Source organism: Rutilus rutilus, assembly GCF_951802725.1.
Source record: "Rutilus rutilus genome assembly, chromosome: 11".
In the NCBI taxonomy this organism is placed as follows: Eukaryota; Metazoa; Chordata; class Actinopteri; order Cypriniformes; family Leuciscidae; genus Rutilus; species Rutilus rutilus.
The window spans coordinates 39,380,438-39,452,526 of NC_140216.1; the positions used below are offsets into that span (position 1 = coordinate 39,380,438).

A 72,089-nucleotide genomic window follows, 5' to 3' on the forward strand; every position below is an offset into this window, starting at 1 on the left:
AGCATGATTTATCATAGTTTACCATGATTTATCATACTTTACCATGATTTACCACAATTTACCATAGTTTACCATGATTTACCACGATTTACCATGATTTACTATAGTATACTATGATTTACCATATTCAAGTATGATTTACTGATTCTAGCATGATTTATCATAGTTTAACATGATTTACCATAGTTTACCATGATTTACCACGATTTACCATAGTTTACCATGATTTACCACGATTTACCATAGTTTACCATGATTTACTATAGTATACCATGATTTACCATGTTCAAGTATGATTTACTGATTCTAGCATGATTTATCATAGATTACCATGATTTACCATAGTTTACCATGATTTACTATAGTATACCACGATTTACCATGTTCAAGTATGATTTACTGATTCTAGCATGATTTACCATAGTTTACCATGATTTACCATAGTTTACCATGATTTACTATAGTATACCATGATTTACCATGTTCAAGTATGATTTACTGATTCTAGCATAGATAGATAGATAAGGTTTGAAGATAGATAGATAGATAGATAGATAGATAGATAGATAGATAGATAGATAGATAGATAGATAGATAGATAGATAGATAAGGTTTGAAGATAGATAGATAGATAGATAGATAGATAGATAGATAGATAGATAGATAGATAGATAGATAGATAGATAGATAGATAGATAGATAGATAGATAGATAGATAGATAGATAGATAGACAGTATGAAGGTCTGACCCGAGTTTGGAGTATGTAGCTTGAACGGTCTAGGAGGAGTTAGTGTCCCAAAATTTGCGGTCAGAAAAAGAAGTAAGAAGAAGAATAATAATAAGTTTAAATAGGATTTCAGTAAGTTGGCTTTCTCAAGCCAACTTAATAACATAAAGAAAGAAACAAACAGAAGAGCATCTTCTGAATAATTTGTGAAAACTGCAAAATAATCATTCCTATTGTTCTGCAAATCTTTTTGAAAGTTGTTTTCTCTGACTATCGAACACATGCTGTATTCATATGAGCTGAGAGAAATCTTCAGACCTAAACATCATGTTGCACAGTCCAATTAACACACATTCACACTCAAGACTCGTTTATTTCTTATATTGCACATTTAACAACTCATTGTCCAGAGGCACATTTATGCATGTATCAGACACTTTAGTCAAAAAGACTTACATTGCATTCAATCTATACATCTGATCCCTGGGTATCAAATCCATGACTTTGGGTTTGCTCACACCATGATGATGATTATCCAGGTTAGTCAAGTCATCTTCATTTATATAGCGCTTTTAACAATGTATAATTGTGCTTTTAGTGCAAAGGGTTCATGAACTGTATCTGTTTTAGTTTGGATATGGTATTTCTGGGGATTTTTCAAAAGTGGCTGGCTAACAGGTTAATGATGTTTCAGTGGAATTTTCTACCAGGAACATAGATGGGGTTTGTGTGTCCATGTCATTATAGCAATGTGCTCTTAATGTACTGAGAGCAAATAAATAGCTTTAATTTTTCTAAAAAATAAATAAGAAACATAAGATTATTTAGATTTTCAGCTGTATTTCACTGTCCTATATGCTCAGAGTTTGTTTGTTGATTTCCTCATGTGTTTCTCCAAACCCAGACTCCATTATAACAGTAAGAACAAGCGTCACTATCACACACTGACCGCAGGACTCTCTCTCTCTGTCCAGTTCATCATTGGCCTGTTCCTGCAATCTTGAGCTCTCAAACAGAGTTGAAGCTGCTGAAAAATATCTGAGTGAAACATAATATTTATTTAATGCTGGACTGGCTGTCAGCTCCAGTGTTTCTGTCCTCCACTGTGTATTTTAATGCTGATGTGTTTTGTTGTAGAACAGCGCCACCATGTGACATCAGCTGACTACTGCGGCTCTGAGCTTCTCTGATGCTGATAGTGATGTTGGGATGTTTTCTCTTTCTGTAGATGATGTTTTGTCCCGGGGCTCGATATGCCTGGATGACATGGTTCAGGGGGACACTATCGCTCGACTGCACTGTCTCTATGTCGTGTTCAGAACACCTCACAGTTTCACATGAGAAAAGAGCAGATATTACACACTTTACACACATATTCTCACATTACTTACAATCCCATGTGATAAATATTAAATTTGATAGATAAACTATTTTCTTAAATTTAAATTAGAAGAACTATCTTGCTTATTGTACTCACTCATATTATCTAACTGAAATAGAGTCTAACTCTCTATTGTCCAACGATAGCTAAACATTAACTATAACGCCCTTCATAAAATACCTGTCTAGATTCCAGAGAGGTCAACTAATGCTTTAAAATGTAAAAAAATAAAAATAAAAAAATAAAAAATTCAGTCATTTCATCAACTTACTAGCAAGTGTGCTTGAGAAACACTGAAATGAATGGGGTTCAATGCTGGAACACGTTACATTCGCATTCCTCAATTCCTATGGAAGTCTTGGAGTGTAACTCTGTTCTTCAGGCTCAATGTGAACTTTGAACTGGAACTTTGGCAGAGACTGATGACGTTTCACAAGTACAGAAAAAAAAAGTGTTGAGAAACGGCTGAGGTGTTTAGTAACCTTTCCGGTGTGGCGCATGAAAATGATCAATAACGTAAGTAACCATGAAATACTGAAAAAAAAATGAGTGTTGAGTGTGAATGAGTGTTTCTGATCTCTTACCCGAGCAGCTCCATGAAGACTGAATGAATCATGGACGACACACACACATTCAGACATGGAGATTCTTCTCCAGGATTCAGGTACTTCAATCGTCATATGATCTTAATCTTATAGAAGACTCATTTTCTGCACATAACAGGGTGTTGTGTGTGTTTGCCAGGGTTGGTATAGTGATCTGTTGTCTCTATCATATTCTGGTGCGGGATATACAGTAGTTGGAGCCACTCAGGGTCTTTAAACACTGTCCAAAGACACACAGATACAGTAGACAGCAAGATGATATATGACATTATCCTTGGACAGTCTCATCACTCTTCAACATACTCATGTGGGATTTATTTTCATGTTAAATCAGCCAAGTTGATTCTTGTCTCTATTCTGTTATCTCTGTTCTATTAAAGTCAGTTTAAGGGTGACAGATCAATCTCACCAGAGTCCAGCTGCATAATTCAGACATACATACAAAGTACAATAATATATATAAGCAAAGGTGTAACCTGTAAACAAGAGAATTTTGCCAGTATCACATAGCGAGAGATGAACAGGGTGAGGAGATTTATAATACTAATACACTAAACATGACTACAAGTTTGTTGATGTATCAACCAAGATTTTGTGGCTTTTTTAAAATAATTATAATTTGCAGTAGATTTTCAATAATCAGGCAACGAATTAAAAGATTTTACACCTTTCACTGAGAGAGCAGTCTGAACAAATGATGTTTACAATGTATAACTCTACAGTTTCCACTAGAAGCCGCTCTAGTGGATCTACTGCTTCCCTGTAATCTCACAAAACATTTACATAAAGGCATAGGAGCAAGTCCATTTAAAATGGAAATAAATAACATAAATAGTGTTTATTTATTCTGTCTGAATTCAATAATTTGGACATTGTTGCTAATTTGAAGGGCGGATTTATTGAAGGGCGGGACAGAGGTAAAATCCAAGGGGCAGGCAGGGGTCAAAACCAGAGGCAGATCCACATCCCCGGGGGTAGAGCCAAGGCAATAGTCCAAAACAAGATCAGAAGATCGAAACCGGGTGAGCAAGCCGAAACAGGATTGAGTACAGGGACTAGGCAAATCAGAGGGAAAAAACAAGATTACATAAACAGACAAGGCATGTAAGCTAAGCATGACTCAAACAAGACTGGTTAAACCAAGACACACTGACAGTGAAGCAAAGAAAGAGAGAAGCAGAAGTAGTGGAGAAAATCAATGCAAAATGGGAGACAGGTGTGTGTGTGTGTGTGTGTGTGTGTGTGTGTGTGTGTGTGTGTGTGTGTGTGTGTGTGTGTGTGTGTGTGTGTGTGTGTGTGTGTGTGTGTGTGTGTGTGTGTGTGTGTGTGTGTGTGTGTGTGTGTGTGTGTGTGTGTGTGTGTGTGTGTGTGTGTGTGTGTGTGTGTGTGTGTGTGTGTGTGTAAGGAGAGCGAGCACTGATTAGAATGTGGTGCAGCTGTGATGGCAGAATGACAGAAACTGACATCCAAGACACAAAACAAACAACAGAAAGGTTGATGATCAAACCAGAGAGTCCTGACAAATGATCCAAGTGAAGCAGGTCCACTGTATAGTTTACTGCATTAGTTGAGAGGTTTTTCCCTACAAAATTTACATGTATCTTAAATATTTCCAGATTTATTTGAATTGAGAACAGAATCAAATAATGAAATTTATATCAATATCCAATTCCTAGAGGCTTGTGCAAACTGCCAAAGAACAGTTTTACTGATATATAGACCAACAGCACTGTTGCTTGTGTGATATTGTCTAATTATTTAATTAGAGAGTGTTGTTATTTTAATCTGTCAATCTTTCACTGGTCCAAAGCAGATTCAAATCAGATCTGCTGAAGAAGTTTCAGTGTCTGTATGAAGGAACAGCAAAGCAGGGAAACCCAACACTCCTGAATGAGATCTACACAGAGCTCTACATCACAGAGAGTGAAAGTGGACAGATCAATAATGAGCATGAGGTGAGACAGATTGAGACACAATCCAGGAGAGCAGCAACAGAGGACACACCGATCAAATGCAATGATATCTTTAGACCTTTACCTGGACAAGACAAACCCATCAGAACTGTGCTGACAAAGGGAGTCGCTGGCATTGGGAAAACAGTCTCTGTGCAGAAGTTCATTGTGGACTGGGCTGAAGGGAAAGAGAATCAGGACGTCCAGCTCATATTTCCACTTCCTTTCAGAGAGATCAACTTGATGAAGGACAAAACACTCAGTCTTTCAGATCTTCTTAATGTATTTTTCCCTGAAACAAAAGAAAAAGAAATATCCAGTGGTGAATATAAAGTGTTGCTCATCTTTGATGGTCTGGATGAGTGTCGTCTGTCTCTAAACTTTAAGAGCGAAGTGAAACTGTGTGATATATCTGAATCAGCCTCAGTGGACGAGCTGCTGATGAACCTCATTGAGGGGAATCTGCTTCCCTCTGCTCTCATCTGGATCACCTCCAGACCAGCAGCAGCGGATCTCGTCCCCTCTGAGTGTGTCCATCGAGTGACAGAGGTACGAGGCTTCAGTGACACACAGAAGGAGGAATACTTCAGGAAGAGAATCAGTGATCAGAGTCTGGCTGATACAATCATCACACACCTGAAGTCCTCGAGGAGCCTCCACATCATGTGCCACATCCCAGTGTTCTGCTGGATCTCAGCCACTGTTCTAGAGGAGATGTTGAGTGAAGCAGAGAGAGGAGAGATTCCCAAGACTCTCGCGCAAATGTACACACACTTCCTGATCATTCAGACCAACATCAAACATGAGAAGGACTATGAGAAGAGAGTGAAAGATGAAGACATGATTCTCAAACTGGGGAAACTGGCTTTCCAGCAGCTTGTGAAAGGCAACCTGATCTTCTATGAGGAAGACCTGAGAGAGTGTGGCATTGATGTGACAGAAGCATCAGTGTACTCAGGATTGTGCACTCAGATCTTCAGAGAGGAGTTGGGCTTGTATCAGGGGAAAGTCTTCTGCTTTGTTCATCTGAGCATCCAGGAACATCTAGCAGCTCTATATGCACACATTTACTTTACATATAAGAACAGAAATGTGTTTGACAAACCCAAACAAGGTTTATTTTCTAAAATCTTAAACCAGAAGAAATATTCATTATCTAAGCTGCATCAGAGAGCTGTGGATGAGGCTTTACAGAGTAAGAATGGACATCTGGACCTTTTCCTGCGTTTCCTTCTGGGTCTCTCATTGGAGTCCAATCAGACTCTCTTACGAGAACTACTGACACAGACTGGAAGCTGCTCCTACAACAAAGAGAAAACAGTTCAGAAGATCAAACAGAAGATCAGGAAGAATCACTCTCCAGAGAGATCCATCAATCTGTTCCACTGTCTGAATGAACTGGGTGATGATTCTCTGATGCAGGAGATTCAACGTTATCTGACATCTGGAGAAATAGGAAGAACCAAACTCTCCTCTTCACAGTGGTCAGCTCTGGCTTATGTGTTGCTGACATCAGAGCAGAAGATGGATGTTTTTGATCTAAAACAGTTTATTGGAGGCCAAAATACAGCAGGTGAAGCTCTTCAGAAGCTGATGCCTGTGGTAAAAGAATCCAGATCAATTCAGTAAGTCACTCTGACAACAATCATTACACTGATAAAACATGATCATATTTATGATTTTAGCATGTGTTTTCTAACCAAAGCAATACTGTAATAGGATAAACTCATATCTTAGGTAACCCTTTACAATAACAGTACATGAATAATCATATCCTTATACCAGAATCAATAGTTATTTCAACATGAACTCATGATTAGCGAAGATATGAACTAATCATGAACCAATTAAGCAGTGGCGGCTGGTGATGGAAAAAGTAGGGGGGGCTGAGGTACACTGTGGTTTTAAAATTTTTATTTAAAAAATTAAACAGTTGCTGCTATTTGTTTATTACATTAACACCGAAGTAATGGCTCAAAAACAAATAGCATCTAATGTAATTATTAAAGTATGAATTTAGAATTGTAGAATTCCTTGTAGATTTCAAATATTGTTCTTTCAAAGACAGAAAGATGTGCCAATTTGAGATTCATTGGAAACCAAGTCATACAAGGTGAACTTCTAATTGCTGTAATTTGCATGAATTACAGTGAGCGCACAGAGTCAATATTCAATAAACACAAAGAGTTAAATAGTCGCTGTTATTACATGGAGTAACTACTAGATGGAGAAGACTGTACATTAATTGGAATGGTGAGCAAGTCAATAAAAAATGCTATACATTGTCTTCAGTGTTCACATGTGACAATCACGAATCTTATGCTACAGCAAACCACCTGTAAGACAGACAAAAAAAAAAAAAAATCTAAAAAAAAAAATCTAAATCCTCCAAGCACTCAGCCTCTCTGCTCCTCCAGAGACACAACAGCATCTCGTCTGCTCCTCCAGAGACACAATGCTGAGTGCTTGGAGGAGCAGAGGAGATGCTGAGTGCTTGGAGGAGCAGAGGAGATGCTGAGTGCTTGGAGGAGCAGAGGAGATGCTGAGTGCTTGGAGGAGCAGAGGAGATGCTGTTGTGCTTGGAGGAGCAGAGGAGATGCTGAGTGCTTGGAGGAGTAGTGGAGATGCTGTTGTGCTTGGAGGAGCAGAGGAGATGCTGAGTGCTTGTAGGAGTAGTGGAGATGCTGAGTGCTTGGAGGAGTAGTGGAGATGCTGAGTGTTTGGAGGAGTAGTGGAGATGCTGCTGTGCTTGGAGGAGCAGAGGAGATGCTGAGTGCTTGGAGGAGTAGTGGAGATGCTGTTGTGCTTGGAGGAGCAGAGGAGATGCTGAGTGCTTGGAGGAGTAGTGGAGATGCTGTTGTGCTCGGAGGAGCAGAGGAGATGCTGTTGTGCTTGGAGGAGTAGTGGAGATGCTGAGTGCTTGGAGGAGCAGAGGAGATGCTGTTGTGCTTTGAGGAGTAGTGGAGATGCGGTTGTGCTTGGAGGAGCAGATGAGATGCTGAGTGCTTGGAGGAGTAGTGGAGATGCTGTTGTGCTCGGAGGAGCAGAGGAGATGCTGTTGTGCTTGGAGGAGTAGTGGAGATGCTTTGGTGCTTGGAGGAGCAGAGGAGATGCTGAGTGCTTGGAGGAGTAGTGGAGATGCTGAGTGCTTGGAGGAGTAGTGGAGATGCTGTTGTGCTTGGAGGAGCAGAGGAGATGCTGTTGTGCTTGGAGGAGCAGAGGTGATGCTGAGTGCTTGGAGGAGAAGAGGAGATGCTGAGTGATTGGAGGAGCAGTGGAGATGCTGTTGTGCTTCGAGGAGCAGAGGAGATGCTGAATGCTTGGGGGAGCAGAGGAGATGCTGAGTGCTAGGAGGAGCAGAGGAGATGCTTAGTGCTTGGAGGAGTAGTGGAGATGCTGTTGTGCTTGGAGGAGCAGAGGAGATGCTGAGTGCTTGGAGGAGTAGTGGACATGCTGTTGTGCTTGGAGGAGCAGAGGAGATGCTGAGTGCTTTTAGGAGTAGTGGAGATGCTGAGTGATTGGAGGAGTAGTGGAGATGCTGAGTGCTTGGAGGAGCAGAGGAGATGCTGAGTGCTTGGAGGAGCAGAGGAGATGCTGAGTGCTTGGAGGAGCAGAGGAGATGCTGAGTGCTTGGAGGAGCAGAGGAGATGCTGAGTGCTTGGAGGAGTAGTGGATATGCTGAGTGCTTGGAGGAGCAGTGGAGATGCTGTTGTGCTAGGAGGAGCAGAGGAGATGCTGAGTGCTTGGAGGAGTAGTGGGTATGCTGAGTGCTTGGAGGAGCAGTGGAGATGCTGTTGTGCTTCGAGGAGCAGAGGAGATGCTGAGTGCTTGGGGGAGCAGAGGAGATGCTGAGTGCTAGGAGGAGCAGAGGAGATGCTGAGTGCTTGGAGGAGTAGTGGAGATGCTGTTGTGCTTGGAGGAGCAGAGGAGATGCTGAGTGCTTGGAGGAGTAGTGGATATGCTGAGTGCTTGGAGGAGCAGTGGAGATGCTGTTGTGCTAGGAGGAGTAGTGGATATGCTGAGTGCTTGGAGGAGCAGTGGAGATGCTGTTGTGCTAGGAGGAGCAGAGGAGATGCTGAGTGCTTGGAGGAGTAGTGGATATGCTGAGTGCTTGGAGGAGCAGTGGAGATGCTGTTGTGCTAGGAGGAGCAGAGGAGATGCTGAGTGCTAGGAGGAGTAGTGGAGATGCTGTTGTGCTTGGAGGAGCAGAGGAGATGCTGAGTGCTTGGAGGAGTAGTGGAGATGCTGTTGTGCTTGGAGGAGCAGAGGAGATGCTGAGTGCTTGTAGGAGTAGTGGAGATGCTGTTGTGCTTGGAGGAGCAGAGGAGATGCTGTTGTGCTTGGAGGAGCAGAGGAGATTCTGAGTGCTTGGAGGAGTAGTGGATATGCTGAGTGCTTGGAGGAGCAGTGAATGCTGTTGTGCTAGGAGGAGTAGTGGATATGCTGAGTGCTTGGAGGAGCAGTGGAGATGCTGTTGTGCTAGGAGGAGCAGAGGAGATGCTGAGTGCTTGGAGGAGTAGTGGATTAGCTGAGTGCTTGGAGGAGTAGTGGAGATGCTGTTGTGCTTGGAGGAGCAGAGGAGATGCTGTTGTGCTTGGAGGAGCAGAGGAGATGCTGTTGTGCTTGGAGGAGCAGAGGTGATGCTGAGTGCTTGGAGGAGAAGAGGAGATGCTGAGTGATTGGAGGAGCAGTGGAGATGCTGTTGTGCTTCGAGGAGCAGAGGAGATGCTGAATGCTTGGGGGAGCAGAGGAGATGCTGAGTGCTAGGAGGAGCAGAGGAGATGCTTAGTGCTTGGAGGAGTAGTGGAGATGCTGTTGTGCTTGGAGGAGCAGAGGAGATGCTGAGTGCTTGGAGGAGTAGTGGACATGCTGTTGTGCTTGGAGGAGCAGAGGAGATGCTGAGTGCTTTTAGGAGTAGTGGAGATGCTGAGTGATTGGAGGAGTAGTGGAGATGCTGAGTGCTTGGAGGAGCAGAGGAGATGCTGAGTGCTTGGAGGAGCAGAGGAGATGCTGAGTGCTTGGAGGAGCAGAGGAGATGCTGAGTGCTTGGAGGAGCAGAGGAGATGCTGAGTGCTTGGAGGAGTAGTGGATATGCTGAGTGCTTGGAGGAGCAGTGGAGATGCTGTTGTGCTAGGAGGAGCAGAGGAGATGCTGAGTGCTTGGAGGAGTAGTGGGTATGCTGAGTGCTTGGAGGAGCAGTGGAGATGCTGTTGTGCTTCGAGGAGCAGAGGAGATGCTGAGTGCTTGGGGGAGCAGAGGAGATGCTGAGTGCTAGGAGGAGCAGAGGAGATGCTGAGTGCTTGGAGGAGTAGTGGAGATGCTGTTGTGCTTGGAGGAGCAGAGGAGATGCTGAGTGCTTGGAGGAGTAGTGGATATGCTGAGTGCTTGGAGGAGCAGTGGAGATGCTGTTGTGCTAGGAGGAGTAGTGGATATGCTGAGTGCTTGGAGGAGCAGTGGAGATGCTGTTGTGCTAGGAGGAGCAGAGGAGATGCTGAGTGCTTGGAGGAGTAGTGGATATGCTGAGTGCTTGGAGGAGCAGTGGAGATGCTGTTGTGCTAGGAGGAGCAGAGGAGATGCTGAGTGCTAGGAGGAGTAGTGGAGATGCTGTTGTGCTTGGAGGAGCAGAGGAGATGCTGAGTGCTTGGAGGAGTAGTGGAGATGCTGTTGTGCTTGGAGGAGCAGAGGAGATGCTGAGTGCTTGTAGGAGTAGTGGAGATGCTGTTGTGCTTGGAGGAGCAGAGGAGATGCTGTTGTGCTTGGAGGAGCAGAGGAGATTCTGAGTGCTTGGAGGAGTAGTGGATATGCTGAGTGCTTGGAGGAGCAGTGAATGCTGTTGTGCTAGGAGGAGTAGTGGATATGCTGAGTGCTTGGAGGAGCAGTGGAGATGCTGTTGTGCTAGGAGGAGCAGAGGAGATGCTGAGTGCTTGGAGGAGTAGTGGATTAGCTGAGTGCTTGGAGGAGTAGTGGAGATGCTGTTGTGCTTGGAGGAGCAGAGGAGATGCTGTTGTGCTTGGAGGAGCAGAGGAGATGCTGAGTGCTTGGAGGAGCAGAGGAGATGCTGAGTGCTTGGAGGAGTAGTGGATATGCTGAGTGATTGGAGGAGCAGTGGAGATGCTGTTGTGCTAGGAGGAGCAGAGGAGATGCTGAGTGCTTGAGGGTGCAGAGGAGATGCTGAGTGCTAGGAGGAGCAGAGGAGATGCTGAGTGCTTGGAGGAGTAGTGGAGATGCTGTTGTGCTTGGAGGAGCAGAGGAGATGCTGTTGTGCTTGGAGGAGCAGAGGAGATGCTGAGTGCTTGGAGGAGTAGTGGAGATGCTGTTGTGCTTGGAGGAGCAGAGGAGATGCTGAGTGCTTGTAGGAGCAGTGGAGGAGCTGATGTGCATAACAATGCACGTAGTGTGCGTTTTCATACACATCCATCACTTAACGCTGAACTCCTCCAGTGGCACCCCGCATAACGCTCACTCCGTCATAAGCTTGAGCTATTCATTTTGTCTTATCTTTGGGTGGGATCAATGCACTCATCCTTTCCAAAAGTGTTAGAGCAATGTTTTCAGCATTCGCGTTTTCAATCAGTATGAACTCAAAATAGCGCTCTTGAATGACGTTGTAGCGGTCAATGTAGCAAAGTACAAGGGCAAGTCTGTCTGGACAGACACGTCAGATGTTTCATCGGCTTGAATGACAATATAATCAGCCGCAGTCACCTCCTCGTGAATGTACTCCTTAATAACAGTCAGCATACAGTCCAGCAGCTCATTCTGAATTGTTTTGGACGTACCTCTGAACACAGTAGCTCCCTCCAAGTGCTCCTTCAGAGCAGCGTCCAATGACGAGGCGAAGTTAACAAGGCCCCTAAAAATGCCTGGGTTCTCAGAGGCTTCAGTCTCGTCATGGCCACGCAAAGCCAATTCAAAGGCACCACAAAATTTTACACAGTCAATCAGTTTAGAAAGAATATATCGATTCTTGTCCACTTCCTCATTGTGCCTTCTTATACAAAGTTGATGGCCATCATCCAACTGAGTAGCAATGTTAGCCTTCCCCATCAACGCAAATTTCAGGCAGTTGTCCATATGCATCTTTGTGTGTTCGTGTTTTTTTATTTTTTTCCGAAAAATGTTTCATATCCTGAACACCGTTTTCACACCAGGCTCGATCGGTCGCTGCAGTTTTAAAAAGCAAAAAAGGGAAGCAAAACAGCGAGTTAGCTACTCCACAGCCGGTTAGCCACGGCTAAAAAGAAAAGGCTCTAGTATAAGACGCTTCCTTGCCTTTCACCTGCTGTCTGATGTTAATTTGTGGCTGGTCCCATTTCATTTGTTTTAAATTTTTCAGCCAGTGGTCTTCTTTCAAACGGAGTTTGAAGAAGAGATTGCACGGTCTCTTTCTCGTGTGCCGCCGGCGCCGCCATTGTCAACTTGTCAAGAAAGACTGGCTCCGCCCGCCGAATCTCACTGTCACCTGACCACACCAAGTAGAGTAAAACTCCAGCCATTTCTCAATGTGCATTCTTGTGTGTACTTGTGTTCTTGTGGACTTGTGAAACGTCATCAGTCGCTGCCCAAGTACGGTTCCAATTCAAAGTTCACGGCCGTTTCTCAATATGCGTTCTTGTCTGTACTTGTGTTCTTGTGGACTTGTGAAACGTCATCAGTCGCTGCCCAAGTACCGTCCCAATACACAAGTTTGCATTTTGGCAAGAATGGTTAAAAATCTCGGAAGTGTTCTTGACACGCCCATCAAACAGAGGATGCATAGGTTAGTAACTTGTGTGAACTTGACGGCAGAAATATCCCAGCATTCATTTAGGCATTCGAGGAACGAGAGGTCAATACAGCAAGTCGTTTTTCTACAAATTCGTACAATATTTCATCACTAAATTCACTTCTGAGAACATTTGATGCGAGAAATCAACTGTGTACATTAGATTTCAAATACTGGCATTTTTCGGAAATTTATGGCAAATCGAAAATGCGCTCAAACGTTTTCGGAAGTGAGAATCTCCAGCGTAGATAGCTTTATTGTTATGAATATACATTACATAGTGTACAGTTGTAGAGTAATCTCTTGAGCTGAGGGTAGGCTTAGGCGGTAAAGCCTGGCTGTTATCGTCAATAATTCTCGTTATGTTTGATTACTGCAGACGGCGTCTGTGCAAATCTATTATTGCGCAATACCAGCAAGAACGCATCGTCTCAAACTGTCAGCAGCGTTCTGTGTGCTCGTCACCTTGTGAGTTCATTCTTCCAAGAACAACTAGCAAGAGCGTTCTCCCCAAGAACACAAGTCCGTTTTTTGCATTCTTGGTTTTGAGAAACACCCCACATCTAGCCAAGTCCAGTTCAAATCCCCGGATTTGTCCCTTTTACCGAGGATGCATCGAGAGGTGACTTGTGCGGACTTGAGACAGCCAGGTATCCCAGAATGCATCTCACACCAACCAGCAAGCGTCAATAGCAGAGGAGAAACCCAGCGTAATTTAAAATTACTGCTGTAATTGTGTCACGAAATGTAGTTTTAAGAGTATTTCAGGCGAGAAAGTAGTTGTTTAAAGCTCAAATCTTTGGTTTATTTATAAAGATAGCGCCTATTTGAAAATTTGATCTGACGTTTTCGGAGTTGTGAGAACCAGGCAATCGGACACTCGGCACTCATGTACCCCGCCGAGAACAGCCTTTCCTCGGTTAGTGTTGCTGACGTTTGCCGCTGGCTCAGATGTCTCCAGTCTAGTGGTTTAACATGAGATATAAATCGTCTTGTGTATATCTAACGGACGATTTATTTATTTTATTTGTCTCATTAATCTATAATTTGTTCCCAGGCAAAACGTTAAGCTGAGGGCAAAGTGAAGTTTTATAGCTTTATTTAGTCTATTTAACTTTAACGTTGTAGCCTAGAGAGCTGACTTATGTTGACTGAATCGTTTGCTTTATTATTGTATAGCTTCTTATACCTTTTAGGCTACTTATACTTTTATAATGGCTATTATTGATCATTAAAACTGACATTTAACAAAAAAGGTTATGTCATTTTATTTTATATATTTAAAACATATAAAATGTTTTATTATACATGTTGCCTGCATTCTCTTCACTGTATGTACATATATAATAAAATAAAATGACACAACCCTATCTCTTTTTGCTAAATGTTCGTTTTTAATAATCAATATTATAATGTTTTTTATTTATCATATTTTTAAAATGAAAACAAAAAGAGTCAGGGTTGTGCTTTATATTTCGTGTTATAAATAAGCAGTGAAGATAATCAATTGCGTTGCCTGAACCACATTTGTGTGGCCATTATGTTTAAGATTTTTTTAAATGAAAATGAAAAGAGGCAGAGTGGTGGTTTATAACATATTTTGTTTTATTTGTAGCCTAGATATACATAAAGAGATAACCGGAGTAGCCAGAGCGAGCTGAGTGACGCTATCAAGTACGCCGCTGTTCCATTTGCAGAATTATCAGACTTGTGTCCTCCCGTCCTCGGGAGTTCGTTCTCCTTAGTCGAACTTGTCAAGTCCGAACTACCAAGGACTCAAGTCCGAACTTTGCGTACTTGGTATTGAGAAACGGCTTCCATGTTATTCATAGAATTATTACTATGCGTCACTGATTGGATGAATTGATCATATTTAGTGACGTTTTAATAGCATATCAGAGCTCCATTGGTTAGATAGCGTGGGCGCCCTTTCTCGGCACCCCGAGCATAAAACTACACATTTATGATGTTATGCGGCACACGATGATGCTGGCAGACAAAAATCTTCATTAGATTCTTTCCAAAGCTTCTGAGGTCATTTTACTTTTGATAGTTTTTGATAGTGTTTTATGGTGCATATTTTTAGACACCTTTAACTTTATTTTGATTATTCTCAGGTTAGGGAAAGTAAAATCTGTCCTAAATCATAAGCATCTGAATTTTCATACTCACAATCTATAGGTCAGAAGACTTCTTCGTGGTCTGTTCATTTCAGTTTTTTAGAAATCAAAGAATTTTGGCAGACGAGCTTCTTAGTTTCAATTAAATATAGTTTTATTATTTACAGGTAAACTAGTTTACAAAAAGGCATACTTGTAACTGGACAATTGCATATTTTCCACAACAATAGTTATAAGCATGATTGGATGATGTGAAGAGGTGACAACTGCTTTCATATACAAATCTGTTGAGGATAAAGGATAAATTCATATATATCTTATCATTTATATCAGTGTTTCCTGAACTGAGAGACTGAAGAGTGTCATTGTTCTCTACAGGTTGAGATGTTGTGGTGTTACAGATGAAGGTTGTGCTGCTCTGACTTCAGCTCTGAGATCAAACCCCTCACGCCTGAGAAAACTGGATCTGTCTGAGAATAAAGTAGGAGATTTTGGAGTCAAGAAGCTTTCTGATCTACTGCAGGATCCTCACTGTAAACTGGAGATACTGTGGTAAGATTGTATAAAAGTCTCAACATAGTCCTCTATTTTAATGGTAAATAATGATTGCCATACAAATAATAATAATAATAATAATAATAAATCTACTATGAAATTACTAATGGGAATATTGATTTTATTTTCGTTAGATTCTTTCCAATGTGTCTGACATCATTTTACAATGTTAACAATTAAACATGACTGGATGATGTAAAGATGTGACAACCGTGTTCATATACAGATATGTTGATGATTTTTGGGTACTTGCATACATTTTTTTTTTTATATTTGGTTACACACTATTTTAAGGTGTCATTGTTACAGTGTAATTATATATTTAAGTACTGAGTAATATTAAGCAATTACATGTACTTAGTACAGGATAAGGGTAGGATTAGGATTTGGTTGAGGGTTAGTTACGTGTAATTATGCATAATTTACCTGTTATTACTATGATAAGTTCATGTAACATATGTAACAAGGACACTGTTAAATAAAGTGTTATCAAATATTCTTGCAATTTTTATGATATGGAGACTAACCCGCTCAAGCAGTTTGTAGAAGCGGGTCTGAACCTTAGACTGGACCTGTTAATGGTGCCGTGGATTAAGTCTCTGATTGTGAAGTTCTGCTTATCTGAGCTGTAGATCCTGAACTGAGAGACTGAAGAGTTTCATTGTTCTCTACAGGTTATATAAGTGTGGTGTTACAGATAAAGGTTGTGCTCCTCTGACTTCAGCTCTGAGATCAAACCCCTCACACCTGAGAGAACTGAGTCTGTCTGTGAATAAAGTAGGAGATTCTGGAGTCAAGCAGCTTTCTGATCTACTGCAGGATCCTCACTGTAAACTGGAGATACTGAGGTAAGATTGTATAAAATGTCCCAACATAGTCCTCAATTTTAATGATAAATAACGATTGCCATACAAAAAAAAAAAAAAAAAAATCTACTGTGAAATTACTAATGGGAATGTTGCTTTTATTTTCATTAGATTCTTTCCAATGTGTCTGACATCATTTTACAATATTAATGATAGATTAAACATGACTGGATGATGTAAAGACGTGACAACCGTGTTCATATACAGATATGTTGATGATTTTTGGGTACTTGCATAAAAAAGAATGAATATTCGGTTACACTTTATTTTAAGGTGTCATTGTTACAGTGTAATTATATGTTTAAGTACTGAGTAATATTAAGCAACCACATGTACTTACAGTAGTATAGGATAAGGGTAGGATTAGGATTTGGTTGAGGGTTAGTTGCATGTAATTATGCATAATTTACTGTTATTACTATGGTAAGTTCATGTAACATATGTAACAAGGACACTGTTAAATAAAGTGTTATCGAATTTTCTTGCAATTTTTATCAAATGGAGACTAACCCGCTCAAGCAGTTTGTAGAAGCGGGTCTGAACCTTAGACTGGACATGTTAATGGTGCCGTGGATTAAGTCTCTGACTGTGAAGTTCTTCTTATCTGAGCTGTAGATCCTGAACTGAGAGACTGAAGAGTGTCATTGTTCTCTACAGGTTGTGGGATTGTGGTGTTACAGATGAAGGTTGTGCTGCTCTGACTTCAGCTCTGAGATCAAACCCCTCACACCTGAGAGAACTGGATCTGTCATGGAATAAAGTAGGAGATTCTGGAGTCAAACAGCTTTCTACTCTACTGCAGGATCCTCGCTGTAAACTGGAGATACTCAAGTAAGATTTTTAAAAGTCTCAACGTCATCTGTTTTTCTCCTGTGTTGAATAATCAATGATATACAAAAATAATATATACAAAAAAGGTTTACCATCAAGTAACTGAAAAGGATGTTTAATCTTCAGTGGATTCTTTCCAAAAATTCTGAGGTTATTTTACTTTTGAATGTTTTTGATAGTTATAAGCATGATTGGATGATGTGAAGAGGTGACAACTGCTTTCATATATAAATCTGTTGAGGAAAAAGGAGAAATTCATATTTATCATATAAATTATATCAGTGTTTCCTGAACTCAGAGACACTGAAGAGTGTCATTGTTCTCTACAGGTTGAGTAAGTGTGGTGTTACAGATGAAGGTTGTGCTGCTCTGACTTCAGCTCTGAGATCAAACCCCTCACACCTGAGACATCTGAATCTGTATGGAAATAATCTAAGACACTCAGATGTGAAGCCGCTCTCTGATCTGGAGGAGGATGCATATTATAAACTGGAGATGCTTTGGTGAGTAATGATGATTAAAACTGTTTCTTAGTTTACTTTCCTTGTGATGGTGAATTACACACTATAAACATGTTTAATAAGAGTTTAATTCATTTTTTTAATAAGAGTTTATAGCAACAATTAAATATCTTCAAGTTTCTTTTTATTTCAAACAATTCAATATTTTGCTTTTATCATTGTCTTTTTATCCCTAAATTATGTATTTTGAGAGAATGTCAATTGCAGTAAAAGATAATGGTAAATATTGATCGCTAGTTTCTTTATCATAAATAAACCTGACCCAGTGACACAGAAAGAGGACAGTCATACAGGATTACAGGGTCAAGGGTTTTCAATCATGGTAATTTAGAAGCAAAATCAAAATCTGAATGTTTAAAAACAGCTTTAACAATTAACAATTTGTGTATCGCAGTATTATATTATAATCTCTCACTTAATCATCTAAGTAGTTTCTTTTAGTTGTTCTAAAGTTGATAATGCAATAATGTTGCACACGTTTGACTGTCTGTGTTTTACTTACAGGTGTTAGATGTTAGTCTGACCTTCTCTGGATCAGATGATGGAGAATAAAGAGCCTCTACAGACACAATCACATTCAACAGAATCAACAGACACAAACCCACAGTGATTATCACACACACGTGTGTGTGTAACTTTACAGAATGATCCAATCCTTCATCCAAAGTCAAACCAGGAAATTTTCAACCAGATGAACTGGATAAATATTCTGAATATTCAGATCCAATCTGACCTCTGACCTGTAATGCCTGAATCATAATCATACACTGTTCGTTCGTTGGCCAGAGGAGAACTGAGCGACTGAGTCTGGTTTCTTCTCCATTCTGTCACTGATGGAGTTTGAGTTCCTGACACCTTGGCTTGCTTAGTTGGAGACACTTAATATTCAATAATATTATTGATCTGCATTGACACCATTATATGAGAACTGAACTGAGCTGGACGATGACATCACGGTTTTCTCTAGAGCGGCTGTATAAATAAATTAACTAAAGTAATAACTTTTTTTACAACAGATATGAATCAACACTGAACATACATAAGCTGGACCAGAGGTGGGTAACGAAGTACATTTTCTTCGTTACATTTACTTGAGTATCCTACTTTTTTTGGAAAAATTGTACTTTTAAGAGTAGATTTGAATGTGGGTACTTTTACTTTAACTCGAGTACATTTCTAATGAAAAAACTGTACTTTTACTTCGTTACGTTCCTCTCGTTACTTTATTTTAATGCAATATGTTGTTAAATGCGTAGTTTATTCCAAGCGCGCTGTATCTTTTTTTCTGGGCTTGAGCGATGCTCAATTCACAAATGATTCTGTTCAAAGACTTCATCAAACAAGTTGGCAGATCTGTCTAAATCGGTTCGCGAATCAGTTTGAATGATTCAGTTCCTGATTCTGTTCAGTTCCCGGCACGCACTGAATCATCTGAAGCAATTTCAATTCACACTGGACTCGGAGTCGTAACAGGAAGATTTAAGAACATCAAGAGCGTTAGATGAAGTGGCCGTGGACCTACAGTACAGTCAAGTGAGAGCAAATCTTCAAATGCATCATATTTTTGCCAGCGATGAAGATCTTTATTAGTTGAACATCTTCGTATGCTGTCTGTGAATGAATGATTCCACAGGACGATATATTCGATTTAATTTCACTCAGGTAGGCCAATACATTTTACAACCAAACAGATTATTACGCCACGATACTAGAAAGTATGACATTATCCGTTTTTTGTACATATACATTAATCAATGTATAGGCCTACATTAAATAAGCTACCATTGTTCACAGTTTATGAACACCCGCCATCCCGTGGTAGTTTGTGTGTATTGTTGCGCAGTGGCGTGCGAACTCGACTTGAAAACGAATGCCTTTGCCTGCCATAGACACAGTTAACCAGTTTAAACATGCTTGAAGAAATATACATTTGAATTATATTTTGGAGAACAGTCAGAAGAAGATCCGTCGATGTACTTTTATTTATTTATTTATTTTTTGTGTTCAGATGTTAAGTAGCAGTCATGAGCGCGAGCACATGTGAAGAGTTTTTAACTCTGTCAATACATGCTTTTGAATGCAACCCTGCAGATTCACTTTATTTCGACATTGTCTAATAATCCAAATGTAGTTGTATAAGTTACTATTATACAAACCTGAGGACAGGCAATGATTTTCGGGCTATACAGATGGCAGAAATAATGCTTACGTCTCTCTTCTGTTTTTGTGAGATGGTCCTCACTGCAGAACATGAAATCCACGGGGAGGAGTCGGATCCAGATCCAACTCCTCCCACCTTACATACCTAAACCTACCCATCTCCACCCCCTGATCCCTAAACCTACCCATCTCCACCCCTTAATCTCTAAACCCACCCCTAAACCTACCAATCTCCACCCCTTATATCTGGATCCAACTCCGCCCCCGGATCTTGTGTACTGCATTGAGGTGCTACTGGTTTTTGTTGCAAAGATAGCTAGGCCTACTTATGATAATAATAGTCATCTAAATAAACAAAATCTAAATAATATCATTTTATACATGACGACTTAAGATGCAAAAGCCTCTAAGTACCATCTGAAATTTTCTTCTAAAAGAGCATTTTTATCAAGCTTGTATGTTTATGTTCAGTTATTTCACTTAAATGGCAATGAAAAATAAATTCTGAACTTAAATATACGAGCTTGATAAAAAGCTTGTTTTAGAAGAAAATTTCAGATGGCACTTTGCATCATGAAGTCTTCATATATATATATATATGTATATATAAATATAGGCCTATATGATCCGAAGTAAGTTACTCGCTACTTGAGTAGTTTTTTCATTGGATACTTTTTTTTCCAAAAAAAAGTTTTTTCTCTCTGTCTGGAGACGAATGATGGCGAGCCGAATTTCTATTGCTGGGAGCCTACCATCCGTGTAGCATCCACTGAATAGCCATCCTACTGGTCTGGTAGGAAGGTTGTCCACAGCCTGTCCCCCACACACTTCTCCATAGACTAGTGCTTCAACCCCACATACACATCCTTCACATGATGAACAATAACTTACGGACTTATCACTACAAACTTCCATAAAACCCTTGTGGGTTGTCGCGCTGGTCTTGTATACCATCTATTGCTGGGACAGTTCTTTTTCTTTTTGGTTTTTGTGTGTGTGTATTTGCTGTAATTTATATTACTTGAACAACAACTACCAAGTGCACTTAACTACAAACCGGTTCAACTGCAGTCTGTAAATATTTTGGGATTCTTTTCTTTTTATTTCCTTTCATTATTTCTATTGTAAATATTTTGTTTAATTATTTTGCAATATATGGTACCTGCACCAAATTTAACCTTATGTTTCTGTGTTGTTACTGACCACCAGCTCCTGTAGACGAATTTAGACTTCTGTTATTTTACTAGCCTAAGACATATTAATATCGGTTAACCGTCTCAAACACCCGTTACATCTCAAGGAAAAAGGCTGTCTGATCGATTGCTCCTGTCTGCCTCGCTGCCTGCTGTGAGTGTGTTTGTTTGATTCGGTGCGATAAGCTCCGTCTTAGCCATATATTTCTTTGTTTTGAACCATCATTTTACTACCATTTCTAGTTGTTTATACTACTACATTTTACCCAACATCTCAGATTAACCTGACATCGCTAGCTTTTGTTATTAGTACTACTAGCACAACACGCTAGTAATTCGCTAGCCTGTTAACGCGCCACCCGTGCGCTCAGCTATTTTATTTATTTATTTTTCTCGCGCGCGTCCGCGCCTTTGAGTTCATAAAAAGCTCAGGTGAGTAAGAATCACTCAACAAACACGGTGAGTAATGTCTTGTCCTGTTATTGTCACTTGCACTTCATGTCACATGTTTAGTATAGGCTTCTCTGTCGACAATATAGGATTTATATGTGATAAATGTAAGGAGACAGTTAGGTTGACAGAGAAGATTTCAGAATTAGAAACACGCATCCAAACTTTAATTGAGGATAGTAAGAGTGCTAGTGCTTTAGATGTTTTGGATGCGCATAGAATAGTGCACACTTTACATGAGTCGGTTCTGGCTGAAGTAGAGCCCGTGCAGCCGGGCAAATGGGTGACAGTGAGGGATCGCTCTAGTCGCGGATCTAAAAACCACTCTTCCGTTCCGATTACCATAACAAATCGATTTGCCCCGCTCAGTGAAACACCCACTGAGAATGATTGTGCCCTAGTTATTGGCGATTCTATTACACGGAACGTAAAAATAGAGACACCAACCACCATAGTCACATGTTTGCCGGGAGCCAGAGCGCCTGACATCAAAGCAAATTTAAAAGTGCTGGCTAATGCTAATCGTAAATTCTCTAAGATCATTATTCATGTCGGCACTAATGATGTTCGACTCCGCCAGTCGGAGATCACCAAAATTAATATTAAAGAGGTGTGTGAACTTGCAAGTACGATGTCAAGGACTGTAATTTGCTCTGGCCCCCTTCCTGTTCGCAGGAGTGATGAGATAGTTAGTAGATTATGTTCGCTTAACGGTTGGCTGTCTCGGTGGTGTCCGCTTAATAATATAGAATTCATGGACAATTGGAAAAGTTTTTGGGGCAAACCTGACCTGTTGAAAAGAGATGGTATTCATCCCTCCTGGGATGGTGCTGCTCTTCTCTCTAGTAATATGGCTCATAGTCTTAGAGCTCAAACATGACAATCTGGGGCTCAGGTCAGGAAGCAGACAGACTGGCTTAACCGACTGTCTGCTAGCGGCCTCGCGTCACCAAGGTCAGATAAATCCTATCACATAGAGCCTCTTTCACCTAGCTATCATCATATAGAGACTGTGTCTGTTCCCCGAATTTGGAAATCCAAAAAACGTTTAAACCCAACTAAGGTTAAAAATTTAATTGATGTTCAACAAATAAAAAACAGCTATAATACAGATGAGCAAATGCTAAAGCTTGGGTTGCTGAATATTCGATCGCTTACTTCAAAAGCACTCGTTGTTAACGATATGATTTCAGATAATAACCTAGATGTGCTGTGTTTGACAGAAACCTGGCTAAAACCAAACGATTACATTACTTTAAATGAATCAACCCCGCAAGATTACTGTTATAAACATGAGCCTCGTCTGAAACGCAAAGGGGGTGGTGTTGCTGTAATCTATAGTAATAGTTTCAAAACCACTAAGAAATCAAGTTTTAAATATAATTCTTTTGAAGCATTGGTGCTTAATGTAAAAATATATAGTGTAAACGATAAATCACGTTTGAGATTTGTGCTGGCTACTGTATACAGGCCACCAGGGCACCATACAGACTTTATCAAAGAATTTGCGGACTTTCTATCAGAATTAATATTGACTGCAGATAAAGTACTAATTGTTGGTGATTTTAATATACACATCGATAATGAAAAAGATGCATTGGGATTGGCATTTAAAGACATTGTAAATTCAATTGGAGTTAGACAACACGTGTCAGGACCTACTCATCGTCGTAATCATACTCTAGATCTAATATTATCACACGGAATAGATGTGGATGCCGTTGAAATTCTGCAGCAGAGCGATGACATCTCAGATCATTATCTAGTCTCGTGTAATTTGCATTTAGCCAAGGCTGCAAAGCCGACTCCGTGTCTCAAATATGTGAGACCTATCACTTCTGCTACTAAAGATTGCTTTATTAATAATCTTCCTAATCAGTTTCATCATCTCAGCATCTCAGATAGCTTAGAAGAACTAGATATTACAACAGAAACGTTTAACTCTCTCTTTTCCAGCACTTTAGACACAGTTGCTCCGTTGCGCTTAAAGAAGATTAAAGAAAATAGTCCAACGCCGTGGTACAACGAGCACACTCAGGCCCTTAAGAGAGCAGCCAGAAAAATGGAGCGCAACTGGAAGAAAACAAAACTAGAGGTATTTCGCATTTCATGGAAAGAGAGCTCAATTACTTACAGAGAGGCTTTAAAAGCTGCTAGATCTGCTTATTTTTCAACCCTATTAGAAGAAAATAAACATAATCCTAGGTATTTATTTGAAACAGTGGCTAAACTAACGAAAAATAAAGCTTCAAGCACCGAAGTTTCCAAGCAACACAGCAGTAATGACTTTATGAACTTCTTCACTTATAAGATTGATAATATCAGGGACAAAATTATAACTATGCAACCGTCTACTACAGTATCGCATCAGGCAGTGCATTGTAGTCTCCCTGAGGAAAAATTTGATTCATTCGTTGCTATAGGAGAGGAAGAATTTACTAAACTCATTAAATCATCTAAATCTACAACATGTATGTTAGACCCTATACCGACTAAGCTACTGAAAGAAATACTTCCAGAGGTCATAGATCCTCTTCTTAATATCATTAATTCGTCTTTGTCTCTAGGATACATACCAAAAAACTTTAAGCTGGCTTTGATTAAACCGCTTGTTAAAAAAACGCAACTTGATCCTTCAGAATTAGTCAATTACAGGCCGATCTCGAATCTACCTTTTCTGTCAAAGATATTAGAAAAGGCAGTATCCTCACAACTGTGTTCCTTTCTTGAAAGAAATGATATCTGCGAGGATTTCCAGTCCGGATTTAGACCGTACCATAGTACCGAAACAGCTCTCGTTAGAGTCACAAATGATTTGCTCTTATCATCCGATCGTGGTTGTATCTCTCTATTAGTGTTACTCGATCTTAGTGCTGCATTTGACACCATCGACCACAACGTTCTTTTAAATAGATTAGAACATTATGTTGGCATTACGGGAAATGCACTAGCATGGTTTAAATCATACTTATCTGACCGTTATCAGTTTGTAGCAGTAAATGATGAGATGTCTCATCGATCACAAGTTCAGTATGGCGTACCACAAGGCTCAGTACTAGGACCGCTGCTGTTCACTCTGTACATGCTACCCTTAGGAGATATCATTAGGAAACATGGCATTAGCTTTCACTGTTATGCCGATGATACTCAGCTCTATATTTCTTCAAAACCTAACGAAACTTATCAATTCACAAAATTAACGGAATGCATAGCGGATATAAAAAATTGGATGACTTGTAATTTCCTACTTCTAAATTCTGAAAAAACAGAGTTTCTAATTATTGGACAAAAAACTTCCTCACGTAATAACCTAGAATACTGTCTAACACTTGATGGCTGCTCTGTCAAGTCTTCGTCGTCGGTTAGGAACCTGGGTGTGCTCTTTGATACCAATCTTTCATTTGAAAGTCACGTGTCTAGTATCTGTAAAACTGCATTTTTCCATCTTAAAAATATATCTAAATTACGTCATATGCTCTCATTGACAAATGCGGAACAATTAGTTCATGCGTTCATGACCTCAAGGCTAGATTATTGTAATGCTCTACTGGGTGGTTGCCCTGCACGCTTAATAAACAAACTACAGCTAGTTCAAAACGCAGCAGCTCGAGTTCTTACCAGAACCAGGAAGTATGACCATATTAGCCCAGTTCTGTCAAAACTGCACTGGCTCCCTATTAAACATCGCATAAATTTTAAAATATTGCTGATTACTTACAAAGCACTGAATGGTTTAGCTCCGCAGTACTTGAGCGAGCTCTTAACGCATTATAGTCCGTCACGTCTATTACGATCTCAAAATTCCGGCCAGTTGATTATACCTAGAATATCAAAATCGACTGCTGGCGGTAGATCCTTTTCCTATTTAGCACCAAAACTCTGGAACAGTCTTCCTACCATTGTCCGGGAAGCAGACACACTCTGTCAGTTCAAAGCCAGATTAAAGACACATCTCTTTGACCTAGCTTTCACATAATACATTATAGACTTCTATAATTTAATGTTATGCTGCATAGATTAGGTCAGCCGGAACCGGGACCACTTCCCAAAAATCCTGATGTACTCGTTACATCATGAGAAGAATGGCATCTACGCTAATTTTAGTGTCTGTGTTTATCCCAAGGTTTTTCCTGCAGCCTGCCGGATCCGGGCCGTATCCAGATCTGACGAAGGACCTTCACCTGGACCGATGACAACGCAGTGCTGAAGTGCCAACTAGTCTCTCCCTATGGAGGATCCCACTACCACTCTACAGATAAGGCGTTGTCGGGAAAATTCGTCTTGCGGTCCTACCCCAAAGCAACAAATAAAATAAAATTCCTTATCAAAATTTATAAGGAAAGACAAGTATTTTGTTTAGGCTTGGCTTGTAGGGAATTCCAAACCTGCGTATATTCTAACGCACATAACTATAGAACCCATTCTAAATGCGCATGTGAACGCCATCAGCGTTTCTCACAGGTTCGCGTTTAAAGTCTGTGTAGAGAGAATGGTGCACGTCTTAGCGGCCCCTAATTTAATAACAAATGATCATTGCGACGGAACCAAATCAATTAAAACTAACTTTAGATGGAAATAACTTAACTCTGCTGTAAAGCTGAAACAATCTCTGTTACCTTAAATTATACGCTTATCTCTGTAAAGCTGCTTTGAGACAATCTACATTGTTAAAAGCGCTATATAAATGAAGATGACTTGACTTGATATATATATATATATATATATATATATATATATAGGCCTATATGATCCGAAGTAAGTTACTCGCTACTTGAGTAGTTTTTTCATTGGATACTTTTTTACTCTTACTCAAGTAACTATTAAGATTATTACTTTTACTTTGAGTAAATATTTCTATAAGTACTTGTACTTTTACTTGAGTACAGTTTTTGGATACTCTACCCACCTCTGAGCTGGACTATGACAGTATTTTCTTCTAGATCTGCTGTACAGCTGAAACAAACTTTGTTGCATTATTTTCCTGTTATCACTGTAAAGCTGCTTTGAAAACATCTGTATTGTAAAAAGCGCTATATAAATAAAGGTGACTTGACTTTTGTTTCTACAGAAGGGACATTTATACTGCAAACGCTCTACTACAGACATCTACATATATAATATTTATTTAAAGCCCATGTTGCAGGTTAACCACCACTGTCGATTAATGGGTACATAAATCACTCAAGATATGTATATAATTTTTAAAATGTCCCAAAAATGTCCTTAAAGTCCCTGTAAAGGCAATTCTAAAAAAAAATTCTAAACACATTATAAATGTTAGAAATGTATTGCTAAAACATATTACAAAGACTGTGAACTGTGAAGTACTGAATTGTGGAGTTAGACCGTTAAACAGTTTTTCACCATTGCTGTGTTCCGGATTTTTTGGGCGGGGCTAAAACGGGGGCTCGATGACGCACTGGAGCCCCTGAGCTCCTGGACACGCCCCTACTTGATGACGCACTGGAGCCCCTGACGCTGCCCCTCCCCTAACAATATAGCACATTCACATCAGTTTGCCGATCGCGAGTTACTGTCAGTACTAGTACAGCCTACAGTTTGCTAGCTAGCTATGCCTTCGTCACGGAAATGAGTACTACCTGGATGCGATCACGTACAAAACAGATCGGTGTCCTTATTTACATTTCCGAAAAACAATCACATCAAGAAGAGGTGGATTAATTTTGTGAAGAGCCACCTTGATGGACAGCTGAGGATCACCGCCAAAACCCGCTTCTGTAGTGATCATTTTACACGGGATAGTTTTATAAACTTCCGTCGGATACAGCTGGGATTCACTGATAATCCGCTGTTACTGGTAAATGGGGCCGAACCGACTATCTCCCGTATCGGCCTTCATCCTCCCGTCGACCACCAATGAGTGTAAGTTGCCTTGTGTGCTTATGTTATAATTATAGTAGGTAGTCCAGGCTCGAACATGTATGGCTTTGTAAGCTGCTAGGAGCATCCATTCCGTCTGTAGCGGTGACAGTTGAGTGTGGCGACGGCAGCTTTCCCGCGAGTGGGCGTGGTTTCAGCGCAGCCAGCGGACACGCCCCCAGCGTTTGAGAGCAGAGACGAATGCTCATTTTTGCAAGATTTTGATAGCTTATTTTATGTACTTTCCGGCTTTTTTTATCATTCAAATTTGGCTGGGTGGCTAATAACACATTTTTCTGTGGTGTGACAAACTCAGAACACATACTTAATTTTGACTTTACAGGGACTTTAAAGACCAGTTTTTTACGTTTTTGGTATTAACGTTTTTTTTTACGCAATTCGGTGATGACGTCACGTTGGGGAGAAGTGGAGGAAAGGTAGCCTCAGCCTAGTATTATGGTGCGTTCAAGTGATCTCGTATAGATCGTATTTACGAGTTGAACGCAATTAAACGCCACCACAATGTCGTAAATACTTAATAATTAAATGCATGGTCCGAGGAGAATGAGTGGAGAGTTGGTGAAGTGTTCTGGTGAGTTGCTATCATTTAGCAACGCAGCAATGAGCACTGGAGCTAGTCTAAGAGCAGCAGTGCACAATAACGACACTTTTTTTTCTTTTCATCTAGAAATAGAAGGCATCATGCTAGCTATATGGGTGTTTCTAAGCGTTTATCTCTTCCTCCGGTGGAAATGTTGTAGCAAACGTAGCCGCCGCGTGTCTGTTGCTGTGTTTAGCAGGTGCTTGTGTGGGCGCCGGCGGTGCCGTCCCATGGAAACTGCGTTGGAAAGCTTGTGCTGTAGGGAAGTGAGTGTGTTTTGGTCGCTGGTCGAGGAGCTGTGATCAGCTGTGACGTGCCTCACTCAGCATCCAGAGTTTTTACATCCAGCACAAACAGTAGTTCACCATTGTCAATCTACCTAACGTTATATATTTCTATATATTTATCTATCTAGCTGCTAGCTATCTATGCTAACGTTATGCTATCTGGCTGTCTGCCTCTCTCTCTATACTAGCCTATCTATCTATTTATCTGTCTGTCTATCTATATCTATTTATTTATCTATAATCTGCGCTAACGTTATCTGAATACTCTCGTCTGCTACTCTCATAGTCACTCTCTATGCGGGTCGCGGGCTTTGGTAAATTCTCTCCCCAACGTGACGTAATGGCATTGTGGGGGAAAGGAGAATTGTTGCAAACCGCTGTAAGATAGTACCTACTTTTTCGTATTATATTCCGCTTTGTGATACCCAACAACATAAAATACAATGGATAACAGTTTAAATGTTTATTACCAACAAGTAAATTGCACAAATTCGATGAAAAAAAAAAAACCTGCAACACGGCCTTTAATGATTTAATTTGAGTAATTCATTCCACCAAACATATTCAAATGCCTTTGATTATAGTAACATTTTTTTTTATTTAAAAGCAATGATACATTGCCACTTTTAAATGTAAAATGAAAATCTATTTTTTAAATTTGAATTCAAAATCTATGGACACCTTTCAGTAATAAAATGGTTAATCATATTTTCAGTTGCAGAATATACATTCTCATATGCTGTCTTTAATCTATTGCCAACTCCACATTAAATCTTCTATATGAATGATTAACTGTATTCTATTATAAGTTGATTCAGCAGTCAGAGATGAAACTCAGAGTCCAGCTGTGTGTCCATGAAGAGTGACCGTTCTGGACAAACCAGTGAAATCAACTGATCTGAGGTACAGCATTAATGTCTGGATGGAGAGATAGAAAGAACTAACTAGATCTTTCTATGTGAGGTTTATCTGTCAAATTAACTATATTAATGCTTGTCTCAATTCTGTTCTATTATATTACCAACTCACATTACTTTTACCTATTTAATTTGTGGTAATCTATTATTGTAATATTTTGTTCATGACTCTCTATTTAACTCTTTACCCGCCATTGATAGGAAAATTCCGGCTTTCCGTTGTAACACTTCAAAGACAAAATGAAACACAAAAAATAAGGGGGAACCACATCCAAGTATATTTGCCAAACAACAGTTCAAAACAAATGCATACCATTTTTTTTTTTTTAAATGAAAAATACAACCACACCATAAATCAACAATAGGCCTACACCACAATCACCAAACAACAGCTCCAAAGAGTCCTTTACTATCAACTTAGTCCATAAAATGTCCACACAGAAACACAAACTGATAATATGGGAATATAGATAATGTGGATGTAATGAATATAAGGAACCTGTAATCCAAAGATCAATCATTGCACAGTCTATGCACAAAAAAACATCAGCTCAAAGTCAGTTCAGTCGCAACCACAGTCTTGTCATAGCGAATAACTCACTCAGACAAAAATGGTTGAAAAAGTTGAAAAAAAGGGGGAATAAATATAATACACAAGGGTGATCCAAACGAAGAAGAGTTGATGCTGGTGTAAAGTCTGTGGTGAATGCATAGATTTCGGGTATCACCAAACAAACACAGTTGATGAAATATACGGCCTACAATGACTCATTTCACATTAAAAGACAACACAGTTGCGCCTGCTTCCATTTATTTGTGATTACAAGAATGCATAAAACAACTATATTCTACGATCTTTGTTCTTGTTCAGATGCTCAGGGCACTGTTTAGCCATAGAAACAGGTAGATGGAGTAATATTCCAATGACAGATTCTGTAATTATTGTAATCTAACTATGAATACCTATGTGACTGAAGACGAGAAGCATTTCTTGTATGACTTTTCTTTGTATGTAGATTGCGTAAGAAATATTTGGGTGATCTCACACTAGTTGGTGATGTTTGTATTGATGTGTCACAGGTCTGTGAGTCGAAGCATGCATGGAGATTGGCATCGTATATATCATGGAATGAAGAAAAATTGACAAAATATCATATTAATGATAAAACTGACATATTAATAATAATATGTTTATGTCACATTTCAGAGCATTTCTATTCATTTTCCACAAAATTATGCAATTATTGCGATATGAGGAGGTTTGAGCGATCTCTTCGTCTCACTATAATGTGTTCCCTTTCGAGGAAACTTGCGTTGCGTTGATGATGCTTTTGGAACATCTCCGCGTGATCACGTCTGAAGCACGCATGTCAACTATTCTGATTTTGTTTTATGCTTTAAGTTGAACTTTTTGTGAAGTGAATGTTGTGTTTCAATAAATACTTAAGAATACCCTCTTGTTCTGTCATTATTTTGTGCCAATAGGTTTTGCTTAGTCTTATGTAACTTTATTACTCTGAGTTTGATTCACTTAAACCATTTAAGGCAATCGGTTTCCTCAAAACCGATTCCATACAACTTACATACAAATCTTAACCAAGGAAAAGGTTCACAATAGAATGAGGAAAAGAGAAAAGAACTAGGCCGTGCCAAATCAAAGAAAGAAACAAAACAACTATATATAAACAACATCAATTTCTAATCTAACTAAAATCAACATTCACCAAAAACCCAAAATTGAAACAAAAGAAAAGATCTTCAGCGTCGGAGACGCCCTAAATAAACTCTTACTACAAACCAGAAAATACAAAGAATCTCATGTGTCGCTAAACTAGTGTTTACACACAATTGAGTTACCATAACTTATCGGGCACCTTTTTGGCTTTTAACAACATCTGTGATGAAAGGAAAGATTCTCAAAACTTTTAAAGCAGGAAAGGTTATTTATTAAGTTACACATTTAAATATACATAACAATACGACTGTAAAGTCCACCAGACATTGTGCTGCTTCTACATTTTTAAGATAAATAGTACAAAAAGTAACAAAACTACAATATTACCAAATTCCATTTCAAAATACATGTATATATAAATAATGTATCCAAAAATGGTTATGACATTTATAAAGCAACTAGTTCCTGTAAAAATGCACAGTGTTTTTTTTTTTTTTCTCAATACACATTGTTTTAATCAGGTACTCAAAAATGTTGTTTGCAGGATATGCAGTGGCACAATGGCGCCCTCTTCTGTGCGGAGCCATTGTGCCAAAATTATTAAAGATTTTCTTTTATTAAAACATTATAAATAGTCAAAAGCTTATTTGTTAAGAAAATAAGCTGTTATCCTTTTTTAAATGACCTCAAAATTGTATCTTATTAAATCAAGTGATGGAGATGGACAAGGCAACAATGCTAAACAACATGTACAGCGGGGGAAATAAGTATTGAACACGTCACCATTTGTCTCAGTAAATATATTTCCAAAGGTGCTATTGACATGAAATTTTCACCAGATGTTGATAACAACCCAAGGAATCCATACATACAAAGAAACCAAAACAAATAAGTTCAGATATTAAGTTATGTGTAATAATGTGAAATGACACAGGGAAAAAGTACTGAACACATGAAGAAAGGAAGGTGCAAAAAGGCATGGAAAGCCAATACAACAGCTTAAAACTATTTGTAATTAAAAAGCAATCCAGCCCCCTGTCCGTGCAAATTAATAACTGCTGGTTCAGTCCCAACGGATGGTCTACAAAAAGGTCTCATTGCCAAGGTGTCACACAAGACACATCTCATGATGGGTAAAAGCAAAGAGCTGTCTCCAGACCTTCGCAACCTAATTGTTCCAACATATAATGATGGCATTGGTTATAGGCGCCATTCTAAGCTTCTGAATGGTCCAGTGAGCACTTTTGGGGCCATAATACGGAAGTGGAAAGACAATCATTTCACCATAAATTTGCCTCGACCAGTGCTCCTCGCAAGATTTCTGACAGAGGAGTGAAAAGAATAATCAGAAGAGTTGTCCAAGAGCCAACACCAAGGTGTATGGTGTTTTTAGGGTAATGTGCACTGCCATTTCTCCTCCAAATATGGTGTGTATTATGGCATCCAAACAGTTCAATTTTGCTCTCATGTGACCACACTATATTCTCCCAGTATTTCACTGGCTTTTCCAAATGTTGTGCAGCAAACTTTAAACGAGCTTCAACATGCTTTTTTTTTCAGTAATGGAGTCTTGCGTGGTGAGCGTGCATACAGGCCATGGCGGTGGAGTGCATTACAAACAAATTTATTCTTATAATAGTTGCAGAGGTTTAACAGCAAGCTGAAAGACCAGCCAGGAGAGCATTAGAATAGTCCAGTCTGGATAGAACAAGCGCTTGGACAAGGAGTTGTGTGTGTGTGTGTGTGTGTGTGTGTGTGTGTGTGTGTATATATATATATATATATATATATATATATAAATATATATATATATATATATAATATTGCCATGAGTTCTGCAAACATAAATCCATCATTATAAATGAAAAGGGCTCTCGGATGTAAAGACATCTGTCCTTTTTTGCTATGAGTCTGGATTACTGTTTTTTGTAACACATTTCTGACATTAGGAGTTTTTATATCGCTTTTTTCAAGTAATTTCTCAGGTTTAAAACACAAAGTCTGAAGCACAATTGGAATTATCAGTATTGTAAAAAAAATAGGATGAAATTAGAAGAACTATTTTGCTTATTGTACTTGCTCACATTATCTAACTGCAATAGAGTCTAACTATCTATTGTCCAACGATAGCTAAACATTAACTATAACTTCCTTCATAAAATACCACTACTGGCTTGATTACAGAGAGGTCAACTAATACTTTAAAATGTAATATATATATATATATATATATATTTAATTCAGTCATTTCATCAACTTACTAGCAAGTGTGCTTGAGAAATACTGAGATGAATGGGGTTCAATGCTGGAACGCGTTACTTTCGCATTCCTCAATTCCAATAGAAGTCTATTGGAGTGTAACTGTTCTTCAGGCTCAATGTGAACTTTGAATGTGAACTTTGGCAGAGACTGATGACGTTTCACAAGTAAAAAAAAAACAAAAAAGTGTTGAGAAACGGCTGAGGTGTTTAGTAACCTTTCCGGTGTGGCGCATAAAAATGATCAATAACGTAAGTAACCATGAAATATTAAAGGATATTACACATGAAGTACTTAATATTCATTTTAAAAACATCAATTATTGTCTTAATTGTCTTTATATTATATTAAATAGACTTTTTTTACACTTTTTATAGGGGAACATTACTAAAGGTTTCACAGATGTATTAAATGTGGGCTTACAGTAAACTGTTCCATTTGTACAATATTTTAGGTTTTAGTGGAATTACATTAAACATCCACTATTAAACACATACAGATGAAATACTGTTGCAAACGTTGATCTGACTGAAGAAGAGAATCTGCTGATTCTGATGATACCAGTTCTGAACATTCATTTACATGAATGCAAATCAAATTAAACCAGAAGTAAAATGTTGATAATGTCTAATAATTACTGATTATAAATCATGAATCTGATTTAGTATCCATAAACACCCTGAAGAAAATGTCAAATGAAATGTATTGTATTTGAGTGTGTGTGAATGAGTGTTCCTGATCTCTTACTCGAGCAGCTTCATGAAGACTGAGTGAATCATGGACGACACACACACATTCAGACATGGAGATTCTTCTCCAGGATTCAGGTACTTCAATCTTCATATGATCTTAATGTTATAGAAGACTCATTTTCTGCACATAACAGGGTGTTGTGTGTGTTTGCCAGGGTTGGTATAGTGATCTGTTGTCTCTATCATATTCTGGTGCCGGATATACAGTAGTTGGAGCCACTCAGGGTCTTTAAACACTGTCCAAAGACACACAGATACAGTAGACAGCTAGATGATATATGACATTATCCTTGGACAGTCTCATCACTCTTCAACACACTGTCCTAATAGACAACCTTCTCATGTGGGATTTATTTTCATGCTAAATCAACCAAGTTCATTCTTGTCTCTATTCTGTTATAAAGTCAGTTTAAGGGTGACAGATCAATCTCACCGGAGTCCAGCTGTGTGTCCATGAAGAGTGACGCGTCTATGAGAGAGCCAATAGCATTTAAAGGAAAACACACATCAACTGATCTGAGGTACAACATTTTTGTTTAGACAGACAAAGAGACCACAGATAACATAATTTGTGAAATATCCATTTATTATCAAAACTCACACTATTATGAAGCGCTGCAATAGCAGGAGTCGAGCACAGGATCAGGTCTCCTCTCACAGCTGATCCAGAGCTTCAGTCCTGATGCTTGATGGACATACAGAGAACTTTGAAAAGTGCTGAGCTTGATTAAGTAACTGTATCTGTAATTAGTTACTTTCCGCCTCTAGATATAGTTATTACCCTGAGGGTCTCGTCTCACACAGGGTCTTTATACACTTTCCTATTAAAAGAGCACACATCTATGTCAATAAACAGGTGAAATGATCATTGTACACTGTAATCACTCTTCGACATTTTCTCAAGCTTTTCTGCATCTGGATGTAAAAATATAAATAAAATAATGATAATCCCAAAATAAACTCTTGTCTGTTTTCTATTGAAGCCAAAGTTGCAGACAGAAATCAAACCCACCCGAGTCCAGCTGTGTGTCCATGAAGAGTGAAGCATCTATGAGAGAGCCAATATCATTTAAAGGAAAACACACATCAGCTGATTTGAGGTACAACATTTTTGTCTAGAGAGACCAGATCAGTTCTTCCCAGATTTTCTCTGGAGCCCCGAACACAACCACGACACATTTTCTTATGTCTCCCTCAAATAAAACACCTGTTTCAGCTCATCAGCTCATTTGTAGACACTGCAAGACCTGAATAGACAGATGGATGGATAAAGGTAGATAAACCTTATATAGAGACCAATCTATCCATGTAAAATGAACTGTATATATTCTTGTCTGTATTCTGTTGAAGTGGATTCCCCCAGCAGAGCTCACAGGCACCAGAGTCCAGCTGTGTGTCCATGAAGAGCGACCGGTTTATGGACAACATGACATTTAAGAGAAGACAGAAATCAACTCAAATGAGGTACAACATTTCTGTCTAGACAGACTCATCCTGATAGTAACTCACTGTACCCAGACTATCCATTATTAATAACAGATAAAGTAAATAGTAACTAGCAACACTTTTAACTTAACTTTTAACTTTTAAGTTAACATCTTGTTTATTGAAGTATTGTTAAAATTGCTATAACACTCATGCAGTCTTGCTGTTGGTCTGAATATCAGCATGAAATATAGATTTCTGATGCATTGCATTCTTCATTTGAACAATCTGAAGATAAATTTCCAAGATTGACCTTTTAATCTATTATTTTTTCAGTTGATTAGAGAATAAAACTTTACTAAAAGTTCAGTAATCGCAGTATGCTACTTTTCTTACTTTTTATAAAACAGGGTGTACGCTTTCAAATTCATTCAATTTAATCACAAATTACAAATACTGTCACGCTGGTTGATGAAGCAGACAGACGAAGCTCGATTCCTAAGGATAACAAAGATAATGTACACATGCAACAGTGTGTTTTATCATAGACACGAACAATAACCGACCAAGGACAGAACTGAACGGGAGAATATATACACAGGGTAAACGAGGGAACTACTGTAACTATACACAGGTGGATGAAGGTTAACTAATCAGAGACTAACAAGAACAGATGCAGACAAGACTGAACATAATTGTGACAAATACGTTTTGCCCCTCTTTAATGTGGCATGACAGATTATTTATCAGATGCTTTATCAACCCTTCCTTTAAACGGCAGCAAGAACAATATCATATCTTTATTGATAGCTATAGCATGAAATAAACATGAATGAACCATGAACACAAGAATATATGTTGAAATATACGGTACAACTTACTGAAATGTGTTTCAACCATGGAGAGATAAAATAGCTTGTGAATCAAGTAACATTACATTTAAATGCACAATATGTAACTTGTTTTGCTTTAAAATTAGCAAAAATCACTATATCTATGTTATATATTTTTTTTGTTGTTGTGTACTTACATTATCCCGACTGTTTCCAACAACTTTCAAACCAGGAGAAATTTTAATTAAATTTTTAGACACGGCACGTTTCCTTATTTCCGTTTTGTCGCAGTCAATGGCGTCATATCCGCGTTGTCCCTGGTTTCCGCCGATGGTTTCCGCTCGTGCTGCCATGGTAACCAGAGCTATGAGCAGAGCCCTCTGATTAACCAAGGCGACAGACGCAGACAACTGTGGAGTTCACAATGTCTATTTGCACGCTGTTGTTGTTTCGTTCAAACATTACGGACCATGGCAAGCAGACTTTGGATAAAAAGGGAGAACTAAAACGAGAATCAATATCAGCGCGGTGTTTTCGAGATGCCTAGAGCTCTCATAGACAGTATATAAACGAGAGCTCCACGCCCGAGACTTCGACCGCTTCTACATGTACTTTATTAAACAGGTGAGCACATTTACATACAACTAATCAATGTTTATAGTTCAACAATGATAAAATGTTAGAATATCATCTGTATGTTATTCTAATGTTGATCTAGCTTACTGCTAGTCTCATACAAACAAACTAACATGTAACTTTCAACACATTCAAATGGAGTTTAGTGTGCTAGTGTAGGCTAATGTTAGACCAGGTGAAACAGCGCTGCGTTACCTCACAAGTTTAATTTGTCTAATAAACTGACCTGTGAGTAGTAATTCTGCACTTGCGTATAGTTCGGTAGAATGAGATGTCCATTCCTTTTATATCCGCGGGACTCGCGTCGCGTGTGGAGCTGATATCTGTCTCTTAGCAATCCCGAACTGCTTCATATCACAGTCATGATAAAAGCATCGATGTATTCAGTCAACCATAAACATTATTAGATCGGTCGGCTTGAAGTTGACGACAACATCCATAATTCTTAGCATGTGTTGCGTCATCAAATTACGCCTTTGTTATTGTAAATAGGTTAGCGACCCCTAGTGGAGAAAAAATTCCATACTGTAGCTTTAACTCAGAAAATGTATACAATGGTAATACAGTAGTTCATTAGTAAGCTAGAAAGAATACTAGAAAGTTATGTGCTTAAACTATTAGGGATGTACTCATTATTTAATGTCTAAATCTGTTTCAATTATATTGTTAATTAAAATATGTTAACCAATTGCAAATAATTAGAAAAATTAGAAACTCAAACTAAAATGTGGTTGCGTCAAAGTGTGAAAATTATGAGTTATATATAACCTTTATTTAAACAGGAAAAGTCCCATTGAGACACAGTCTCTTTTACAAGGGAGTCCTGTATAGCATATTCAATCATAAACCAGTTAGGTCACATTTATTTTTCTATTAAAAAAAGAGTTGATTATTTTTACCATCAGTATTTCAAAAACTTTCAGAGCCTCTCAACTCTTTCAGGAAGTTCAGGAGCTGCAGGTGATGGGAGTTCATTAAACCGGCCTTCAGATTTTCAGATTCAATTGAATATTGATTTACTGAATTCAGTAAATTGGACATTGTTGCTCATTTTTACCTTTAATATTATAGTAATGATCCAAGTGAAGCAGGTCCACTGTATAGTTTACTGCATTAGATGAGATGTTTTTTCCCTACAAAATGTACATGTATCTCAAATATTTCCAGATTTATTTTAATTGAGAAGAGAATCAAATAATGAAATTTATATCAATATCCAATTACTAGAGACTGCAAACGGCCCAAATAACAGTTTTACTGATATATAGACCAACAGCACTGTTGCTTGTGTGATATTGTCTAATTATTTAATTAGAGAGTGTTGTTATTTTACTAAAACTTATCTCTTTATGTTTTAATCTGTCAATCTTTCACTGTTCCAAAGCAGATTCAAATCAGATCTACTGAAGAAGTTTCAGTGTCTGTATGAAGGAACAGCAAAGCAAGGAAACCCAACACTCCTGAATGAGATCTACACAGAGCTCTACATCACAGAGAGTGAAAGTGGAGAGATCAATAATGAGCATGAGGTGAGACAGATTGAGACACAATCCAGGAGAGCAGAAACAGAGGACACACCGATCAAATGCAAGGACATCTTTAGACCTTTACCTGGACAAGACAAACCCATCAGAACTGTGCTGACAAAGGGAGTCGCTGGCATTGGGAAAACAGTCTCTGTGCAGAAGTTCATTGTGGACTGGGCTGAAGGGAAGGAGAATCAGGACGTCCAGCTCATATTTCCACTTCCTTTCAGAGAGATCAACTTGAAGAAGGACAAAACACTCAGTCTTTCAGATCTTCTTCATGTCTTTTTCCCGGAAACTAAAGAAGTGGAAATATCCAGTGATGAATATAAAGTGTTATTCATCTTTGATGGTCTGGATGAGTGTCGTCTGTCTCTGAACTTTAAGAGTGAAGTGAAACTGTGTGATATATCTGAATCAGCCTCAGTGGACGAGCTGCTGATGAACCTCATTGAGGGGAATCTGCTTCCCTCTGCTCTCATCTGGATCACCTCCAGACCAGCAGCAGCGGATCTCGTCCCCTCTGAGTGTGTCCATCGGGTGACTGAGGTACGAGGCTTCAATGAGCCACAGAAGGAGGAATACTTCAGGAAGAGAATCAGTGATCAGAGTCTGGCCAATACAATCATCTCACACCTGAAGTCCTCGAGGAGCCTCCACATCATGTGCCACATCCCAGTGTTCTGCTGGATCTCAGCCACTGTTCTAGAGGAGATGTTGAGTGAAGCAGAGAGAGGAGAGATTCCCAAGACTCTCACTCAGATGTACACACACTTCCTGATCATTCAGACCAACATCAAACATGAGAAGGACTATGAGAAGAGAGTGAAAGATGAAGACATGATTGTCAAACTGGGGAAACTGGCTTTCCAGCAGCTAGTGAAAGGCAACCTGATCTTCTATGAGGAAAACCTGAGCGAGTGTGGCATTGATGTGACAGAAGCATCAGTGTACTCAGGATTGTGCACTCAGATCTTCAGAGAGGAGTTGGGCTTGTATCAGGGTAAAGTCTTCTGCTTTGTTCATCTGAGTATCCAGGAACATCTAGCAGCTCTATATGCACACATTCACTTTACATTTAAGAACAGAAATGTGTCTGACAAAACCAAACAAGGTTTATTTTCTAAAATCTTAAACCAGAAGAAATATCACTCATTATCTGAGCTGCATCAGAGAGCTGTGGATGAGGCTTTACAGAGTAAGAATGGACATCTGGACCTTTTCCTGCGTTTCCTCCTGGGTCTCTCATTGAAGTCCAATCAGACTCTCTTACGAGAACTACTGACACAGACTGGAAGCTGCTCCTACAACAAAGAGGAAACCGTTCAGTACATCAAACAGAAGATCGGGGAGAATCGCTCTCCAGAGAGATCCATCAATCTGTTCCACTGTCTGAATGAAATGGGTGATGATTCTCTGATGCAGGAGATCCAAGATTATCTGAAATCTGGAGAAATAGGAAAAATCAAACTCTCCTCTTCACAGTGGTCAGCTCTGGCTTATGTGTTGCTGACATCAGAGCAGAAGATGGATGTTTTTGATCTAAAAAAGTTTATTGGAGTACGAAATAGAGCAGATGAAGTTCTTCAGAAGCTGCTGCCTGTGGTTAAAGAATCCAGATCAGTTCAGTAAGTCACTCTGACAACAATTATTACACTGATAAAACATGATCATATTTATGAGTTTAGCATGTGCTTTGTACCTAAGGAATACTGTAAAAGGAGAAATTCATAATATCATTTATATCAGTGTTTCCTGAACTGAGAGACTGAAGAGAGTCATTGTTCTCTACAGGTTGTGGGAGTGTGTTGTTACAGATGAAGGTTGTGCTGCTCTGACTTCAGCTCTGAGATCAAACCCCTCACACCTGAGAGAACTGAATCTGTCTGGAAATAAAGTAGGAGATTCTGGAGTCAAGCTGCTCTCTGATCTACTGCAGGATCCTCACTGTAAACTGGAGATACTTGAGTACGATTTTATAGAATTCTCAAGGTTGTCTGTTTTTCTCCTGTGGTGAATAATCAATGATATTCAAAAATAATATATACAAAAAGGTTTACCATCAAGTAACTGAAAAGGATGTTTAATCTTCAGTGGATTATTTCCAAAGCTTCTGAGGTTATTTTACTTTTGATAGTTTTACAAGTCAAAAACATGATTGGATGTCATGAAGAGGTGACAACTGCTTTCATATATAAATCTGTTGAGGAGAAATTCATATCATATAATTTATATCAGTGTTTCCTGAACTGAGAGACTGAAGAGTGTCATTGTTCTCTACAGGTTGAGGTATTGTGGTGTTACAGATGAAGGTTGTGCTGCTCTGAGATCAGCTCTGAGATCAAACCCCTCACACCTGAGACAACTGGATCTGACTAGAAATAAAGTAGGAGATTCTGGAGTCAAGCAGCTTTCTGATCTACTGCAGGATCCTCACTGTAAACTGGAGATACTGAGGTAAGATTGTATAAAATGTCTCATATGGTAAAAAATGATTGTGTTGCAGATCTGCCAGGCTCTCACTCCAGCCAATCACAGCACACTCCCTCACCTGAGTTCTAATCACAGGAACAGGCACCAGCACCGGCTCAGGAACCGGCACCGGCTCAGGAACAGACACCGGCTCAGGAACAGACACCGGCTCAGGAACAGACACCAGCTCAGGAACAGACACCAGCTCAGGCACAGGAACAGACACTGGCTCAGGCACAGGAACAGACACCGGCTCAGGCAAAGGAACAGACACCTGCTCAGGCACAGCTCAGCCACAGGAACAGACACCGGCTCGGCGACGGCCATTTTGTCCAGAGACACAGGCTCGGCGGCGGCCATCTTGTCTGGAGACACAGGCTCGGCGGCAACCATCTTGTCCGGAGACTCTGGATCGGCGGTGGCCATCTTGTCCGGAGTCACAGGCTCGGCGGTGGCCATCTTGTCCGGAGACTCTGGATCGGCAGACGTGACGTGAACAGTCTCTGGATCGGCAGACATGACGTGAGCAGTCCCTGGATCGGCAGACGTGACGTGAGCAGTCTCTGGATCGGCACACGTGACGTGAACATTCTCTGGATCCGCAGACGTGACGTGAACAGTCTCTGGATCCGCAGACGTGACGTGAACAGTCTCTGGATCGTCAGACGTGACTTGAACAGTTTCTGGATCGTCAGACGTGACGTGAACAGTTTCTGGATCGTCAGACGTGATGTGAACAGTCTTCCTCCTCCTCCGCCGTTTTTGATGGCGAGTTGCAGGCTCCGGGCTGGACAGTACCAGCGGCGAAGGGAGCTCTGGGCTGGGCATCACCGGCCCAGAGTCGAAGAGAGACCAAAGCGGAGAGTGGTGCCGGGGCTCACATCTAGAACCTCCTCTCCTGCGGTTCCAAATCACCTGGCCAGACGGGTTCCCTCAAAAGATTGTCCTTGCCTGATGGAAGGGCGCTCAGGGGAATTGACCGTCATGGTCTCCTCAGTCTGACGGGCCCACAACGCAAAACACTGAAAAATTTTCATACGAGGCGGAGCCTCTCCAGCTTGCAAATTCCCCCTCTGCTGCCTCCTCTCCCTCTCGGTGGTTGGGGAAGAGCCACGAAAACCCATACCGCTAGATCTATACATGTGACGGAGTCCTTCTGTCACGATACCACACACAGGAAAGGTAAATCCAATTGCAGTATTTTATTAGGTAATCCGTATTCGTTAGTGATGTTACGTATGACACTGAAGCTTCAATGCGCGTATCACACAAGCGACACGATTTCTAGTGAAGCCCGGTATCGGGGTGTGTATTGGTTTACTAGAGTCACGTGATCGGCGACAAACGAAGCCTCACTTTCTGTCCAATCACGTGCGCGTTTCGCTTTGGGTGTCAGAAGGCTCAAACTCCAGATCGTATTTAACGAGTCATTGTTGGCTCAGTCTGGTTGATGGGTTTGTGAGGAGAGTGCTGTACTTTGAAAGTTAATCAATATATTACATTTAAATAACCAAAATTTATTTTTCACTACTTAGGCTATTATTTGTTGTTGTTGTTACAAAGACAAACATACAGAGAGCTGAAGATCCACTTGAATACTGGAGAATGCAGAAAAAAAGTCTACCCCCACCTATATTGGCATTACAGTTTATTTGTACCCCAGCCTCCTCTGTACCATGTGAAGTGCTGTCTAAAGAGGAGAAATATACTCAGCCCCAACACTGTGAAACAACTTTTATTTCTTAATAAAAATAATTAAAAAAAATTATCACCTTTTTGTTATTCCTACAGTTACATAAGCACTATCAGTAACAAGTGTCATAAGCACATTTAATAACAGATGATCCTATTAGACCAGTGGTTCCCAAACCTGTCCTGCCGGCACGCCAACACTGCACATTTTCTTTGTCTCCCAAATCAAACACACCTGATTCAACTCATCAGCTCATTAACCCATGTGAGGGTGAGAGCTGATGAGAGCATTAACCCAGCTGATGAGTTGAATCAGGTGTGTTTGATTAGGGAGACAAAGAAAACGTGCAGTGTTGGGGTGCCGGCAGGACAGGTTTGGGAACCACTGTATTAGACAATGTCCTTATTCATTATGTGTGTGTGTGTGTGTGTGCGTGTGGAGAGAGAGATAGAGAGAGAGAGAGAGAGAGAGAGAGAGAGAGAGAGAGAGAGAGAGAGAGAGAGAGAGAGAGAGAGAGAGTAGACCTACATTAAATCTTATTGAATCATATAAGCTTATATTATATTTTATTGTCACACTTTAATGGGAAAATTAATTTATTTAATGAACAAATCAAACACAAGCATGTAAGGCTTTTATTTGTACACATAACATTGAAACTATGGAGTGTGTTGTGGTTGCTACATCTGCCAGAGCTTCTAACACAGGCTTCTGGCTGCTTTAATTTAAATAATCACCAGATGGCGCTGTTCTCGACACTCTCGAAGCTTTGAATCTTTTCCCAGAACAGTCAGGGGAAAGCCTCAGTGATTCACAAGGCTTCATTTCCCCATCCCTAGTATTCGTAAAACCAGTCCAGGCAGGGGTCAAAATCCATATAAGCAATCCATACATGGGAAACAAAACAAGAACAGGCAAGAAAAGAGACCTCCAAAGCGGTGTGACATTAAACAAGGACTCCGTGACAAACACTTAAACTACCAGGGTGTATATATGTATACAGAAGCTAACAAGGTGACGGGAAACAGCTGTGTGCAATGATCAATGAGTGACAGAACAGGATGATGGGAAATGTAGTTATGAGTGAAGGACACCATGGGGGAAGAGGACCTCCAGTGGTTACACAGGGAAACACAAACCAGACACTGTGACATCTATTCACTGCCAGCATCCCGTTCTCCAAAGTATCATTGCACTTTCCACTTTCCTGCTTTCAGTTCATCCGCTCAGTTGTTGTCTCAATAAACCCCCTATTAACTTCAATCTCCTTCTCTTGAGTCTGCTTCCTTAACAGATTGCCATACAAAACATCTACTGTGAAATTACTAATGGGAATGTTGCTTTTTTTTTCGATTCTTTCCAATGTGTCTGACATCATTTTACAATATCAATGATTAAACATGACTGGATTATATTAAGATGTGACAACCGTGTTCATATACAGATATGTTGATGATTTTTGGTACTTGCATTAAAAAATAATATTTGGTTACACTTTATTTTAAGGTGTCATTGTTACAGTGTAATTATATATTTAAGTACTGAGTAATATTAAGCAATTACATGTACTTAGTATAGGATAAGGGTAGGATTAGGATTTGGTTGAGGGTTAGTTACGTGTAATTATGCATAATTTACCTGTTATTACTATGGTAAGTTCATGTAACATATGTAACAAGGACACTGTTAAATAAAGTGTTATTGAATATTCTTGCAATTTTTACCAAATGGAGACTAACCCGCTCAAGCAGTTTGTAGAAGCGGGTCTGAACCTTAGACTGGACCTGTTAATGGTGCCGTGGATTAAGTCTCTGATTGTGAAGTTCCTGCTTATCTGAGCTGTAGATCCTGAACTGAGAGACTGAAGAGTGTAATTGTTCTCTACAGGTTGTGGGATTGTGGTGTTAAAGATGAAGGTTGTGCTGCTCTGACTTCAGCTCTGAGATCAAACCCCTCACACCTGAGAGAACTGAGTCTGTCTGAGAATAAAATAGGAGATTCTGGAGTCAAGCAGCTTTCTGATCTACTGCAGGATCCTCACTGTAAACTGGAGAAACTGAGGTAAGATTTGATAAAAGTCTCAACGTCGTCTGTTTTTCTCCTGTGGTGAATAATCAATGATATACACACACACACAAAAAAAAAAAAAAAATATATATATATATATATATATACACACAAAAAAGTTTACCATCAAGAAACTGAAAAGGATGTTTAATCTTCATTATATTCATGTGTCATTGTTCTCTATAGATTGTTGGATTGTGGTGTTACAGATGAAGGTTGTGCTGCTCTGACTTCAGCTCTGAGATCAAACCCCTCACACCTGAGAGAACTGAGTCTGACTAGAAATAAAGTAGGAGATTCTGGAGTCGAGCAGCTTTCTGATCTACTGCATGATCCTCTATGTAAACTGGAGATACTGAGGTAAGATTGTATAAAACGTCTCGTATGGTAAATAATGATTGTGTTGCAGATCTGCCAGGCTCTCACTCCAGCCAATCACAGTGCACTCCCTCACCTGAGTTCTAATCACACACACCTACACCTCCTCATCACCCTCATCACTGACACTATTTAGACACAACGTGTGTCCAAATTCGCATACTATCCGTCCTAAATAGTATTCGAATATAGAATTAGTACGTCCCAAATCGTAGTATGTTGAAATGAATGTTCCAAAGATACCCGGATGGTCTACTATTTCCTGTCAGAATCCGAAGTGTAGATCGATGCGCACTCACGGCTAATATTGCCCACAACCCATCGCGTGTTGGAGGAGGATTCGGTTAGAACTACAAACGAGTGAAAAGTGTTAAAAAACTACAGACATGGAGGACCTGCAAGTCCAGCGGTTATGTAGAGGGGTTTAGATAAAGGGGTTTGAGTGATTAATTATCAGTATCTTACCTGACAAAAAAATATATATATTCAATGTTGTTTACATTATATTGCATCTGCAGCAGCATTGTGAACTTTTGTAAAGATACGTTTCGCCTTTAACCTTTAAATGCATAATTATATTCAAATTGCAAACACATGAGGAGAGTCTCCGCATGAAAGACCCACGACTGGCAGACGAACGTGTAACTGCATTTCTCTCCGAAACGGTAGGAAATGAAATTGGATTGAATGGAGGATTTTAACTGTGACAAGATGATTCACAGAGCAGTTTACGGTGACAGGATGCACGCGACAGATCTGTCCGTTAAGATGATGAAGTAGTATGTCCCAAAGCTTGCCTAGTGCCTACTCTTTTGCTACACACTCAAAAGTATGTACTTTTTCTTCACAAAAAGAGTCCATACTTTTAGGGTGTAATATAAGTAGGCGAATTGGGACGCAGCAACACACTTCACTACAGTTCATTGTCTGGTCTTGTTTGTATGAATAGGACTACTAACCCTGTCTTAGGCCCCGCTTACATGAAGGGAAGACACAGATATTTCCCTGCAGTTTTGCCTCTCATTTGCCCCTGTTTTATCACAGAAAACTATTATTTCTAAAAACTCCGGCCAAAGTGGAGATTTCTGATAACGCCGGTGTCAACTGGGAGAAACAGGGTTTTAGGTTCTCAAACGTCACATTATGCGCCAGAAAATGCTTAACGTCATGTGAGCGCCCTATGAAAGGAACAGGAAGTCGCTCGTGTTATTCGTTGTTGTCGAGTCTGAGGATTCTGATTGGCTTGCATGGCTTTGTCCTTCTCTCTACACTGCCGCCCATAGGTTTGGAATAGTTATGATGGCGCTCGATGCGTATTTATGCGGGTTGATGTAAATGACAACTCTTTTGAAAACCATGACGTGTGCACAATGCTATTATTGAAAATGGAGGGAGAGAGGAGGGGGGGGGGTATTTTCTCTAAATAATCGGCTATGTGTAAATGTGGCCTTAGCGACTACTACCTGATATCTCCAGCGACCCTTCTCCAGTCTCGTCTCCATTCTCCTCTGTCTCCAAGTCTAGTGTTCAGAGTTCCAGCCTTCACTGCATCATCTACCAGTCATCACACCCGTCAGAAGAAACATACTATTCACTGCCAGCATCCCGCTCTCTAAAGTATCATTGCACTTTCCACTTACCTGCTTTCAGTTCATCCGCTCAGTTGTTGTCTCAATAAACTCCCTATTAACTTCAATCTCCTTCTCTTGAGTCTGCTTCCGTAACAGATTGCCATACAAAAAATCTACTGTGAAATTACTAATGGGAATGTTGCTTTTATTTTTATTAGATTCTTTCCAATGCGTCTGACATCATTTTACATTATTAATGATTAAACATGAGCGGATGATGTAAAGATGTGACAACCGTGTTCATATACAGAGATTTTGATGATTTTTGGTACTTGCATAGAAAAATTATATTTGTTTATACTTTATTTTAAGGTGTCATTGTTACAGTGTAAATATATATATTTAAGTACTGAGTCATATTAAGCCACTACATGTACTTAGTATAGGAGAAGGGTAGGATTAGGATTTGGTTAAGGGTTAGTTACGTGTAATTATGCATAATTTACCTGTTATTATTATTGGAAGTTCATGTAACATATGTAACAAGGACACTGTTAAATAAAGTGTTATTGAATATTCTTGCAATTTTTACCAAATGGAGACTAACCCGCTCAAGCAGTTTGTAGAAGCGGGTCTGAACCTTAGACTAGGGGTGGGCGATATCTCGATATTTACGATATATCGAGATATTTTTTAAACTCGATATGGATTTTGACATATCGTATATATCGATATATTGTTTATATTTAATTCTGATTTCGGCAATTTGCTTGTTTGCCTTCTCTGTGCTGTGCTCGCGCTCGCCCCCGCCCTCCTCCGCCTCCTTGCTTTTGTTCCCCCTCCCCTCGCGTGTTGTCTCATTCAACCAAGTGCCCCGAGTCCGGTCAGGCACATACATTTTTCCCCGCCCAGCGAGTGCTTGAAGTGCGTCAGAAACAGCGCGCGCGCGATCAGTTGTTGTTGGTAATTTTTTGTGTAGCGTCGCCTCTCGCCGCATTGCTTTTGTTTGAGGGCGCACTCACACTTAACATGCTCCCCTGTAGAAACGGGCCTGGCAGCTCGCGCAAGGTCTAGACGCGGTGAAAGTTTCCTGATTGTGACGGATGGCTGAATTTACATGACACATTATAAATTAGCATTAGCCTAAGTTACCTATTCTGCTATACAGTGCCAAAAAGAAGAGAAGAGGATAAAGGTGGATAAAGACAGAGGTAAAGTGATGTAATGAATGAACAGTTTATCTAATTGTATAGTAGTAAGATACTGTAATTTAATGGCAGTTATTTTTACCTTAAACTTTATGCTAGCAGTTGTTCTGAGTTCCCCAGAGGCCCCAGACAGTGTGATTTTGTGACAATCATGTCAATTTTTAGATGCATTTTTATCACTTTTTTTTTAATTAATGTTTTACTCTACAGTTGTGCAGGTTTTGGGGGATATATGGCTTTTTTTTTTTTTTTTTTTTTTGCCAAAATTAGTAATGATATTTCTATACAGGTTTATTAAAAATAGTGCAATATGTATTATTTCTTCCTTTATTTTACAGTTAAATTATTATTTTTGTATACAGGGATTTTTTTTTTTTAAATGTCGCAGAAGCACTTTGTTCCTACATGAACAGCCTACCTATTTGCACGTCAATAAAAAAAAGACTTTGTGGTATTTGGCATATTTGTTTTTGCAGTAGTTTTTGGGGGGTTATTTTTCCTGTAAAGATATCGAGATATATATCGTATATCGAGATATAGCAAAATATATCGAGATATATTTTTTGCTCCATATCGCCCAGCCCTACCTTAGACTGGACCTGTTAATGGTGCCGTGGATTAAGTCTCTGATTATGAAGTTCCTGCTTATCTGAGCTGTAGATCCTGAACTGAGAGACTGAAGAGGGTCATTGTTCTCTACAGGTTGAGGGATTGTGGTGTTACAGATGAAGGTTGTGCTGCTCTGACTTCAGCTCTGAGATCAAACCCCTCACACCTGAGAAAACTGGATCTGTCATGGAATAAAGTAGGAGATTCTGGAGTCAAGCAGCTTTCTGATCTACTGCAGGATTCTCAATGTAAACTGGAGATACTTGAGTAAGATTTTATAAAATTCTCAATGTCGTCTGTTTTTCTCCTGTGGTGAATAATCAATAATATACGGTATTCAAAAAAGTTTACCATCAAGTAACTGAAAAGGATGTTTAATCTTCAGTGGATTATTTCCAAAGCTTCTGAGGTCATTTTACTTTTGATAGTTTTGATGATTTAAGTCAAAAACATGATTGGATGTCGTGAAAAGGTGACAACTGCTTTCATATATAAATCTGTTGAGGATACATTCATATATATATCATATCATTTATATCAGTGCTTCCTAAACTGAGAGACTGAAGAGTGTCATTGTTCTCTACAGGTTGAGTTATTGTGGTGTTACAGATGAAGGTTGTGCTGCTCTGACTTCAGCTCTGAGATCAAACCCTTCACACCTGAGAGAACTGGATCTGTCATTTAATCATCTAAGATATTCAGATGTGAAGCTGCTCTCTGATCTGAGGAAAGATCCACATTATAAACTGAAGACACTTGAGTAAGTAGTGATGATTAAAACTGTTGATACGTTTTTATAATTGAAATTTAGTTTACTTTTCTTGTGATGGTGAATTGCACACTATAAACATGTTTAATAAGAGTTTGATTCATTTATTTATTTTTATAATAGTTTATAGCAACAATTAAATATCTTAAAGTTTCTTTTTATTTCAAACAATTCAATATTTTGCTTTTATCATTGTTTTTTTATCCCTAAATTATGTGTTTTTAGAGAATGTAAATTGCAATCAAATATAATGGTAAATATTTATCACTATAATTGCCCCTTCGCTAAGCCGAGCCCGAAAACTGCCACAGGCCAATCGTGGCTTAGAAACCGTAACTAGGCGCGGGAGGTCTGGCAAGCTTTCGAGCGAAGGAAACTTGCCGAAGCGTTGTGCGTATGGATTGTGCAAATCTCAGGGCTGCCAACTCTCACGCACTGAGCGTGAGACTCACGCAATTGACACTTTTCACACGCTCTCACGCCACACATCCATTTTCTCACGCACAGAAAAATTGCGGAGCAAAGAGGTACTTTTAATATTAAACTAATTCTCAGCTCTTAGATTCCGTCAATTTTATTACGAAATTCAGACAAAAATATTATATTTAATTTGTTATTTTTAACCTTTAATAATACCAGATTGGGCCCTCTATGTTTACAGCATTAGGTGAGATTTTTTATTTTTTAAATAAAATTTAAAATAAACATGTATCCAAATTAGTAAATATTGAATCAAAATTGGAATCAAATCACAAGAATGGAATTGAAATCTTGAAATTTTTGTCAAGCAATAATAAAAACTGTATCCTACCAGACATTGTACAAACATTGTAACATCCATCCATCCATCCATCTTCTACCGCTTATCCGGGGCCGGGTCGCGGGGGCAGCAGTCTAAGCAGGGATGCCCAGACTTCCCTCTCCCTAGACACTTCCTCCAGCTCTTCCGGGGGGACACCGAGGCGTTCCCAGGCCAGCCGGGAGACATAGTCTCTCCAGCGTGTCCTAGGTCTTCCCCGGGGTCTCCTCCCGGTGGGACATGCCCGGAACACCTTCCCGGGAAGGCGTCCAGGAGGCATCCGGAAAAGATGCCCGAGCCACCTCAACTGACCCCTCTCGATGTGGAGGAGCAGCGGCTCTACTCTGAGCTCCTCCCGAGTGACCGAGCTTCTCACCCTATCTCTAAGGGATCGCCCAGCCACCCTGCGGAGAAAGCTCATTTCGGCCTCTTGTATCCGGGATCTTGTCCTTTCGGTCATGACCCACAGCTCATGACCATAGGTGAGAGTAGGAACGTAGATTGACTGGTAAATCGAGAGCTTCGCCTTGCGGCTCAGCTCCTTCTTTACCACGACAGACCGGTACAGGGACTGCATTACTGCAGAAGCTGCACCGATCCGCCTGTCAATCTCCCGTTCCATCCTTCCCTCACTCGTGAACAAGACCCCAAGATACTTGAACTCCTCCACTTGAGGCAGGAGCTCTCCACCTGAGGCATTGTAACATGTTGTCACTAAACTTCATAAAATTCTATTTAGTTACCAAATGTTTTGACAATCACACTTATTGTGATGCAATATTTGTTTTTACAATTGTTTTTGAGGCGGCTGCTGCTTGCGCTGGGACCTATAGGCTTTAGCTTCAATTATGATTAAATTATTCTCTAATCGGTTGCATATTATGTTGTCACGTTAACTAAAGAAAACTAAGGGAGGACTCAAATGCAAAGAATAATGATTTATTTAATAAAAGAAACATAAAGTAAAACAAAAACCCACAAGGGGGAAAAACATAATACAATACAAAACAACAACTTCAAAAACGAACATACCAAAAAGGTCACGGGAGAACGGGAGACGTGTACAAGACAACGATCCAACACAGACTGCAAACACAAAGGAACTTATAAAAGGGACAAATCAGGCAGGTGATGAGGGAACAACAGGTGGGGCAAATTAAACCAGTAATGAGATAACAAGGAGGGTGGGGTCAAAACAGAGACAGGAACACAAACACCACATATGCTACACGAGACAGGACAGGCATGTGACATTACCCCCTCCTTAAGGAGCGGCTACCAGACGCTCCACTAGGGACGGGAGGGACAGACCAGGGAGGGACGGGAGGGACAGACCAGGGAGGGACGGGAGGGACAGACCAGGGAGGGACGGACCAGGGCGGGACGGGAGGGACTGACCAGGGTGAAACAGGGGTAACAGGAAGGACAGACCAGGGTGGGGCAGGGAAAATGGACAGTTCGGGAGGCCGGGGCGGGCCACAGAGTTCGGGAGGCCAGGACGGAAATGTCAGTCCATCTGGCGGCCAGGGCGGAGACTCTCCCTCGGGCGGCCAGGGCGGAGACTCTCCCTCGGGCGGCCAGGGCGGAGACGACCCTTCAGGAGGCCAGGGAGGAGACGACCCTTCAGGAGGCCATGGCACAGGAACAGACACCAGCTCAGGCACTGGAACAGACACCACCTCAGGCACTGGAACAGACACCACCTCAGGCACTGGAACAGACACCACCGGCTCAGGAACTGGAACAGACACCACCGGCTCAGGAACTGGAACAGACACCACCGGCTCAGGAACAGACGACACCGGCTCAGGAACAGGAACAGACCCCACCGGCCCAGGAACTGGAACAAACCCCACCGGCTCAGTAACAGACACCACCGGCTCAGGAACTGGAACAGACACCACCGGCTCAGGAACTGGAACAGACACCACCGGCTCAGGAACTGGAACAGACACCACCGGCTCAGGAACTGGAACAGACACCACCGGCTCAGAAACAGCCGACACCGGCTCAGGAACAGACCCCACCGGCCCAGGAACTGGAACAAACCCCACCGGCTCAGGAACTGGAACAAACCCCACTGGCTCAGGAACTGGAACAGACACCACCGGCTCAGGAACTGGAACAGACCCCACCGGCTCAGGAACAAACACCACCGGCTCAGGAACTGGAACAAACCCCACCAGCTCAGGAACAGACACAGGCTCGACGGCGGCCATCTTGTCAGGGAACACAGGCTCGGCAGACGTGACGTGAACACTCTCGGCAGCGGCCATCTTGTCTGAAGACACAGGCTCGGCAGACGTGATGTGAACAGGCTCGGCGGCGGCCATCTTGTCCGAAGACACAGGCTCGGCAGGCGTGACGTGAACAGACTCTGTGGCGGCCATCTTGTCCGAAGACACAGGCTCGGCAGATGTGACGTGAACAGTCTCTAGCTGGGCAAACGTGACGTGAACAGTCTCTGGCTGGTCAGACGTGACGAGAACAGTCTCTGGCTGGACAAACGTGACGTGAACAGTCTCTGGCTGGGCAGACGTGACGTGAACAGGCTCGGCATCGGCCATCTTGTCTGAAGACACAGGCTCAGCAGATGTGACGTGAACAGTCTCTGTGGCGGCCATCTTGTCCGAAGACACAGGCTCGGCAGATGTGACGTGAACAGTCTCTGGCTGGGCAAACGTGACGTGAACAGTCTCTGGCTGGGCAGAAGTGAGGAGAACAGTCTCTGGCTGGACAAACGTGACGTGAACAGTCTCTGGCAGGGCAGACGTGACGTGAACAGGCTCGGCATCGGCCATCTTGTCTGAAGACACAGGCTCGGCAGATGTGACGTGAACAGTCTCTGTGGCGGCCATCTTGTCCGAAGACACAGGCTCGGCAGACGTGACGTGAACAGTCTCTGTAGCGGCCATCTTGTCCAAAGACACAGGCCCGTCAGACATGACGTGAACAGTCTCTGGCTGGGCAGACGTGACGGATCGCTGGGGTGGTGCAGGCAGTGCGAGCAGGACCACCGGAACAGGGACCACCGGAACAGGGACCACCGGAACAGGGACCACCGGAACAGGGACCATTGGACTCGGGACCACCGGAACTGGGACCACTGGACTTGGGACCACCGGAACTGAGGCCACCGGAACAGTCACGGAGGGAGTCTTCCTTCTCCTCCTCCGTTTCGAGACCACTGGAACTGGGACCACTGGACTCGGGACCACCGGACTCAGGACCACCGGAACTGGGGCCACTGGACTCGGGACCACCAGAACTGAGGCCGCCGGAACTGGGACCCTCTTCCTGGCCTCTCGCTCCTGCAAGCGAGCGAGACCCTCCACCATTGCCTCAAAGGTACTCCTTTCATACACCTTCCTGAGTAACCAGTCCATGGGCTCGTCGAGAGCATAAAAAAAAGGTCCTTAAGAGGCCCTTCGTTCAGTTGTAAGCCCTCCGCCGCTCTAAGGAATTCGGCCGCGAACTTCCTCAAATCAGCCCCTTGTTGGCGGAGGGAACTTAGTGCCTGAAAACGGATAATACGTTCGTATTGGGGGCACGAGACAGAGGGGGCTGGTGGGTGACGTGAAACCCTTTGCTGAGTCCTCGACATGGTCGGATCGTTCTGTCACGTTAACTAAAGAAAACTAAGGGAGGACTCAAATGCAAAGAATAATGACTTATTTAATAAAAGAAACATAAAGTAAAACAAAAACCCACAAGGAGGAAAAACATAATACAATACAACTTCAAAAACAAACATACCAAAAAGGTCACGGGAGAACTTGGAGACGTGTACAAGACAACGATCCGACACAGACTGCAAACACAAAGGAACTTATAAAAGGGACAAATCAGGCAGGTGATGAGGGAACAACAGGTGGGGCAAATGAAACCAATAATGAGATAACAAGGAGGGTGGGGTCAAAACAGAGACAGGAACACAAACACCACATGTGCTACACGAGACAGGACAGGAATGTGACAGTTGTGGATATATCCCTCGAATGTATACTGCAGTCCCTTTTGTCTTGCGTTCTCAGATATTTCACCTGTTCGCCAAAAATTACTAATTATCTTCTTGGGAATGACTGACACCAGTGCATACATACTGTAATAGACGTGCAAGGTGCAAAAACTTGTCAGGTGTAGCAACAGTATTTAGAAACCTAATTAAGTAGGGCGGGGCTTAGCGAAGGGTCAATTTCTTCATCATAAATAAACCTGACCCAGTGACAGAGAAAGAGGAGAGTCATACAGGATTATAGATAAGGGTCAAGGGTCATCATGGTCACTTAGAAGCAAAATCTGAATGTTTAAAAACAGCTTTAACAATTGTGTAAAATTGTATTATATTATAATCTTTCAATTATTCATCTAAGTAGTTTCTTTAAGTTGTTCTAAAGTAGATAATTCAATAATGTCGCACACATTTGACTGTCTGTTTTACTTGCAGGTTTTAGATGTTAGTCTGACCTTCTCTGAATCAGCTGATGGAGAATAAAGAGCCACTACAGACACAATCACATTCAACAGAATCAACAGACACAAACCCACTGTGATCATCACACACACACACACACACACACACACACACACACACACACATACACACACACATACACACACACACACACACACATGTCTGGTTCGCTATCTTTGTGGGGACTCTCCATAGACGTAATGGTTTTTATACCGTACAAACTGTATATTCTGTCCCCTTACACTAACCCTACCCCTAAACCTACCCATCACAGGAAACATTCTGCATTTTTACTTTCTCAAAACAACTCATCCTGTGTGATTTATAAGCCTTTTGAAAAGTGGGGACCGCTGGCTGGTCCCCACAATGTAGGTGATCTCAGGTTTTACTATTCTTATGGGGACATTTGGTCCCCACAATGTAATATAAACAAGGGCACACACACACACACACACACACGTGTTTGTGTAACTTTACAGAATTATCCAATCCTTCATCAGAAGTCAAACAAGGAAACCTTCAACCAGATGAAACTGGAGACATATTCTGAATGTCCAGATCCAATCTGACTTCTGACCTGTAATGCCTGAATCATACACTGTAAAAAATGTTACAGCTATTAACTTTAAAAAAACTATGGCAATAATATTACACATATTTTTGAGTAAAGGCTTGATTTCTTTCATGGAATCTACCTGAATAAATCATGTAAAATGCCTAATTTAATTTAGTGAGATATGCTATTTTATTTTTTAGTATTTTTTACTCTCATTATTGTGTGAATTCAAGTGAATGGAAATTACCTGTATATATTTGACTTTTGAGTTATATTGTATGATTAAAAGATTGTATGTTGCTAGCACAGCACAGAAACAAACCTGTCATTGCATTATAATTAGCAGAGTTATTGTTCATGTTCAATGAACAAAACAACAACCTAACCATAAGCCCTACTCTTCTGCACAATGGTAACGATCAAAACTTTAACATAATAGAAACTCTTTCAAATGTCAAACATAACTGAACATTAAACATTAACAGATGTTTCCCTGTTCTCAAAAACACATGAAATAACACTTAACCCTTTCATGCATGAATTGATATCCTCAGTCAGGATTTTTTTCCTATGTGTTTTTATTGCTCTTAGGGCATGAAAAACAAGAATTGATTTTTATTTTATTTTTTGTACAAATTTTTCAAAGAGATCTTCAGATGTCCACTTGAGTGGACAGCATGCGTTTATGGTTTAAATATGCAACATATCTTGTTGTAAAACATATTTCTTTCATTTGTTAGCATTAACATAGTCATAGATGATGCAATCATTCAACCAAAACAGTTAAAACTAATGTTGTACACAAATTAATTAACTCTATACCAATTTGACTTTTTAAAAATAAAAAATACATTCTTAAACATCATATATAACTCTGATTGTTTTTTAGGACATATAGAGAGAAAGATGATTGTCAATTTAAATGTCAAAGTAATGAATAAACAATCAAAACTCACAAGTTCTCGTAAAAGAAAAAACAGTAGGCTACTCAAAAGTATTGACTGTTCCTTTTCCCTCAGTAACAGGATGAATTGGCAACCTGGTTACCTGAACGATTAGTAACATTCTTATAAAGCGACTCGCTCAACATACCGCAGAGTTAACCGCCCTCTAGTGGTTAATCATAGTACTGCACCAAAGATACAGGAGTTTATTTGTGGTATACAAATCAAAAAGTAGTTACAAATAAATTTACATTAGGACTAAAAATAAAAATTGAAACATTAATGTACAATTCAAAGGGGTTACACCTGTAATGCCTGAATCATACATTGTATAAAATGTTACTACTATTTACTTAAAAAAAAATATGGTAACAATATTACACATAATATTTTTGAGTAAAGGCTTGATTTCTTTCATGGAATCTACCTGAATAAATCATGTAAAATCCCCCAATTTATTTAATCTATGACATGATGAATTTAATATTTTTTGTTAAATATGCTTTTTTATTTTAAGTATGTTTTACTCTCAAAATTGTGTGAATTCAAGTGAATGGAAATAATCTGTTTATATTTGACTTTTGAGTTATATTGTATTATTAACAGACTGTATGCTGCTATAGCACAGCACAGAAACAAACTTCTTACTTCACTATCATTAGCAGAGTTATTGCTCAGTGAACAACACAACATGCTTCAGATTATTGATAAATGCAGATATTCACAACCTAACATGACATTCAAAGCAAAACTTAAAACCTATGTCTCTCTGGGAAGATTTATGACTCCAGGGGCCGGTTTCACAAAGATAGATTTTGACTATGGCTTAGATATAGTAGATAGTCAGACTTCAGATAGACATCGAAATCAGACCGTTGTTCAAAGCACTTAAGACTCTGACTATCTTAAAAAGGACTACACTGCAATGCTTTCTGGGTAAAATAAGACACTTTTCAAAGCAAAAAACATGGCGGATCGAGTAAGCGCATTCAACCGCTCAGTGCAGTTTACCCCAGTGGAAAATATGTGTTTGTTAGAGGAGTATAACAGTTACAAGGACATTTTACTTGGGAAATTTAGCGGAGAATGTAGTAACAAGAAGAAATGTTTAATTTGGAAAAAGATTGCTACGACAGTTAACAGCGTTAATCCGATCGTTGTGCGGAGCATTAAAGACGTACAGAAAAGATACAAAAACATGGTACAAGATACCCTGTATACCACCCGTGACACAGAAGCTTTGCTGAGACCCACTGTGTCACCAACAGCATTCAGAAAAGTTCCTGTTGCATAAAATCTCAATGCAGTGCGAACCGGCGGCGCCATTCGGCGTCTGTCCGCGGCGTCCAGCAACGGCTCAGGACCTTGTTCAAAATCCTGCCGCGCCACAGAGCGCCATTTACATTTTTGTCTCATATTTGTCTCAAATCATTGTTAATGTATATACTGACTTCATCCTGTCCTGCAATATACATTTAGTTTTACATTCATTTACAGAAATCAGCTGCGTGGATGAAAACTGCTGATGTTATCGGATTTTCAGGTGATATTCTCAATTCATTCAGTTAACGGACGCTCTGAGGTAAAGTGTTCAGACTGCAGACTTTAGTTTGCAACAATTGTATTTAATTGTACAGTAAAATCATAACATAGTGCAGACATTATCTTAATTCCATAATGTCCCTAAACATAACAATATTGCTGGCCATAAACTGAGAAAATGCGCTTCCGGTGTGCGATACCTCGAGTTGTCCTAGACGCTGCGCTGCGCTTCTCGTCCGCAGTGCGACCCCCTTTAGACCTATAAGTTAGCCTGGGGTTAAGGTGTCTAATTTTTTTGGTCTAAATTAAGTCAGTCTTTATTTTTGTGAAACAGTCTAACTTGCATTAGACTAGTCTATGAGCAAATTTTAGACTTGTCTAACACAATAGATTGGTCTAAAATACCTTTGTGAAACCGGCCCCTGAGTCTAAATGGAGCTGATGTAAGCATCTAAATACGTGCCTGTTCTTGTATGGCGGATGTACAGCATGCTGTTGAATGTTTATCTGTTTTGGTCTTTTATCAGAACCTTTTATTTAATGTTGTTCTGCACAATGGTGGACAAGGATATATCCTTCCATATCCAGGAGCCATATTCACAAAGAATTTTAAGGCTAAAAGTAGCTCCTAACTGGCGAATTTAGGAGCAATTCCTAAAAATAATGGGCGTGTCACTCGTAACTTTAGGACTCCTAATTTTTTTGACTAAGAGTAATTCACGAAGCATTTTAGCCCTAAAAGTAGCACCTAAGCCTGGGACAGCTTAAAAGAAGTCGAGAGGACTCCTAACTCACTAAGACCTGTTCACAAACCGCTTTTTTTTCACGTTGCGATGTTTTGAAATGCATATGCAGCGGCTACAGGAGCTTCCAATCGCGAGGGAACAATTTTGCATAATAATACATTTTTTGTAGGCATAGGGATGCAATAACGCCACCAACAACAACCAAAACTAGGCTACTCATTTCATGTAAACTAATTGTAACGTTTCATCTCTTTGCAAACGTAGGCAAAGGCATATAGTGACAGATTAATTCAATAATGTTGCAAAGATATTGCATCAATCCATATGTTTCATTAGGCTACTAGGCTATTTGTTTTGCCTTACTCTTTATTCATTTAGGCTATTTATTCAGTTACTCATCATCTTCTGTCCTTCGCACTACTTCTGTAGCGCACGCATTCTCAGACCTGTCACCTGTCACTCATCATCGTAGGGGAGGTGTTTGGAATCATTCCCGCGTTACAATCATCAGCCAATCAAGGTGGTCACTTCAGTCAAGCTCGTGCATGAGTAATGACGTCATCCATAGCAACGAAGACTCACTCTTAGTTTAGGAGTTGTCATTTTTCTTTACTAAGAGTAGGTCTGAAAGTCGTTGTGAATTACTTTTTAAGAGAAAACTCCTAGCTAAAATCTTTTAGTGCGATTTAGGAGTACTCCTAGTGGTAAGATAAAATGCTTTGTGAATAGCCACTTACGTCTTGATTGGTTACCTCGTATGAGCCATATTTCCTACCCCAACATTCTACAACCTGGAAAGTCTTGGGGCCTCATTTAACCGTTGCGTACGCACAAAACAGGCCCTGAAAGAGGCGTACGCCACTTCCGACGCATAAGTTGTGATTTATAAAAACAAACTTGACGGGAAAATTTGCGCACCTGCACGCAAACTCTGACCCATGCGTACGAACGTTTTGGAGACGGAGACGTTTGGCGACACCGATGGTGAGCGGGAGTTAAGTGTCTTTTTGGTCACTTTTAGACAGAAAATCTAAAGAAAATTAAACATATACAGAAAGATAATACAAATATAATTTCACTCACCAAGCCTGTCACTTGAAGCAAATATCCATCCCATCTTAAATGTCCGCGCCAGCGAGCGCATTGGGCCATTTAGTGAAACTGACGCAAATACCAGTTTAAATAAATAAAATAATGATTTAAACTATGTTTTACTTCTGATATAAACATTTAGATTAAATATGCCATTCAAATTAATGGAGTTAAACACTTAAACATGAAATCATTACTGAGAAGTTACAACATTTTTTATATTCAAATTCAATCAATAGAAATATTTGTTGTGGATGTGGTGTGCTGTGTTTAAATGTTTTAACCACAGAGATAATTGCTTATCATGATAATACCAGATTGTCTGAGAAAATAGTTTCGTGCAAATAATGCCCAAGGCCTATCTGTTTCCATTAAAAATGCAATTCGGCCAGTGGGAAAGAGTGAGAAAAACTTTCTCTGAAATGTATTTTATACACTATTTGATTTATGTATTCAAAAACAAGGCAAGGCTAGGCAACTACGTGATTTTTATTAATGTAATGTGTCTTGTACCGTTAAACGTTATCACGTGGATGAATAATCATATGCAAATGATATGCAGATGAGGATCTGCATAGTAAAACTAGGCGTTGTAAGCTCCATATATGGTTATTTCGGGGTGGAGACGCATGTGCGCACAATCTTTCGCTGACTGGGATTTACAAAGTGAATTCTGCGCAGGTTCTGGCGTACGAACGTTTTTTTAAGTCTCAATATTTTTTTGCGTAAGCCTTTTTTGGCTTTCGGGCGCACGTACACTTTTAGTAAGGTTCCTACGCACAGTTTTATAAATGAGACCCCAGGACTGGATGAGGCAGATGATTGCTTTGATTTAACAATTAAACATTGTGACCTCAAACGAATACCCTTTACTTAACTACTTCACCTTTCCTTGTGCTACTTTTCCCCAGCATGCCTTTCAAATCTTGCCACTGGTAATACAGTAGATCATTTCTGGAAGAATCATTTAGCTGTCAGAACTAATGTACAGAGGTTTTCATAGTGAAAGACAGCCTGAAGTTTTAAAGGGTGCGATTATTTTTGCTACTGAATCGGAGGAGTTCCTGTGATGGGTCGTCCTCAATAGCACCTTAATAATCTTTGCTCTTTAATAAATCTGGATTTATTAAATATTTATTTTGACTTTCACCTGAACATTTGTAAGATTTATTATTTAGTAATGGCGGATTTGTGAGCAAGGTCAATTTAAATTTGGAGGAAGGAAAGTCAAAAAGTATTACATTTATTATAAAGTTGAAATATTATTAGAATTCATAATAATAAATATTAGTTATTTAATTGATATTGATAATAGTAATCTCATTTAATTACATTTCAGTAATTTTTTATTTTTTATTATTTATCATTCATCATAATTGACCAGAATCATTAAATCTGATTTTATATTTCTATTTTGACATGCCATTTTCAATAACATTTTCCAATGGTTCAGTTTATTTCTCGAAATAATATAACAGATGGCACAACCAGATTAATTAACTATAACTAAAACCATAAAAAAACTACAATAAACCCTTTTAAAAAAAATCAGCTGGTTGCCAAGAAAATTCTTATTTTTGTTTAGTTGAAGAACTACAATAATTTAAACAATGAACAAATAAACTAAAACTTTTAAATATTAACCTACATTCTTTTTTTTAAACTAATAATAAAAAAAACTACCTTCCTCAGTGTGCTTACTAATAATTGACATAAACACAACCAAATACAAATACAAAAGCTATTATAGTATGTCAATGATTCTAAAATACCACTGAATAAAACATTAGCTTGTCCATGCTAAACTAATCTCTATACTGTATGTTACAATTTAGTTCCATGTACATTATTAATAAGGATTACACCCTGGTACATGTCTGTATTTATTTATTTTTTGGAAATGTAACCTTAAATAACACCAACAGTAAGATGGACAAAACACTCAAATATTAACGGATAAATGTTTGTTTAGACCCATCTAGCGACCCATCTACCCTTTTGCCCGGCTCGGTTGTTGACAAGTACACACATTTGCTCTGCTGTGGACGGTTGACCATGTAATGACCCATATAAGCCAAGAGTCAAACAGTGAAGGATATTTAGTGTGCACAGACTCGCCGATCAAAAAGTAAGTGTTTGTCTTTTCTGTTCACAATAATATTCAGTACAAAGTACACATCCATTGGTTTTTGTTAATTTCTGGCATGTTTAGTAGCCTACTTAGATCTTTTTTTCTCTCTTTTAGCATAAGACTGAAACATGTTTAAGGTTTTGGCTGTTGTAAGTTTAACTGCATTTCTCTGCTGCTACGGTACGTTGTTTTCCCTCTTAAACTCAACCTTTATGCGATAGCTCTAACAATAATGTTCTGGATATATTGACAACTGTTGGCATTGTCTTTTGTGGTAATAATTATTTCCCCCCCCCCCAGTTTCTCTGTAGTTTTTAAAGAATCTGTCTTTGTTTTAAAGGTGTGCAGAGTGCTAAACTATCATCTCGCGCAAATACAATCCTCAACTCTGGGAATGTAGTCTTTATAGACTTCCTGGAGAAAGTCAGAAACGTTACAGAGAAAATAGTGAGAGATGATCAGTTCAGGAAATCTAGGTAAGTCCAGCAGTGGATAATGTACCTTAAAGCGTCTTCTACTGATATGTAGGTTCAACAGTTTCCTTATCATTACCTTTTTCTGTTTTTACAGGATCGCTGTCCAAAGTTGGGTAAAAAAATTAAGAGAGTTTGCAAAACCAGAGAGCGCTAGCGGGAGCCAGGATGAGTCAGATGTAATACAGTAAGTCTGTCCAATGCTCTCAAATACTGTGTAATGAAAGTAATGTTTATTCTAAGCACAAGTCATGAATACAAATCTCAATGAACCAGTTGAAAAGATGATCCTTAATACTGTGTCGTTACCTGGATGTTTCATGATAGATGTTAATGAGTCCTTTGTCCTTTTGCATATTTGAACCCCTCATAACAGTATTTGTATGGTTATGATCTTTCACACTGAGGACTCGTCCTTAACTATTACAAAATGTGCAAGCGTTCATTGATGTTCAAAAAGGCAAAACAGGGGTGTAAACCTTTGAACAGAATGATTGGTGTGAATTGTTTTTTGTTTAAAGATCTGTTTTGTTTTGTTAAGTACTGAATTAAGAATTAAGCTTCAGAAGATATTTACTTGTCTCACATTTATTTAAGTCACATGTGTGTGTGTATATATATATATACAGCACTTTAAAGATCCTCTCAATGCAACTTTACGTTTTAATGAACAGGAAAATAAGAGCATTATCGTAAAGTTAATCAATTATGAAACCAATTCAATTTCAGCTGTAAAGCAGATCTTCAGAAAATAAGTGTTATTGTTCTCCTCAAGTCAATTCAATAACAGTGTCAATGTTGCAAAGTTCAGCAGATATGAAACCTATCAGCTATAAGCATCTCTATGGAAGACAATGGTTTCATTATTTAGCTCAACTAGTGTCATTATCCAGCTCAATTCAGTTCAAATTTTGTTTTCCGCCGATAGTGTCAGTGCAGTTAAATCGATAATGACCCTGAATATTAATTGTTGTTTAAACCCTGATTCCAGAAGACAAAATAAGAATAATTTAGACCAATATCTTTCCTCTGTTTCCGCTATTGTTATAGTTGTGGACTCACTCTGCTATTCACTTAGATCCATTAGAATGAGTTAGAATGATTTTTAGAACCTCATGGTTATAGTTAGAACTGGTCAAAATTATTAGATAAAGAACAAATTTGTCTTGTTTTATTTATGTAGGATTTTTGGTGATTAAAAAATATATTTATATTGCTTGTTCTTTATTTCACAGGAAATTATTTCCGTTTGCGGCTGCTGGTACATTTGTGGCAACGTTCAAGGACATCGCTGAAAATGTGTTCTTTCCGTAAGAGCTTTATCATCTTTACACATTCTTAAAGGGGCTATATGTAGTTTTCAGCGACCTCTAGCGGTGATGTTTCAGATTGCAACCAATAAGTTTACAAGCGAGTGTTCGTGCGCGTGCTCGAACTCATGAGCGAGCACTGTGGGTATCGGCCAGACTGAGACGCAACACACCGGAGAAAGCATCACACAACATGCTGGAAACTCAGGTAAACTCCCACTGCAACGTTACAATAATAGGCTACTTTTATCAGCTTGACGTTGAACTAATGCTCTATGCTCGTACCATGATACGTATGGAACCCTAGCAACTGTGCCGAATTTTGCCACTGCTAGCACCACTTCACATTTTCTTCAGTAAATGTACATTCTAGGTTTGTAGATGAGGTTTCTCCATGATTCAAATGCCCTGCCGATGTTGATCCATATTTTCACCCGAAGTTCACCCGATTCACGTCTGGCCTTACGAGAAAACTTCAGCAGAAAAAAACTTTTTTGTTTGTTTTTTATCAATATGTGGAGTTTGTGTTGGAGTCTGTGTTGTGCTGGGAGCAGGTCATTTATTAGTGTTATCAGACATGTCATGAGTTGCATAAGTCATAAGTCCATGTCATAAGTTGCAGTGTCGTCGATGTTGAGTGCAAAGTCAGTAGACGAGGCGAGAGGCTCGGGAGCACGCATGCAGGTCACGTCACTGGATTTCGCGGTAAATCCGACCCGGCACCTTTACATAAAAATAAGAATACTTGCTTTCTGAGGTAAGAGCAAAACCTGCAAAGTGGATCATTTTAATGTGAGATTACAACCCCTTCATACACAGGCAATAAAAAAAGGATTCATTTTAATAGAAAAACTACATATAGCACCTTTAAAACACTAAAAGATCTCGTTTTCTTCTGACAAGTTCTCTGAAACCCAATATAATACCTATCAATGTGCTTTACAGGTATTTCAACATTTACCGCCAGATCTTTAAAAACGAGACGATGGTGGAGATCTGGAAGTAAGCATGTGTTCATTGAGAGTGGAGAACACAAGATCCAGTGTTCCTTTGTCAAAGTGCTTGTCTAAGATGTGATTTTGCACTGGCTTTACAAATCCACCATCCACACCATATACCTTTTGTTTTGCACATAACTTGATTTATTCATCTGACTTGTTTATTACAGAGAAGTGGAGTCATACTATCTCCCAGGAGCCCCTCCAATCTACAGTAAACCCATGGAGTTCTTCAGTTACCTTCTGGCCAAGGCGTAGGACCTCTCTATAATTTAATTTAAACTTGTTTAATGTTGTATGTAAAATATTATCAGCAATAAGCTATCTATGCGAAGATTCTATGGAGCCCCTAAAGGGACATGGTGAAGGAAAACAAAGGTTTTGCGAGGGATTGCAGCGGTTTTGCTTGGGGGAACGCAAAACTTTTGTGAGGGAACGCAAAAGTTTTGCGAGCGAAATCAAAGTTTCTTGGGGGAATGCAAAAGTGTTGCGAAGGAATACAAAGGTTTTACGAGCGAAAGCAAAGTTTCTTATGGGAGAACGCTAATGTTTTGCGAGGGAATGCAGCGGTTTTGCGAGTGAAAGCAAAGTTTCTTGGGGGAACACAAAGGTTTTGCGAGCGAATACTGAGTTTCTCGAAGAAACGCAAATGTTTTGCGAGTGAGCGCAGAGTTTCTCAGGGAACGCAAAACTTTTGCGAGGGAACACTTAGGTTTTGTGAGCGAACACTAGGGGTTGCACGACTACTGATTTCTGCTAGTCGATTTCTTATCAAAACAATACTCGAGTTACTCGACTACTCGTCATTCATGCTACTGTAAATGAAAAGACATGAAATAGCTAGATCTTATCAATAAACATTTATTAATTCATAGCCTAATGCAACAATTACATAAGTAAACTCTCAAAACATTATAATTATGACATTTCATTTTTAAATTTTCATGTAACAGTCTAAAGCCAAATAAATAGCCGTTCTTGCCTTTCATTTCAGACGTCTGCTTCTAAGGGCCGTCATATATCGCGTTTTTTCCGCGCTCAAGGTCGTTAATTCAAATGTAGGCGCGCGGCGAGTGCGCTCATAATGAAAGCAACATGGTGCGCTAGTTTTTCCAGGCGGGTTTTTCCTTCTCATCTCTAGAAATATATCTAGTAGTAAAGCTAATGCAAGGGCTAGAAATAATTGAATCCTTTGCTGAATGATACTTCTTCGTCGTCATCATGGAGAGCGCAGTTTGGTTGCATAGCAACGACAGACGCCACGGGAGACAGGGAGACAGCGGCACGGCCGCACGCGCTTTCCACAAGTTTTTAGACAATATGTGAACGGCCTCTTGCAGAGTTGGCCAATTACAATATTTTTGCCATCCTTGATGAAATACTTCCACACATCTGACGTGTGGTGTCTGTTGGTGACGTTCGCCATTTTTAATTAATTTATGGTTAATGGACGCTCGAGTAGTCGATTGTTTCCGACAGCGTCGACTAGTGGTTGAAGTAGTCGATCTATCAACTACTCGACTAGTCTATGCAAGCCCTAGCGAACACTAAGTTTCTAGGTTGAACACAAAACTTTTGCGAGGGAACGCTAAAGCATTGACATATTTTTTCCTCCCATCTCAATTTTTTCCCATCACCATGTCTCTTTAGGGTCTCCATGAGATTCTGTGATGATTACACCGTGTCGACACCGGACGCAACTCGAAAAAGTAACCGTTACAAATCCATTTGTCATTCCTGGGAGAAATATTGTGGATGCATGGAGTATGTCATAAATTGAATGAGGCATCAGTTTACTGTTGGGAATTTGTCGTGTCGTGTCACGCTGTGCTGCGCCACATCCAGTGTAGACAACATCACTGATTTGAATGTTTTCTATTGTCGTTTGGCGCTTCGCATTGCGCCGTTCGCATTCATTGTAGACACGGAGTTAGTAAAACATGCATTGTACTACAAAATAATTTTACTTGTAGTTTTAAAGGGTAGCATATTAAAAGGTGACATTATGTATTTTGACATTTAAAAGGGTGGTGAGATCCCGGCTGGTGAACATGCTCGAAGCTGGGGTGGTTACTGTTTTGGACATCGGAAAAATAGATTTTAACCAACTTCATGAGGAGTAAGAACTGTTTTGAGCTTTAAGTTTTGCAACTATGGATTAATGATGCAATAAAATAAATGGATGCATTTTATATTATTGCCCTCCAAACTTAAGTGTTGGGCTAAAATGCCCATGACAAAAAATTATTACATTTCATAAAGTGTAATTTTAACCACTTGTTGTCTCCTCTGAAGAGTGCAGATGGTTATGGAAGAGATTAGAAACAAAGCCTTTGAAATTTCAGTTTTGGAAAGGCAAAAAGAGAAGAATGATTTCCTTATATCATTAAGGTAAGAACCTTTATTAATATTAATTCTAAACTTCAATATTGTACTTAATGACATCTCTAAATAAAAAAAAATCTCTTCTGTGTTTCCTAGAACCACATCTGGACTGATTGCTTTTTACTGGGATGAAGTTTTGAAACACACTGAAAGTCCGTCGTTCCATGTGAAATACTTGGATTCTATGACGTAAGACTATGCTACTGATTGACAGATTGATAAATATAAAGTTAAATGAGCATTTAAAACATGCCTGAATTTTGTGTGTTACAGGCAATGGCCAGAGCTGATTAAGTTGAGAAACGCAAGTGAAAATTATCATGTGCTTTTAGACCCGGATACAAGGAATGGTCTATTGAAGTAAGGAAGAAATTTTGAATATTACAAATATAATTTAAACCACTACATAATTAATAGTTATACCTTGGCATTTCTCATTCTTTCAGGCAACTAAAACTTTTTCCTAATTATCTTTAAAACCACTTGAACGATCATGATCCTTGTATTGTGTTCCCCCGAGAAATATAGTTCCCTTTTCATTCGGTCACTCCTACATCATGTCGGTAGGAGTTACTAACGAATTGGGATCCCAATCCCAATTGGGATTACTCTGTTTATTAATGTTTTTACTCAACATCTGTGCAGTATTTGGAGGATTTATGATATATTTAAAATTTCTATAAATAAATAAATAAATATTTATTTAAATAGGCTTTTTACAAAAAAACAACATTTTATGTAAAATTCACTTTATTAAAGACCCATATTTGTAACTATCATTAATGGGGATAACATGGATAATTTTACATGGTTTAGTGTAACATTTTTGCCCATATTTTGTAAAAAGTAGTTTTAAAAGTAAAAAATGATCATTTTAGCCACTAGATTGCTTTAGAGCTCCACTATGCTATTTGCTATTTGACTAACTGAAAGATAACTTTTTATCTAAAGATAACTTTTTTTTTTCTAAAGATAAGTTTTTCCAGTTGGATTCATATCTAAATATTACTTTTTTTGTCAAGAAAGGCTTACTGTGTTATCTATGGCATCCGCTGTTGAGAGCTCATGTTGTCTAGAGTTTTTTTGCATCTACTGAAATTTCTTGGAAAGATATTTTTGCAGTGTTTTGTCAGCAGAACAATCCAAAAGCAATACTACTGATATTAGTTTCAGTAATACTAATACTGTTATTAAATAACAGTACAACCCACTGGAGAGATGTAGGCCTATCCCTCACAGCCCTGCTTTCATTCCCATTAAAAATCAAAGATAGCGCTGTTGTAAATAAATCAACTGTGGTTTATAGATCTAAATTCACTGTAAACCACAGCTTCTCAGAGCTTATTGATTTTATAAAACGGTTAGTCCATAAAAAAATATTTATTTCAATATTAACTAATGAGGTCAAGTGTATCCTCGTAGAGTAATGTACATTGAACGTGGCTCCACCAATCAGAATCAAGGGCTGGAATTTTTTTTTTTATTGTGCCTTTTTACTGTAACTGATTCCAATTTTCTTTTCTAGGTGGACTAAACTTCATTTTGATAAATTCTTTGACACCTTGGCCCTGGAATATTACAGACGTGGAAATGAAGCTCTTGGTTCTGACAGATTCAATCAGTCTAACTGGCAAGTGGACATCTACTACATGAAATGAACCATGATTTATGATTAATGAATATGTATCCATGTATCTGAGACTTTGGATTTTGTTTATTATTAGCTCAAGGAAATAGCAGTTTTTTATTCAAAAGTTGTTCATCTGTTGTTTCAGAAAGGAATGACACGTAAACATGTAGATAACATTTGTGAGAATTTTTAATAATAATTAATAATTGTTAATCGATAATAATGACAAATCAATGATAAAACAAAGATGATCCCTCTATTTTGTTCAGGGCTATTGGCAAAAGCGCTGTTGTTTACTCTCTTCCTGTTTATGAAAAACTTTCTGAAGTCGGCTTTGGGATCACTGAGATCAACAGGTTTCTGAACAGAGTAAATAACATAATCCTTATTCTTGAAGGGAAAGATGTATCACGCATTCACAGGTAAGACATGAAACATTTTCTCATGTTTAATTATATCATATTGATTTAATATGTTAATCTTAAAATAGTAAGACATTTTTTTATTTGTTTTTCTCTGTCTTGCAGACAGACTTATTTTGAGGCCATCTTTAGGATTGTTTTTTCTGATCTGTGTAGTCCATTTATTGAAGCAGAGAAAAACAGGGGCAAAGATGATCAACTATTACTGCCTTTGCGGTAAGACAAAGTAAAAAAAATAAAAAAAATAAAACAGTGAATGAATTATCTTGTTTTATGATCACCTTTCAGTAAAGACAAGTTGTGTGTTCTTGATAAATTTATCTAGAAAACTAATGCTTCGTGCTCTCTATGTAATGCATATATAATATATTCCTCTTCATAATCTTTTGTTTTCTATAGCGTAATTAGGACACTGTTCTTCTGTAGTTGGTACTTTTGTGGTATCAGAGAACAATACAGAAGTTCAGATGAACTCCAGCAATCAGCGAAGTAAGAAATGGACTTTTATCCTCTTTATTTTCCATATGTTCAGTAAAAAATCTTGGCGATCTGGGTAAAACACTGTCTGGTTCTGAAACACTTTGATGGCTGAAATTTAGCTTGTTCTTGTGTATGATTTTTGCAATCGAATAATCAATCGGAAATGGTATAACTTATATTTTACAGTGAATGGAATCAAGTGAGGAGCGTTGTCGTTAATGAGCTGTTGAAAAGTGAAGCATTTACCCGAAAACAGCTTGAAGAAGCACCAAAGTAAGAGGAACAAGAAAGATCAAGTGTTATTTTAAAGGGGTCATATAATGCCATTTTTGTACAAGCTAATATGATTCTTTAGGGTCTAAATTAAAAGTTTGTAATATACTTTAATTAAAAATTCTCATTAGTATTGTAAGAAAACACTCATTTTACCTGGTCAAAAACAGCTCTGTTTTCAGCACGCCGTTTCAGTGCATGTGTCTTTAAATGATAATGAGCTTTGCTCACCCCGCCCCTCTGTTCTGTGCGTACACCGTTTGTAACACAATAACCACGCGTTGTTCATTATAAACGTGGGATTATGAATTATATTGAGAACGTCGTACATAGAAAACATGCTGTAATGTACCCTGAGTGTAAACCTTAGATGCATTCATCGTGAAGCCTGCAGCAAGGTTTGCAAATTTCGCAAAGATTAATATAAATACTAATATAAAGGTTAATAAAACATTACACTCACATCTTCTGGAGGTTCAGCAGTAACACGTTGGTACCGATCCGTTTTTTCTCGTTTGTGAAGCTGTCTGGTGTGAAATGATTCGCGTAAACATGAAAGCATGGACGATCGTGGGGAATCCCCGTGAGGGAATCCCCGCGTCAATCCTTTGGGCATATTGCTTCAAAAACAAAACTCAGCCACTGCTTCTATAACGGCTCAGATTTAGGAACATCCAAATGACTGCTGTGTTCCTTATTACGTCTAAGAACAGAACACCACAATCGCGTAGACGACATTCTACTCCAGCATATCAACAATGGCGGACTACTATGACGACGGCTGTCACAGCTTGCTCAGGGCGGGTCTTGTGTTGAAGCACGGCTGTCAATCACAATCGCGGGAGGGGCGTACGATCTTATGACGTCACAATATCGAACGGCTTGATTTCATAGATGGCCAAACATATAAGGAGATTAAAACAAAACCACTGGATGGATTTTAATCATGATAGGATGGTTTCAGACATTTCAGTGCAATCAACTTGTAAAAGTGCATGTACCATTATATGACCCCTTTAAAGGAGAACTCCGGTCAATTTTAACATTGAGCTCATTTTTTTGTAAATTTGGAGTGCTGTCAGTACAGAGAACAATGACAAAAATCGGTGTTGCCTACACCGTGTTATCCTCTTTTTAAAATTTGCACTTTTTAAATTTGTTGACTTAAAGGCACAATATGTCACTTTTTTGCTTTAAAATTAACAAAAATCACTATATCTATGTTATATATTTTTTTTAGTTGTGTACTTACATTATCCCGACTGTTTCCAACAACTTTCAAACCAGGAGAAATTGTTATTTAATTTTTAGACACGGGACGTTTCCTTATTTCCGTTTTGTCGCAGTCAATGGCGTCATATCCGCGTTGTCCCTGGTTTCCGCCTATGGTTTCCGCCCGTACTGCCATGGTAACCAGACAGAGCTATGAGCAGAGCCCTCTGATTAACCAAAGCGACAGACGCAGACAACTGTGTAGTTCACAATGTCTATTTGCACGCTGTTGTTGTTTCGTTCAAACATTACGGACCATGGCAAGCAGACTTTGGATAAAAAGGGAGAACTAAAACGAGAATCAATATCAGTGCGGTGTTTTCGAGATGCCTAGAGCTCCCATAGACAGTATATAAACGAGAGCTCCACGTCCGAGACTTCGACCGCTTCTACATGTACTTTATTAAACAGGTGAGCACATTTACATACAACTAATCAATGTTATATAGTTCAACAATGATAAAATGTTAGAATATGATCTGTATGTTATTGTAATGTTGATCTAGCTTACTGCTAGTCTCATACAGACAAACTAACAAATACATTTCAACACATTCAAATGCAGTTTAGTGTGCTAACGTTAGTGTAATGTTAGACCAATGAAACAGCGCTGCGTTACCTCACAAGTTTAATTTGTCTAATAAACTGACCTGTGAGTTGTAATTCTGCACTTGCGTGTAGTTCGGTAGAATGAAATGTCCATATTCCTTTTATATCCGCGGGACTCGCGTCGCGTGTGGAGCTGATAGCTGTCTCTTAGCAATCCCGAACTGCTTCATATCACAGTCATGATAAAAGCATCGATGTATTCAGTCATCCATAAACATTATTAGATCGGTCGGCTTGACGTTGATGACAACATCCATAATTCTTAGCATGTGTTGCGTCATCAAACTACGCCTTTGTTATTGTAAAGAGGTTAGCGACCCCTAGTGGAGAAAAATTCCATACTGTGGCTTTAAATGGGGCAAGTTTTAAACCTGCTTTTAGCCTCTTAACATCCTTGATGTGTTATTACAAGTGCACAGCCATGTGAGTGATTCCTTCAGAGTGAACACGGGTGAATCTGACTGCAGTAGATGTGAAAGATATTAATAAAAGTGATATTAATTCAGCCAGCGCACATACCTGTATTTACTTCCCGTTTTCGGTCGAAGTCCATAGTAATCGATTGTCGAGTTCACGCGCGTGATCATAGGTAACTAAGCAACAGTGGAGACTCTCGACAATCGACTACTGTGGACTTCGACCGAAAACGGGAAGAAAAACCAGTTATGTGCGTTGGCTAACATCATTTTTATACATATCTTTCACATCTACTGCAGTCAGATTCACTCGTGTTCACTCAGAAGGAATCACTCACATGGCTGGTGCACTTGTGATGACACATCAAGGATGTTAAGAGGCTAAAAGCAGGTTTAAAACTTGCCCCATTGAAGTCAACAGGGTGCAAATTTCAAAAGTGGATAACACGGTGTAGGCAACACCGATTTTTGTCGTTGTTCTCTGTACTGACAGCACTCCAAATTTACAAAAAAATGAGCTCAATGTTCAAATTGACCGGAGTTCTCCTTTAAGAACAATGAATTATTTATGAATACTTTGCTCTAAATCTGAATGTTGAAACATGTATTCTTTTCATTCCTCTTTTTGATTTGATGATTTCAGCTTTGTTTGATCTTTTTGAAATCAGTTCATATTTGACAAGTTATTTTTAGTTTTTTGTTGTTTGAATCATAAAGGAACTTTATTCAAGCCATTCATCGGATCCTAGAGAAACTGAAAGAGTATACTGATCTGGATGATGACTTTGAAAAAGGATTGATTGATCTTCTTGCTTTGTAAGATTTATCATTTTCATACCATATTTGCATTTG

General features: G+C 39.5%; 3 protein-coding genes across 4 annotated transcripts in view; all 3 read left to right on the forward strand.

Annotated features, from left to right (window-relative positions):
- Positions 1-1,881: 1,881 nt before the first annotated feature.
- On the forward strand, positions 1,882-48,680 carry LOC311300165 (NLR family CARD domain-containing protein 3-like; the record flags this gene model as incomplete). The annotated part of the gene is made up of 10 exons (XM_084424298.1): positions 1,882-2,625; positions 2,702-2,773; positions 4,528-6,291; positions 14,930-15,103; positions 15,781-15,954; positions 40,202-40,375; positions 43,971-44,144; positions 44,337-44,510; positions 48,010-48,183; positions 48,503-48,680. The coding sequence occupies exons 2-10, from the start codon at positions 2,724-2,726 to the stop codon at positions 48,678-48,680; spliced, it is 3,036 nt and encodes a 1,011-aa protein (XP_084280424.1). The 5' UTR covers positions 1,882-2,625; positions 2,702-2,723.
- Positions 33,489-34,888, forward strand: LOC311300273 (uncharacterized protein). Its single transcript, XM_084424453.1, has 5 exons — positions 33,489-33,573; positions 33,903-34,019; positions 34,482-34,598; positions 34,715-34,771; positions 34,849-34,888. The coding sequence occupies exons 1-4, from the start codon at positions 33,524-33,526 to the stop codon at positions 34,731-34,733; spliced, it is 303 nt and encodes a 100-aa protein (XP_084280579.1). The 5' UTR covers positions 33,489-33,523; the 3' UTR covers positions 34,734-34,771; positions 34,849-34,888.
- Positions 48,681-60,837: 12,157 nt separating the features above from the next.
- The window catches only part of LOC311300258 (uncharacterized protein), an 11,939-nt gene continuing 687 nt past the window's right edge, over positions 60,838-72,089 (forward strand). Inside the window, exons 1-17 of one of the 2 annotated variants that reach the window (XM_084424426.1) lie at positions 60,838-60,966; positions 61,084-61,149; positions 61,310-61,445; positions 61,540-61,629; positions 62,678-62,752; positions 63,698-63,754; positions 63,921-64,004; positions 65,777-65,869; positions 66,046-66,141; positions 66,232-66,324; positions 66,409-66,495; positions 67,661-67,765; positions 68,035-68,187; positions 68,293-68,403; positions 68,587-68,676; positions 68,854-68,940; positions 71,955-72,053. In XM_084424426.1, coding sequence (XP_084280552.1) covers positions 61,098-61,149; positions 61,310-61,445; positions 61,540-61,629; positions 62,678-62,752; positions 63,698-63,754; positions 63,921-64,004; positions 65,777-65,869; positions 66,046-66,141; positions 66,232-66,324; positions 66,409-66,495; positions 67,661-67,765; positions 68,035-68,187; positions 68,293-68,403; positions 68,587-68,676; positions 68,854-68,940; positions 71,955-72,053 — 1,508 coding nt within the window. In that variant the 5' untranslated portion in view covers positions 60,838-60,966; positions 61,084-61,097. The remainder of the gene's footprint in view (positions 60,967-61,083; positions 61,150-61,309; positions 61,446-61,539; positions 61,630-62,677; positions 62,753-63,697; positions 63,755-63,920; positions 64,005-65,776; positions 65,870-66,045; positions 66,142-66,231; positions 66,325-66,408; positions 66,496-67,660; positions 67,766-68,034; positions 68,188-68,292; positions 68,404-68,586; positions 68,677-68,853; positions 68,941-71,954; positions 72,054-72,089) is intronic. The other variant, XM_084424427.1, reaches the window with a different exon arrangement.

Coding starts and splice junctions, on each gene's coding strand:
- LOC311300273 (XM_084424453.1), top strand. CDS start 33,524: ATGGACGACACACACACATTCAGACATGGAGATTCTTCTCCAGGATTC. Junction 33,574..33,902: donor GATTCTTCTCCAGGATTCAG/GTACTTCAATCT, acceptor TCTGTTATAAAG/TCAGTTTAAGGGTGACAGAT. Junction 34,020..34,481: donor CACACATCAACTGATCTGAG/GTACAACATTTT, acceptor TTTCTATTGAAG/CCAAAGTTGCAGACAGAAAT.